This window comes from Cupressus sempervirens, chromosome 5 (assembly GCF_028749045.1).
Source record: "Cupressus sempervirens isolate cs-2001-9-10 chromosome 5, ASM2874904v1, whole genome shotgun sequence".
Taxonomy (NCBI): Eukaryota; Viridiplantae; Streptophyta; class Pinopsida; order Cupressales; family Cupressaceae; genus Cupressus; species Cupressus sempervirens.
In genome coordinates, this window is record NC_143122.1 from 479072399 (window position 1) to 479144487 (window position 72089).

The following is a 72089-nucleotide window of genomic DNA, read 5'->3' on the forward strand; positions in this document are numbered from 1 at the left end:
CTATACAAATGAAACATCTTTTAGTAGTATCTTTTTTCATCAAATGATGCTTTACACAATTCATTCTAATGTGTCCAAATTATCCATAATAATGACATCTGCACTAGGTGTTGTAATCCCAACCAAATATGGCTTTCACAATCTATTTTTCTAGATTTAATATCTTAGTTTTTCATTTTGATGATTTGTGCTGATGCTTCTTGCATTTGTGACATTTGCCTTCAAATCTTTGTTTTTCATTGCATTCATTAGCCTTATGACCATGCTGATTGCAATTGTAGCACTTTCCATTGAATTTTTCTTTTCTATTGCTCCAACATTTGTTTGAAATATGACCTATCTTACCATAGTGATTGCAAGTAGCTCTTTGATTCTTTTGAGCTCCTTGCTTGGATGATTCTCCTTCTTCTATATATCTAATTCTTGATTTTCCTTTTTGTGTATAGAGATTTTTCTCATTTAATTGATTCATGTTTGCTTGGGATTTCATCATTCTTTCATTAATTTAACTTTCAAAGTTTAGATCATTTTCTAATCTTTCATTTTCAAATCTTAGGCTCATGATTTCTTCATTTGCATTGGACAGATGATCAATAATGTCTACTTTCCAAAGGGATTAGTTCTATATTTCATTGTTCTTTCCTTCTATCTCTTCTTTTATCTTGTTCTTCTACTCCATGAATTCACATAGCATTAATAGCATTACTGATTGAATTTCTTGTTCTCTTCTTAGTTTTCTTACTTCTTCTTATAGGGAACCATTGTTTTCTAGGAGTTTTTTGATTGCTTTATTGGCTTCATCTTGATTATTTGAATGAAGATCTTCAATCATTTTTTCAATGTAGAGATGATCATTAATTTGAGTTGCAAGTTCTTTTCTTCTTTTTAGGGATTAAGAAAGTTTCTCCTTTTCTTTCTTGAGTTGGGCAATAGCCATTTCCAAATCAAGCTTTTCATTGTCAATAGCCTTGCCAAGTCCAAATATCTCCATGGCCTTGATCTTTGCTCAAGTTGTTAAAATTTCTCTTGAGAACCACAAAGCTCTGATACCAATTGTTGGAAATATTCTAAACTATGCTAAGTTACTAAGAGGAGAGGGGTGAATTAGTAACTTCTAAAACTTTTACAATTGTAACTCTTAATTCAACAGTCTAATTAGCATTTAATCCATCACATATAATCTAATCTAATTATATGCATAAGAAACTAAAAAATATGAAAGCATTCATAAAATTGTGACACAAAGATTTGGTGACCTAGATACCTTCCAAATAGAAAGTAAAATTAGGGTGGGGATGATACCCACAAGCTTTAGTACTATAGTATAAAGTTGGTCTATTAAGGCTTACATTAATCACTTCGAATGATCTACCTTGTTAGAAGCAATAAGGACTACTAGGTCCACCTTGTGAAAGGATTTACAAACATACAATGTAGTATGCAATCAGTAAAGAAATTTATTAAAAAATGTTAGGTCTACCTTGTTAAAGGATTTGATTGATCCACCTATTAGGATGAAATAGTAGCTAATCTATGATCTGCAACTTGGTTTGCTGAATGAGATTCCTTTAAGTGTAAAAATCACCTTGTTGTGATAGATATTTCTTTGTTGCTCCTTATATTATTGTATCCTTTGTAATTTTCTCTTTTCTACTATTCTCTTGTTGTATTCAATTATATTGCATTCACATTCACACACTTGGATATGATACAATTTATTACATATATACCAATCCAATTATATAATTACAAAGTCAATCTTAATACAAGTTTACACAGATATTACAAAGTCAACCCAAATAAAAACACTTGGGTTCTAAAGACTAACTCAATGAGGTTCTGATACTTGGCATCCACTGTCAATGCTCTACATCATCATCATCAACTTAGTAGACATAGAAGCTCAATCCATACTGATCACTTCCAAGTAGTCTTGAACTTAGTCCGCATTGGTGACTCAATGAATACTGCAAAACTTGTCATACAGACTAAATCACTTGTTTAACACTACATAGCTTGGTAAACACCATCACCTTGAGCTTGGTATAAACTAAGTCACTTGGTTAACACTTAGTAGCTTAATTAACACTAGACTTGCATCACATAAGCTATGAACTTGGTAAACACTACATAGGTTGGTTTGTACTGGTAGACTCAACATATACTAAGATGCTTGGTTTACACTATCGATCTTCATTGTAACTGTAACTACTTAGTAAACACTAGAATTTTTCCAAAGGACTTGGTAGCAACTATAGAGCTCGACAACAACTAAAATTCTTGAAAAACACTGTTATTTGTATAATAAGCTTGCTAACTATTTACAATCTAAATAAGTGTGTGTCACTAATAACAAACTTGAAATAAGAGAAGAGAAATTCTTCTTATGGGAGGAAACTATGAAGAGGTAAATAAGGAAACTGAAGAAGAAATAGTTAGTTACATGAGTTCTATGCCTAAAGCCACTAAGGAAAGTCCACAATAAAAAATAGAAAGCCTTGTGTATGTTGAGGTTATTACACCTATTATTACTGAAGAAGAGGTTGAGGAAACTCAAACAATTGACTCACCTCCACATATATTTATTGGGACTAAATGCATGTAAGTGCACAGTACTCATATAACAATAGATGATAAAGAAAATCCTTTTGCAAACTATGGGAGTCACATTATTGCCAATATTATTGCCTATTCTAGTTTTGACGAAGAGGATAATGAGGAAGAAGAAAAGAGTAACATTGAGAAATAAGAAAAGTGAAAGACTAGAGAGTAAAGAAAATGAAAGAACAAGAAAAAGAAAGAAGATTGAAGATGAGAAGAGAAAAGAGGAAGAAGAAAGAAAAGAAGAGGAAAGAAAGAAAGAAGAAAAGAAAAATGAGGAAGAAAGAAAGAAAGAAGAAGAGAAGGACAAAGAAAGAAAAGAGGAAGAAAGGAAAATCACTAAACTTTAGTAGAAATAAAAGATTGTGATGCAAGAATCAACATTTTTTCCTAATTTGAAACATGTAGAGATAGAATTTGGTAAGGTAGACTTTTAGCATGAGGCTGGGTAAAAGCAAAAACCCGTGTCACCCTTTTATAAAGGAAAAGGCTAACAAAAGTATAATTGTTCATCTTCAATGAAATAAAACTAGTAGTATTATTTGGAATTTGATAATGAAGTAAACTAATGCAATGTGTAGAAATGGATAAAGTTTAAGATTTTAATTGTTAATAATTATTTGGAATAAGAATTGATATATTCTCCTAATTTTTAAAGTTAATTGTTGTACTTGCTAAAAAATGCTGAAAATTAGGGGTCTAGTTCCCACCAAAAAACTATATATAAATGAACTTATTTCCCTTCGATCTTAGATTATATTATAGATAACATATATAGATAGAACAATCAAAAATAAAAATCAGCTTTAGACTGATATTTTATCTTTTATAATGATTTAAATTTCAACTCATTTGAAGTTGATATTTTTCATCTCCCACCACATTTTTCAAAACAAATCTATTCTAACCAAAATAAAAACCATACATTCTTGAAGAGGACTCCCTCCTCTAGAATGTCATGTGATTTTTAAATTTTTTTGATATGATTTAATATTTTTTTCTTTCTCAAAATTGAAATCTTCTAGAGTGTAAAAATACATACTTGTAGAATTTTTTAATTACAATATAATATATCTAATTAAAACACTATAAATTTTATATGAGAATATTTTTGACTTTGAGCTCTACAAAATGGTGTTTATATGTTATTAAAAAGTATCTAAAATAAATAGTAAGAGTTATTGAAACATTAGTTTTCTGAAATAATTTTATTTTTTTAGTGATTGGAAATTGCATACAAACTAGTATAAAACATGCATTTAATAGACATTTCCTATTGAAAATGTGTGGCTCATATATAACTTAGCTAGAACAAATTTTTCTAGATCATATATTTGAATAAAATTGATTTTTAGATAGAAATACTCAAATTCAGTCATTCTGATCAATTAGCCTAAAAGGTGACACAATTTTGTACTTTTACCCAACTAACATACCTTATTTTGCACCAATAATTACTTCTATACAAGAAGTTACACCTATTCCAACTATTACCCTAGTTGCAACATTTACTACATTACCTATAGTATCTAATGATGATGATGATTAGAAGGGTCTAATGACCTTATTAAGAAAATTGTTGGAGAAGAACAATTTAGAGAGAACTTTGGAAAAAGTTCTTGAAAGAATGCAAAAGATAGTGCAGATTCTTGTTGTAAAAGTAGAAATTCAGAAGAAGGCTAAGGAAAGATGACAACCTTTGATACAAAGTTCACTACTTTGTTTGGTATTGCTTCAGTGCAAGCTTAGACTAAGCATGATGCATATATGTTTGATATAGTATGCACAAACATCAAAAATAATTTGCAGATTTTCAATGTTTTCATAAAGGAGCTAAGGAAGAGCATAGATAAAGGGAATAAATTATATGCACATTGTGCTATGCCATACAATTAATTGAATGAATTTGATGATAAAATCAAAGTTAGAATGAGTGAGCTTTAAACACTCACTATCAGATTGTAGTAGCTAGATGTGTACTTTAAAGACATTGAAATAGAGATGGAGATAGTTCATAATACTATCAAAATTATTGAATTTGAAAAAGAAAAGGTAATAAAGAGATTCTCTATCCTTAGAGAATATTTATCTCCTAAGGTTAGTATTTTGTAGTGGCAATTGGAGGAGTGTCATACAAAAAAGGTATCCTATGATAAATTTTCCTACATAGATTTGAGCAGAGTAGAAGTTGCATCATATGCATTGTGTGCACTTATCAGTATATCAGATACAGTAAAAGGGAATTGGAAGAAGGAGCTTGAGAAGATGAAACTTGGTTTTGAAGATTCCATATCAAGAATCTCAAGTTAGAATAGAGTAAGGTAACACAATTTTTTTTTTGTCTATGTAATTTTGGACACCTTTGTCATTGATGTCAAAGGGGGAGAAGAATGTAAGGGAAGATTGTATAGATGATGCAAATACATGTAATGGGGATCTTTGATATGTAAATAGGAAATCATTGTATAAGGAGAGATAATGAATGATGGATATGTGATCCAAGTATGTAATGATCCATCAAGACATGAATACAATTTTGAAGTTTTGAAGACCAATTTTTGAGCAGTTTCCTTTTGTATTTATTGTTGTTTTTATCAATGCCAAAGGGGGAGATTTTTGGCAATATGGCTAAGTAAGATGAGTTAGTGTTGTCATTAATGAAAACATACATTTTTAGTATTTCATTATGAACTTAGAAAACAAAAAATTGTCTAAGTATTGGATAGTTCCAACAACATATAGATAGATTCTATGAGTAGGGATGATAGAGTCAGAATTTTCACATGCATAATTAAAGATAGATAATTGTCATTGTCATGAAAATGTATACCAATATGTAGATATGTATGGATAGTACACAATTAGTTACAAAGGAATTGCTAGTATAGGTAATTAATACAACATGACTGTAAAATGATATGTACGACTTAAGGAATTATTTTGGTAACAAAATAATTACTTAACTATGATGGGATGACATCCTAGATGTTAACACTGAGATAATTTATAAAATGTGTGGAAGCATCAAAGTTGACTAAATATAATTTTCTAATAAGAAAGGCAAAAGTAAAGATCACATCTTGCATAGCTAAGGATGAGTTGTGAATACATGCACACTATTATGAAGGATATTCATGTGATATGAAAGCTTTATTTAATGTGAGATCTAGTGTATGATCAAAGGATTTGTTAAGTGTAGCAGTAAATTAGTATTGTATTTCACTACAACATTTGGGGTCAAATTATGACAATAATTTGAGACGACAGTGTAATTTATGGTAATTTTCATTTTTTTTTGTAATTGTCACCAACAGCATCACAATAGCACCATCTACATCAAAATTGCAATGCCCTCATGAGAATAATAATAAAACACAACAATTATTTTCTATTTGTTTTGATTTTGGAGAGATGCATGCAAAAGAGGTAGAGATTTTTTGAATGAGAGTGGAAAGTTATTAACGTTGTTGTGGCCCTTGTGATTGGTATATTTGGTTACCATGTCCTTGTGATCTCTACATTTCTTTGTTGTCCCCTTGCTCTATGATTTTCCTTAAGGGTGAGAAGAGGTACATATGTAAATATTTTTTTCTTTTCCTTGTAAACATGTATGTCTTTATATTTCCTTCTAAACATGTATCTCTTTATATATTGATAGAGATATTTTTCAAGGTTCTTATTACAGATATGGCCCAGCTACATACATATTCTAGAATCCAAATAATAAAACAATAAAACTCACTCAACCTATGCTAAGTGACTTACCTTGAGATCCTATACAAAAATAATGCAGACCATGGAAAATGGGCCAATTTCACAAGAAATTTTACAAAAACATATCATAGTAGATATTTTTAGAAACAAACAAGACATAACCTAGTTAAATTGATCTAAGTGTTTATTAGCTAGGTTGATTACAAATTCCTATAGAAGTGTCATTAGATTTGGTACAATAAAATGAACAATCTGCTTTATCAAAAATAATCTAGCTACATACATTTTCTAGAATCCAAATAATAAAACAATAAAACTCACTCAACCCATGCTAAGTGACTTACCTCAAGATCTTACACAAAAATATATAGAACACAAAAAAATAGAGGAGTTCACATGAAATTTTACAAAAACATATCATAGCAGATATTTTTAGAAAGAAACTAGCCATAACCCAATTAAATTGTTCTAGTTTATGATTAGTTGGGTTGATTACTTTTGCCAAGTTTTAGTCTTCCCCTTTAAAGCTTGAGGTCACTGGTTAAAGTGAGTGACAGGTGTCTAAGTCTTTTTTAGGTTACTTCTCATCATTCTCAAAACACTCTACTCTCTTCATTTTCTGGGTCTCCCTTTACAAGACATTTACCTAACCATTCTATGTGGGTTTCCTATTTTTCTAGTGTGTATGGGGATTAGGTGATTTAGGCATGGTTGGGATGCGATCTTGCATCCTCTTTATGAGAAGTAAGTTTTTGACACCTTATTATCTATAATATTTCCCTAACATTGAATATCTCATAGATTCTGAGATCTCAAGCTGATTCTCCCATCAAATTAAACTACGTAAATTGTGAATCCAAAGTTGGAGACATGGAAAGTGATTAAAAGGGCTATGAATATTATTTTTCCAAATTCTTGAGGATTTATGATTCTATGGATAGAGGCCAGGGTGTTTCTCATTTATATATGTGGAGATAAGATCAAATATTACTAGGAAACATGGGTTTAGGGTTTTAATGCTACATATTCATGGAAATGAAACCATTTTTTTCTAATTCCAAAGCCTCATGAACCTAAGCCAACTCTTAGTTCAAATAATCAAATAGTGTGAGAATAATGATTTAATGGCTCATAGTTAGTAAGGCATTCTCAAGATCTTTCTTCAAGCCCATCACATTGAAGTTAAAAGTTGAATACTATTTACTATGCCTTAGTCTAGAAAATGTTGTTGAGAAAGGAGTTTTCCACCCAAAGGTGAAAAAATGGGCTACTTTCCTAGAGGCTTTGAGAATACAAATACAACTTACCCAAAAATTTGAATATCCTTTAGAGATGCCCAAAAGATACTTCCACAGAGGTAAGTGTTGAATATGTGAACTCATTATGAAGGAAAAGCAACATTAAAGCCTTTGGTAAAAAGCAAAAGAATGGAATATGCAAGCTAGGAAAAAGATTACTCCTTGTGCTATGATTTTGAATAAAAAGAAAATGGGTTTGTAGAGAAGCTGAGTATTTCTTTCTCTCTCGTATATGTTAATTTTGATAAGAATATCTACAGTTCATATTTTGTAGCACAATAAGGCAATTCCCACAAAAGCTAAGTATTTATTGTTAGGATTAAACCATAGATAGAAATAATAATTACATGCAAATATAACCAATATTAGAATATAATAGATCACACAGAAAAGAACACAAGACATCAAGATTTAATGTGGTTCACTCAAGCCCTAGGCTACGTCCACCAAATAGCAAGTCCAATATTATTACAATCTTGTGATTACAACCTAATTACAATCTATAATCCCTTATAGCTTAATATCACTGCAAGAACCAATTTTTGCATCATAACTATGAAACAATCCCTAACCCTAAGCCCTTTTATACAAGTATTTTTACTACTTTAGGGTTACAATTAATAATTACAAGTATTTTTACTATGAAAGAATTTATGAAGTATGTATAGTACTTTCCTAATCATTCAACTTCAAATGACCAGGTACAGGTGTGCTGATAGCTTTAGCATTCTCCATAGAGAAATGTTGCAACACCTTCTCAACATAATTAGCTTGAGATAACATCAATTTTCTATTCTTCCTATCTCTACAAATCTTCATACCAAGGATTTGTTTTTCTGCCCCCAAATCCTTCATAAAAAATGCATGTGCTAACTGGCATTTCAGCCCCTTAATATGATTCATGTTAAACCCAACTACAAGCATATCATCAACATATAAACATAAAATAATGTATTTGTCATCATCCAACCTCTTAAAATAAACCCAATGATCTAAATGACACCTATTGTATCCATGATCATGCATAAAACTATCAAATTTTAGATACCATTTCCAAGGTACTTGCTTCAAGCCATATAATATTTTCTTCAATTTGCACACTAAGTTCTCCTTACCTTTGACCTCAAATCCCCATGGCTAAGCCATATATATCTCTTTATCCACATCACCATGAAGGAAGGTTGTTTCAACATCAAGCTACTCCAAATGCAAATCTTTAGTAGCCACAAGACTTAAGACAGTATGTATAGAAATCATTTTAACAACAGGAGAAAATATCTCATCAAAATTGATTCTTTCTTTCTGGGAAAATCCTTTTACAGCTAACTTGGCATTAAATTTGTTCTTACCTCCTTCCTCTTCTTTTAACCTATAAACCCACTTATTTTGTAAAGCTCTTTTACCTACAGACAACTTCCATAAATCTCATGTCTTATTCTTTAGCAAAGAGTCCATTTCATCTTTCATTGCAAACCCAATGAATCTTAGTATCCACCTACATAGCTTCATCATAACATTCAGGTTCACCAACATTAGTAAGTAAAATAGAATACAAAGAGGGAGAAAATATTTCTAGAGGTTTAATTTTCCATGTTGACCATCTAACATTCACTGGTGTGTGTGGTATTTGTTGTTGTGTTTGTTTCACATCATAAGGAATGGCTATAACATCATCTTTTGGAGTATCATCCAACACTATGTCATCATCTTCTTTCTTCTCATGTTGTTGCAATAGAATTTTGTACAACACTTTCTCTTTGAATATGACATCCTTACTTCTTACAATTTTATGATTTTTGAAATCCCAAAGCCTATAACCAAATTCATTAATGTCATATCAAACAAATTTTCATTTCTTTGACTCAGCTTCTAGCTTGGTTCTATTTTCAAAATCGATGTGAGAAAATGCTTCACAACTGAAGGTTTTGAGAAAAGAATAACTCACCTTCTTACCAATCTATGCTTCCTCTAGAATACTACAACCAAAAGGGGTAGAGGGACCTCTATTAATAAAATATATAGTAGTATTGATAGTCTTTGCCCACATGTGTAAGGGCAACTCAACATGCAACCTCATGCTCCTTGCACTCTCCATTATAGTCATGTTCATGCATTCAGCCACTCCATTTTCTTGTGGAGTCCTTGGAACAATTTTTTGTCTATGAATACCATTAGTGGAGCAATAAACTTAAAATTCATGACTAAAATACTCACCACCATTACTAGTCTCATTTTCAACCAAGCATTTCCATTTCTTAAAAGTTTGAAATACATCAAATTTTTGTCTAAGGAAATAAATCCATACCTTTCTAGTTACATCATTAATAAATGTAACATAATAATGAGATCCACCAAGCAAAGATACATGAGCTAGTCTCCATACATTGGTATGCACAATCACTAATTTCTCCTTTTGTTTTTCCTTCCTAGTCTTTACAACTCACTCTCTTTTGTTTTTCATACACAACTTTCATAGAAATCCATATTAACACATTTCAGACCTAGTAAAACTTTCTTTGAGTGAAGTAATTTCATACCTTTCTCACTGATGTGCCCAAGTCTATTGTGCCATGGTGTTGTATTAGAATTTATAGCAGCTATTTGTTCCCTTTGCTCAATTGCAACAACTATACCTAAACATTCATTTTCTCTTAAACAATTAAAGTAGAAGGAACAATATGACCTATACAAAGGTATAAGGTGCCTACTTTCATACCTTTTGCTACTACAAGGGAACTTTTTGAAATCTTCCAATTTTTATCATTAAAAGTAGCTACACAACCCTCATCACTAAGTTGCCCTTCTGAAATCAAATTCCTACTCAACCTTGGAATATGTCTTACCTCATGTAGTAGCCTATGATTCCCATTCTGCAACTTAATCTTAACTTTTCCCTTTCCAACAATTTGACAAGGTTCATTATCCCCCAAATAAACAAGTCCATAATTTCCTTGGACATAATCAATGAAATAACCTCTATGAGGTGTAGCATGAAATGAAACACCAGAATTAAAAACCCATGAATCATCAACACTTTCTAAAGATAGAAGCAAAGCATCCTCTTTAGATTTGTTACTTACCACATTTTTCTCCTCATCTCAATATGGTTTATCTCTTTCATTTTTCTTTCAATTCCAACAATTTTTCTTGTTATGCCCTAGTTTCCCATAGTACTAGCAGTCATTTAGTCCTCTTGATTTTGACCTCCTCCCCTTTGACCTTCCTCTTGATTTCCTACAATTTCTGAAATTACTTCCTCTCTTAGTTGTTCTGCCCCCACTTTATGCATTCAAAGTAGTTCCTAATGTAGATCCACCTAAGGTTTTCCTACAAGTTTTTTCACTCAAAACAAAATTGATCACATCATCATAGTTTAGGATACTAGATCTAGGAACAAAATTACTCACAACCATTACTAAGCCATTCTAGCTTTTAGACAAAGAACACAAAATCAAGAGAGCCCTAATTTCTTCATAAAAATTGATACCCATAGAAGATAACTAACTAGTAATAGTATTAAATTTATTTAAATGATCTACAATGGATCCACCTTCTACCATTTTCATATTAAATAAATGCTTCATGGGAAATACCTTGTTTGAAGAAGAGGACTTTTCATATAGTTTCACTAGGGTTTGCATCAATTCTTCATTTAGCTTCACTTTTGTAATATTAAATGCCACTAATGGTGCTAGGTATAATCGAATGCTTCCAATTGTCTTTCTATTTAAAAGATCCCATTCGTCATTTGACATAGATCCCTGATTCTTGGCTTTGCCTTCCAACGGCTTCCATAAATCCTTCTAATATAGATAGTCTCCCATTTGCATTTTCCATAACTTAAAGTTCTACCCATTAAACCTATCAACCCTCAGCTTACCTTCATCTGCCATCACTCCCACTCAACTGTGAGATTTTTCTATAAAGGATAATTAAAAAAATAACTTCGCTCAGATACCACTTGTTAGGATTAAACCATAAATAGAAATAACAATTACATGCAAATATAACCAATATCATAAAATAATAGATCACATAGAAAATAACACAAGACACTAAGATTTAATGTGGTTCACCCAATTCCTCGGCTATGTCTGCCAAACAACAAGTCTGCTATTATTATGATCTTGTGATTATAGCTTGATTACAATTTGTAATCCCTTACAGCTCAATACTGCCACAAGAACCAATTTTCACATCATAACTATGAAACAATCCCTAACCCTAAGCCCTTTTATACAAGTATTTTTACTGCTTTCGAGTTACAATTAATAATTATATGTCAGCCCAAAATCTCGATAAAATAGGGCCCAAATTTTTTTTCCAAAGAATTTATGAAGTATGTATAGTACTTTCCTGACCCATCACCAAAAACTAACATTTATGTTACCCTCAATGTCTTTTATTCATATCACTTTACTTTAAGTAAAGTAACAGTGCTTTTGGGAGCTTAACATTTTGAGTGCAAATATTAGGAAGTTTAAATAGCCATTACTCATGGAATTAAACTAAAATATTTCCATTATAATAATTCACCAAACTTAATTTTATTTGTGTGGCACCAACATTCGAATTCCTTAAAGCTATTTCATCAGATTTGTAAGCAATTGGTTTCTACAAGTTTATATAATGGCTATTTATCGAGAACTGCATCCTGTGCAATCCTAGTGAATGGTAATTAGAGCTGCTAGTTATGAAAGATTAATTGATGTGGAAAGTAAGTTAAAATATTATATAGATACATTCTTCAAGTTTTACAACTTGGATGACCTACATAGGAGGCTAAATTCCCAACCCATTCACCCAATCACTCTAGAACTCAAAGAGAGAATATTGGTAGAAGAATCCAGCTTTCCAATGGTAGTTCATGTACCTAAGTTAGTAAAAGAGTGCATTAGGAGATATAATCTAAAAATGAAGTAAATTCTATTTCTAGATCACTCCATTCTCTTGTCAATTAACAAGGCACTAATGTAGTCAACATTCGATATCCCTGTGCAAGAGTAGTGTTGTGATATTCATTTTGGGTCCTCCATGTTCATGTTTAATGAGAAGAAGACCCTTAGATAGGAAGACATGTAGAGGACTTGGTTCTATAATTCCCACTTCAAGAAGAGAAAAATGTTGAAAACATTGTTTGGCACAAATCTAAAGTGAGAAATTGTGGATATCCTCACACTCCTCCTCAGATTGAAGGGAAAAGAGGAGATTTTGGAGTTTATCAAGCACCATTTCTTTCTAGTATAGGTCATCTATGTTGAGGATATAAAGATTTATTAGGCACACATCATCTATGATGAGCTTTCTTCATGGTTGAATTCTATTAGAGAATTCAAGCAGTTTTATATGTCCTCCTATTTGATTTACACTTTGGTAACACACTGTTTGTGACCCAGTCTCCCAATTATCCCAAACTAAAATGAGCATACCAAAGTTTATGAATTGTATGTACAAATGAAACTAAAAATGATAAATGAGTAGTATGTAGTATTGAATTATTCTTTTATGATGAGATTGTGCCAGGAATTACAAGGTTTCCCTGAGAGGAGATTCTTACCTAAGGTAATTTTATCTATAAGCCATTTTGGATGCTCATTAATTTAGTTTCCAAGCTTCTCGTATTTGGAAATAGGAGCTTATGATGGCTTTCCCAAAAGATTGCCTAGATATCCTAAGGACAAGGTAGTCCTAGTTGAGCTATGTCAAAAAATTCTAGAGGTGAATATCCTATGTCCAAATGTTAAGAAAATTTTCAAGATTCCATTTCCTATTATGGTAGGCTCAGAACTTGGTAAAGATTTTTGAAAGCAAGATCAATTTGATAGACTATGAGGTGCTTAGGCCTCAATATGATCCGATAAATTTTGTAAGGGATCATCTAAAGGTTGGGTATGCCTATAGACATGTCCTAGATATTGAATATTTCTAGTTTCGGTGTCTTATTGCCTACCAAATTTGAGAGAGATCTTGGTCAAGACCAACTATTGACTAAAAATATATATATATTCTATTGATGTCTCTAATCTTGTAGATGATTGATGTAGTGCAAGATCTGATACCAAATTAAAATAATCTATTCATAAAATATAACTAATTACATGCAATATACCCAGCTGTAAGGGCTTCTAGGTTAGGGCCAAAAACAAATAGCAATTAAAAAATAATTTATACAAGATCCAAATTACAAAACCACTCTTAGTTAGTCCAGATATGCAACTAGATAAGAACACCAAGAAGAATCCATACTTGTACCCTTAGGTCCACCAAGAGATCCTCTAGTTCCTAGCTTGTAGCTCTAGCTCTTCAACTTTAAATTTATCCTACCTTCTATCCCAACCCAATAACTAAAAGATTCCACAAGACCCCTACTTATAAAAATCTAATCCACAAGTCATCCTAGCAATTCCAAATAAATAAAACTTAACATTAAATACATGAAGTGCCACAAGTTGGCCAACAATAAAAATTAAATGTCCAGAAATTGATATCCGAGAAAAATTGCAATATCTCCTAGCTCTAATAATTAGAACTTGTGCATTGAACCATAGATAGAATTTTAGGTCCTCTACAACCCCTTAAATGCACAATGGTTGATTCCTTAAGGATAAGCGTGCATCTATCCTGAAATTCAAGCATAGAAAACTATTGTGCAAAACTGCCAGAAATTGATACTCTAAAAGAATTGCCATATCTCCAAACTTATGTGGAATTAGAACTTGTTCCTTTGATAAAAGGAATTTATCTAGGACATCTTCAATATCTTAAGTTAAAAAACTCTCATTCATTGCATAAAATTAGTTACATGGTCTGCAACAGCCACCCAAAAATAGAAAAATATGGTTCCAACAATAAGGTAAAAATAGTTCAAACTTCATCTCAATCCATTTGATCTCTATGAAATCATGAGGAAAGGTTCTCCAATGTGTCTCCAATACATCCATTCTCATGAAAACATAACTCCACCAAAATCCCTTCAGACATGCAGGAACGCAAGAAAGCCTAAGATGCTCCTACATCATACACCCCTAGTTTGAAAACATGTTCTAGTAACTTGAAGAACATCTTCTGGGATTTAGCACATGAATCCAAAACTAGTTCTTCACATACATGTCCTTAAAGTATTCAAATTGCACACTCTTTCCCTTGTTTTTCTTCTTCTTCTTCTTCACATCCACCATAGGTGTTCCATAGGTCTACTTTCCATGTTGATCTCCAACCTTCTCAGAATCTGGCAACTGAACTCGACTGCCAATACTTAGGTTCCTCCTACCAAGCTCTTTATTCTAAAAAGGAATCAGGGAAAAATTCCTACCACCTTTCTCAAAAATAAAAAATTCCTAATGCAATAATGCATAGCCCTGTAATCATACTGCCAAGATCTACCAAGTAACACATGACCACTATTCATATCCACAATATCACACAATAGTTGATCCTTATACTACTCAGTCTAGAAATCAATGAGGCATTTCTCCCTCACTTCCAAAGCATGCTCACCTTGCAACCAACCAATCCTATAAGGATAAGGATGTATCATTCTCATTAAACCAAGTTTCTAAACCATCTCCTTACAAATTTTTCCACCAAAGTTGCAACAAATCTTGAACAAACTAGGCCTCTAACAAGAATCCAATATCCTCTAACTAAGTAGTAATCGTCAAGCCAACAAACTCTCTCCTTGCTCAAGCTAACTATCCTAGACTACAACCTCATTCACAATAGTAGCTGTCCTCCCAATTGGACATTCAAAATATCTATGCCCTTGTTGACCATAGTTGAAACAATTACCTCTGAATCCACCTCCACCTGTCCTTCTTTTCTATTCAATAGGTTTTGGTTCACCTTCTACATATACTTGTAGGCATCTTAAATTTTTTTAACAAACCCTAAGAAACCAATCCAAAAGATCAATCAACCACAAGATCAACCTTCTTTGCAAATCTTGGTGTAAATTACTTTAGCTTCAATGATCTACCAATACACTTAGGAACAACCTTTGATCTAATACCATCTAATGTAGTGCAAGGCGGGAGAATCACCAAATGAGATGTCCTAGTCCCCAACTATATAACCATACAATAGAAACATAATAGCAAGAAGAAATAATGCAAGATCTAATACCAAATTATTGTTATAAATAATATTCCACCAATATAACTGAGATTGGGAGGGGGGGGGGGTGAATCTGTTATATAAAAATCTAAAACAATTATCCTCTTAAGCAATTTCAACCATTCAATCAAAGTAAACAACAACCATAAAGAGATGTATACATACAATTAAACTAGATATCTTGACTAGGGAAACCCTTGATTAGAGGGAAAACCTCAGTGGTAATGATGCCTACAAAAGAATGTACTAATATGAATATTCCTTATTAGAGGATGGACCCTATTAGAATTATATTATAGAACTTAGTACAAGAGTCCTTGTTAGGAGACTTTGAATTCCTATTAGGAGCTGTGGAAGGCAGTTGAACCCACTGTCCAAACAGATTCAAGATCTTATCAACAAACCCACTATCCAATTGACCTCAACAATATTCCTTTTAGAATAATAGATGTGTAAAAATATTTCTATTCTTCCTCTTTTCTAATACATCAGACTTCTTCACCTTCAAATCATGCAATCAGGTCTGGAACTCTATAACTATCAATAGTAACCCTTAAGGTCACTTACACACATTAGCAAATCATTCTTCTTTGCTGCTTCTAAATTTGTAACTCTTCTCTACTTAATGATCACAATGATTATATCTAAAACTAGGAAAACATCTTTCCTTTATACCACACTCAATATTAAATCCTTGAGTTAGCTTCACACTTTATCATCATACATTAATTAAATGAAATACACATTTAATTAATGTTGTTAGCTCACAGTTATATAAAAACTTTCACATGTGTGACTTTCATACATGCGCACTCTCGGATGTCAGCATTAGTTAGTATACTACCTCTAGTCAAATGTCCAACCCTTTATATTAGTTACAACAAGTTGTATCAATCATATAGTAGGAACTGCTTTCCTAATGCTTTGTTCCCATGTGGTTCTTTGTATATCAACCATATTTTCTATACACTATTGATTCAAGTTTTGCACACTTGCCCAAGTGACAAATACATACTATAGTATGTGTAGGTAACTATGCATAAGTAGATAAGTAATGTATTGTCCTAAACACAAAAATCATAGTCTTCTACTTTGTCAGTCTTTTACAAACTCATTACTATGTTGTCATCAATGAAAAACATAGTTGCAATACTCCCCCATAGCATCAACATTCATGCTAACAATCTCCCCCTTTGGCATTGATGGCAACATAGATGAAAAACATCTTGTTCCAAGAATACGAACAAGTCTCTTCATTAATAAAATCTTGCTTCATGCAAAAAAAATTATTGCAACATTTCTCCCCCATACTACAAAGTTTTTCATGCCATACTTCTCCCCAATTGACATCAATGTCAAAGATAGTACATAAATGGTTCAATTTTTTTGAACATACAATAATTTATTAGCACGACCATAAGTTAGTATGTTGATTTACAACTTCTATAAACAACATAAGTGTCTAAAGACATTGTTGCATACCAATTACCAATTACCAAGTGTCCTTGACTGACTTTGTTCATCACATATACTACCCCATAGAGGAAGTACCAACATTCAGTCTAGTCTAACAATGGTGCTATGTACCCTGGACCGATGCACTTTTCATCTACCATTCTAAACTATTTAAGGGCATAACCCCAAGAATGCCTCTCAGGTACTCAAATGTGTCCTTTGGTAAGGCCTTTGTAAAAATGTTTACAATCTGGTCCTTGGTGTTAATGTGCTCTAGTCTAATCTCTTTCTCTACAACTTTCTCTTTCAACACATGATACTTTATAGAGATGTGCTTAGTCTTAGAATACAAAATAGGATTCTTAGACATGTTAATTGTAATTGTATTATCACAATATATGATAACAAGTTCTTTGAATGTAATTAAAATATCCTTCATCATCTACTTTGTCCATATGACTTGATTGCAGTTGTTCACTACTACGACATATTCTACCTCTACAATGCTTTGTGAGGTGAAATCTTGCTTCTTGTTGAGCCAAGAAAAAAATCTTCCTCCAAGAAGAAATGGTCCTTGACTGGTGTTTTTTCTATCATCCCTATCTCTAGCCTAATCATCATCAGTATAAGTGCAAAGAGTAAAATCATTACTTCTATCATACCAAATGCCATAATCAAATATTCCTTTTAAATATCTGAATATACTTTTTACTGTTCTATAGTGATATTCTTTAGGATCAACCTAAAATCTTGCCACAATAATAACTGCATTAGCTATATCAAGTCTACTATGAATTAGATATTGTAATCCTCTAATCATAGATCTATACTTCTTTTGTTCAAGAGTAGATGTCTCATCCTTGCCTAATAACTTGTGACTAGTTACCATAGGGGTTCCAACATATTTATAGTTTCCTAAACAAAATCTTTTTAACAAATCTTTTAAATACTTTGTCTGAGAAATAAAGATTCCTTCTTTTTTTTGAAAAATTTGTAATCCTAAGAAAAAAATTATTTCTCCTATCATGCTCATTTCAAACTCAGTCTTCATTTCTTCTAAGAACTTGTTATTGGCTTCATCATTTCTTCCAAAAATGATACCATCAACAAATACAATGATTATTAGTAAACCATCTTCTATTTCTTTCAAGTACAAGTTACTATCTATTGTTCTTTTAGCAAATCTAAGCTTTGCTAAGTATTTATCCAATCTTGCATACCAGGTTCTAGGTGCTTGCTTTAATCCATACAAGGCTTTCTTTAATTTGAAAACCATATCCTTCTCTTCTGTCAAAGGAAATCCTTTTGGCTACTCAATATAGACTTCTTCTTCAAGTTCTCCATTCGGGAATGCTAACTTAACATCCATCTAATATACTTTAAAAAATTTATTTTTTGCATATGCTAAGAACATTCTAACTGCTTCCATTCTTGCTATAGGTGCATATGTTTCCTCATAATCAATTTCTTATTGCTAAGAGTAACCTTTGAATACTAGTCTTGCTTTGTTTTTAATTAAGAAAAATAGGTTTTACAGGGATCCTAAAACCCAAAAAAATTTATATAAGAGCTGGTAGCATAATATTAAATAAATTCTAGACCCAATACTTCTACCTACATAAGGGGGAAAAAAAAGATAGAACAATGGCCAGAAATGAAATGCTAACAAACCCAATTGAAAAAAGGATACTACAGGAAATAAAACCCTAACTATTCAATCTTCCTATCAAGTTCCTACATGGTTTCAACTACTTCATTAGCACTCTAGAACTCTAGAGCCATACACTCCTAGTTTAGATCAGTAGGACATTCCACCAGGCCCTTGGTCACATTCATTTCCCCCTCAGTCTACTTGAAATCCTTGTTGACACTTTCATCCTATTGACACTTTCATCTTGTTGCCTGACTTTAAGTCACCCATTTTTTTTGGCAATATTGGTCATATCAAGTCAGTCTAGTCAGTCTTGAGTCTAGGTCTAAGTGATTATAGGTAGGAAATATTTTTCGAGTTCCCCTTCAAATTGCTTTCTCCTTTTCAAGCTAGGTGGGTTATTTGGAAGTCCTATCATGATGGGTAGGTGATAGATCCCAACCTGGCTAAGATAATATGCTCCTATTGATGATATTTTTCGATAGAAGAATGATGATTGTAAATCATGATCTCCAAGCATTTACAAGGAATCAAAGGAAAGTTTTCAGGTGACTCTTTACACTATGATAGATACAGGACTGAGACTATACCTTGACATTGGTGCATCATATTTCTTATCAAGGCTTCCAGGATTCTTAGGTGAACATGTGGGTCTGACTAGCATGAGATTGGATGGAGTGAAATTAGTCACTTGTAGTCTTGCAACTAATTTTGTGCATTCTACAGGGTTGCAATTGTTGGAAGAAGCTTTAGCCAAAGTGGAGAAACCAAATTCGAATCTTGTTAATTTTGTGATTGATGGATTTTCAGATAAAATATGTGTGAAAAATGGTTGCACACGGGTTGAGATAAGTGGAGATCCAAGTCCATGGGCAAAGAGAGGACATCGATGTAATAAGACTTGATGATGATGATGGATAAAAATGACATATGCTTTGAGTGGCTTCAACCACAGGAGCTCAAAGATCCATCAGAAAGTCAGAAGGAGGATCCTCATAAGACCTTACAATGTGAAAGTTCCATTTCTTTTGGGAGATTTGAGAATGATTCTCTAGCATGGGGAAAATGGTCTTCATTTTCACAAAATAGATACTTGGAAGAAGTGGAAAGATTTTCTACTCCGGGGTCAGTTATTCAGAAGAAAGCTTATTTTGAAGCTCATTTCGAGAAAATTGTAGCTCAAAAGGCTTTGGAACAGTAGGCTTAGTTGGAGTCACAATCAAGGATTGGAAGTACTTATAATGAAGATTGCATGGTTGATAATAATTATAATGAAGATGGCATGATTGATCATAGTTATAATGAAGAAAAATATCTAGAAGAGTCACCAAATCAGAATGATGAAGATGTCACATTTTCTCATGTAGTTGAGTCTGATAATTCATCTCACCATACAAATACAGAGGAAGGGAGTTTTATTATAGTTGATCAACGTATCCTGTATGAACAACATATCCCCAAATAAGACATGCCTGTCAATCACCTTGAAACTGTTGACAATGAGCCCAGTTTGGATCATTTCTCCAGCAAGCATCAGTTTCATTCATTATTTTACCACTATGTGCTTTATATTGACATCAATGTTCATCATGGGGATGGTGTTGAGGAGGTCTTCTACACTATAGACCAAGTGATGATTGTATCTTTTCACAAATTTGGGGATTATTTTCTTGGAACAGGAAACATTGAGGATGTTGGACATGGGAAAGGGAAATGCTATGCCTTGAATGTCCCTTTTGAATAGTGGAATTGATGATGAGAGTTACAAGAATCTCTTTAGGCCAATTATTCAGAAGGTGATGGAAGTATATTAGCCACATGTAGTTGTGCTACAATGTGGAGCAAACTCTCTTTCAGGTGACAGATTAGAAGTCTTCAATTTATCAGTTTGAGGACATATCGATTGTGTACATTTTCTTTGTTCATTCAATGTACCACTGATGCTGGTTGGTGGTGGTGGTTACACCATTCGTAATGTTTCATGTTGCTGGTGCTATGAGACTGCTATTGCTAGAGGTGTCGAGCCTAAGAATAAGTTGCCTTATAATGAATATCATGAATATTTCAGGCTAGACTATAAACTTTATGTAGCTCCAGCTAACATGCCAAATGAGAATAATGCAAATGATTTAGAGAAAATGAAAAATGCATTGCTAGAACAGCTAAGCAAAATACAACATGCTCCTAGTTTATCATTTGAAGAAAGGTCACCAGATATAGAATTTCTTGAAGAAGAAGAAGAGGAGATGGAATGACAGTCAAATTGTCAAATCTGGGATGGGGAAATTTTAAATTAGGATAGGTTAGATGAAGAGACAAAGTCATTTTTGGCTCCTTTTGTTTGTAGTTTCAAAATTATTAGTCTCTAGTCTTTTCAAATTCTAGAATTTGAAACACTTGGCATTCTCATGAAGGTCGTATGTTGTAATCTCTATATATACTATTGGAAAAGTAAATGCAGGGGTCGAAAAAATTGTTGGCATGAAGAGAGGTTGTAGAGACAATCATACTTGGTGTCAATTCTTTACTGTCCATGTACTTCTTTTTTTGCATATAGTCAAAGAACTGGAGTAGGGAGAGGGGCACATTTAATTTCTGTAATTTTCATTTCTTGCATTTGGGGGGTTTTCTATTCCATTTTTGTAATAGATTTGATACTGAGTTGTAAGTAATAATGATTAGAGCATCATTATTTGCTATGTTCATAATAAAGAGAGATCTTTTGTTAAATCAAAGAGTTTAAAAGGGGTTTTTCTGATTATTCACAATCAGAGAGTTGCATTAATCGATTTTGGGCATTATCTTACACCTTAGAATTGGATAACAAATGTGTTGTAGATAAGAGGTGTTTGCAATCATTTCTATTACAGAAACCAAAATAGATGACCTTTTGTTCTAATTTCATTTACATTGCATTTGCATTTGTATTTATTGAATTCATATTGCATCACCAATGTCGAGGAGTCATAAGATGTGTGAGTTCTCGAAGTTGGCTAGGTTTAGGATCTAAATTTTGCTTGAGTTAATCTTGCCTAGGATTGACTTGGTTTTCCTCTTTCATTCTCGGGTTAAGAATGCACCCAGTTAGTTTAGGCAATAAAACAAATTCATTGCATATCATTTCATAAGGGAGCTGTACCTTCCAATTTAGAGGAAATATATAAATTTCATGATAGATAATCCAATTGTTGGCATCTGATTATTCTTTCAAATTTGGGCATTTTGAGAGTTTATTTAAAAGGAAAATCTATTTACCAATAGATTTTTGGCGACTCTGCTGGGGAATTGGACAAGAAGATTAGTGCTAGAGATTGTTTTTTCAGTTGATTATTGTTATCTCTGCTTGAGATTGGTGACTATGTGTCTTTAAGAGAACCTATTATATTTCAGAGTTTGAAAGATTTGAAAGTTCTTATTAGTCAGGTTCTGAGCTCATATTTTTGGTGACTAAGAGAAAGAATACTTTTTTTTTTCAAGCTGCAATATTCATTTTCTCTACTACTCAAAGATTGGCAACTCCGTTGTTTTTTTTAAAAAAAAAGAAAAGATCATGCCTATTAGAACAGATTTTTAGAGAACTTGCTAGAAAGTTGGTTGCTCATGATTGAGGAAATGTATCAAGGTCAAATTCCTCTAAGAAATAATTTAAAATATAAAAAGAAAATTTTGCCATCTGTTGAAGAGATTGTGATTGATGATGATCCTATGCTGCAACAACTCTGGAGAAAATTTAAAAAGAGTGTCAGCTATGCCACAAGAAAAAACTTAAGTATAGCTCAAGACCATTAGTCTAGAGAATTGTGGAAACTGATTGAAAAGAGATTCTATGTTCTCCAAGAGTTCAGATAGAAAAGAACTGATGCGAGTTCTAAAAAGGATGCTTTATCTCCTCTCATCTTCCCTGCTTTGAGAGAGCCTAAATTTTCTTCATCCTCAATGTTACCATGGATGAGCCATCAGCATGAAGAAGGTAATCAGCATGGAAAGAATTTCCAGCCTAAACCACCACAAGAAGAAGAAAATATTATTATTATTCCTTGTTACTCAACAGTATTTCCTTTGGAATCATTAATTGCACCATTAGATTCTTCATTTGAGGTTGAAAAGAAGATTTTCTTTCATAAGGATGAATATAATGAGAAGATTTCAGAAAATACTCTGCCTATATCTGAACTTAAATATCAAGAACACACCATCAATAGTTCAGATGCACAGAGGATTTCAGTTTCTCTAAAGAATCAACAGGTATGAATCTAAAATCACTTCCTAAATTGAAAGGAAAGAATTAGTTTTGATTTCATTTGATGAAATTATTAAAGCTGGAGAAATTGCATTGATTGTTAAAATGAATGAGGAATCAATGATTGAACATAATATTGCTCATAGGCACAATGAGCAATCATCTTGCTTAGTTGAGTCACTTAAGGCTACAGAGAATTTTTTCAAAGAAGATATAATTAGTGAGCAAAACAAAGAGTCCATGACAATCAATGGTTTGAGTTCTGAACAACAAGAGAAGCCTTGTTTTCTAGAAGCACAACTTTCAGCAAATGAAGATAGCCTTCTCAATGATGAAGAATTGAACTATCCTAAAACAAACATGCTGGCTGCATTATGCTTTGGTGGTCATCATACTAAATCTGAAGATGTAGCAATAACAGATGATGAAAATGAAGGAATTGCAAAAGATAATGAGGTATTGCAGCATTATGAAGAAGATACTGAATCTGATTATAATCCTCTTGTTCTGGAATACTCTTCCATAATTAATCCAAATATTGAAGTTGTGAATTTAGATGAACATCTTGCTATAGAAAATGAAGAAGATGTCTCAGCTTGGATGAATTCTATAGCAAATAAGGAATCCTTCAATTTCAACCCCATTTTGAAATTTGAAGTTGTTAATGATAAAGCCTATGATTGGTATGATGTTGTTTCACTTCCAGAAGCTTTTCAATTTTTTGATTATGTTCATTCTGATTTGAAAGATGATATCTTTGCTGAGAGTGGTAATGGAGTAAACGAATGTGAGTGTTTTCAAGCATTGCATTTGGAATTGCTTGAATATCCTGCCAGTCTAGATTTGAATGTTGATATCTTTGTTATAAGTGAGAAGGTTGAGGATAAAAAATGTAAGTATGATTCAGTGATGTTTTCAGAGTCCAGTGAGTTTTCTTCTGCACAAAATAGGATGGAGCATGGGAATGATAGTATGGAGATAAATACAGAGCAATCAAAAGTATATGATGAGGCATGGCTATTTGGCAAAGTTCTATGGGTTACTATGTTACAAATAGCTTTTGGACTCAAATTTAACAATCAAGGATTGGCCAGAAGATATCAATGTTGTTGCAAGCTAGTGAAGCTTTCTCCTCTGTGCCAAAACGGTTTGTATTTCTCTCTTCCTGTAAATGGTCATGTATAAATCTTTCTTTGCTTTTGGTCCTATTGGTGAGGTCTCCTCACCTTTTTTAAATAAGTTTTCTTTCCAATTTTGGTGTGTCTAGTATAGCTTTTTCTTGCTTAGTCTATTGTTGTTGTTTTCTCTTGCTTTGTTTTAGTCTACCCTGGTCCCCTCTACCCTCCCTATATGCACTTTCTCATTGATCTTTAGTCTAGACTCCATAAACCAATGCTTAAGGCACTTGCTTAACCAAAGATGTTGGATTCTCTATGCACCTCATAGTACATATCTCCCAGTTGGAGCCAGCTATTGCTTGACTTTAAGTCACCCTTTTTTTTTTGCAATATTGGTCATATTAAGTCAGTCTAGTCAGTCTTCAATCTAGGTCTAAGTCATTATAGGTAGGAAATCTTTTCCAATTTCCCCTTCAAATTTCTTTCTCCTTTTTGAGCCAGGTGGGTTATTTGGAAGTCTTGTCATGATGGGTAAGTGATAGATCCCAACCTGGCTAAGATAATATGCTCCTATTAATGATCTTTTTCGATAGAAGAATGATGATTTTGAATCATGATCTCCAATAATTTGCAAGGAATCAAAGGAAATTTTTCAAGTGACTCTTTACACTATGATAGAAATAGGACTAGGGCTATACCCTGACATTGGTGCATCATATTTCTTATCAAGACTTCCAGGATTCTTAGGTGAACATGTGGGTCTGACTAGCATGAGATTGGATGGAGTGAAATTAGTCACTTGTAGTCTTGCAACTCATTTTGTGCATTCTACGGGGTTGCAATTGTTGGAAGAAGCTTTAGCCAAAGTGGAGAAACCAGATTTGAATCTTGTTAATTTTGTGATTGATGGATTTTTAGATAAAATATGTGTGAAAAATGGGTGCACACGGGTTGAGATAAGTGGAGATCCAAGTCCACGAGCAAAGACAAGACATCGATGTAATAAGACTTGATGATGATGATGCATAAAAATGACATATGTTTCGAGTGGTCTCAACCATAGGAGCTCAGAGATCCATCAGAAAGTCAGAAGGAGGATCCTCATAAGACCTTACAATGTGAAAGTTCCATTTCTTTTGGGAGATTTGAGAATGATTCTCTGGCATGGGGAAAATGGTCTTCCTTTTCACAAAATAGATACCTGGAAGAAGTGGAAAGATTTTCTACTCCGGGGTCAGTTATTCAAAAGAAAGCTTATTTTGAAGCTCATTTCGAGAAAATTGTAGCTAAAAGGGCTCTGGAATAGTAGGCTCAATTGGAGTCTCAATTAGGGATCGGAAGTAATTATAATGAAGATTGCATGGTTGATAATAATTATAATGAAGATGGCATGATTGATCATAGTTATAATGAAGAACAATATCTAGAAGAGTCACCAGACCAGAATGATGAAAACATCACATTTTCTCATTCAGTTGATTCTAATAATTCATGTCACCATAAAAATATAGAGGAAGGGAGTTTTATTATAGTTGATCCAAAGAGTGGCATATCAGTTGGTCAAATAGAGGACCCAAGTCAATATATACCTCTAGCAGTGAACAATTCTAAGCAAGAACATGTGTATTCACAGGTAATTGCTTCAAACAATAACCTAGAAATGGAAAATGGAAAAGAACTTTCTACTCTTGATAGGGATTCAGAGGTGGATAATTTCAATATGATGGATGTTGACAGCATAAATCTAAGAAAAGACGAGCAAGAACAAAGACATAGTTGAGAATCAGCACAATCAGAGAATAAGGTTGCCAAAGAAGTAGAGGAAAATGAGGTGGCATCTAGCCTTGCCTTAATGGATTCTCAAAAGCAAGAGCAAAATGAAAAATCCACTAAGAATGTTACTACCAAGTCATGGGAGTAATGGAATTCTGTGACTAGCGTGAGACGGTGGGCTTTGAATCACGGTGGGCTTGGTAGGCAAGCAATCCTAGACTGTGATCAGAGGGGTTTGCACATATATCGCTGAAAATATATTTGGTAATGGTGCAAATTCAAAATATCTATGCACACATGCTTATCAAGCTTGGTAAAAGGATCTTTCAGACCATACATTCAACCACTCTGATTGAATACCTATATGAACAATGTATCCCCAAATAAGACATGCCTGCCAATCACCTTGAAATTGTTGATAATGAGCCTAGTATGGATCATTTCTCTAGAAAGCATTGGTTTCATTCATTATTTTACCACTGTGTGCTTTATATTGACATTGATGTTCATCATGGGGATGGTATTGAGGAGCCCTTCTACACTACAGACCGAGTGATGACTGTATCTTTTCACAAATTTGGGAATTATTTTCCTAGAATAGGCCACATTGAGGATGTGGGACATGGGAAAGGGAAATACTATGCCTTGAATGTCCCTTTTGAATAGTGGAATTGATGATGAGGGCTACAAGAATCTCTTCAGGCCAATTATTCAGAAGGTGATTGAAGTATATTAGCCACATGTAGTTGTGCTACAATGTGGAGTAGACTCTCTTTTAGGTGACAAATTAGAGGTCTTCAATTTATCAGTTAGAGGACATGCCGATTGTGTACATTTTCTTTGTTCATTCAATGTACCACTGATGCTGGTTGGTGGTGGTGGTTACACCATTCATAATGTTGCACGTTGTTGGTGCTATGAGACTATTGTTGCTATAGGTGTCGAGCCTGAGAATAAGTTGCCTTATAATGAATATCATGAATATTTTGGGCTAGACTATAAACTTTATGTAGCTCCATCTAACATGCCAAATGAGAATAATGCAAATGATTTAGGGAAAATGAAAAATGCATTGCTAGAACAGCTGAGAAAAATACAACATGCTCCTAGTTTACCATTTCAAGAAAGGTTACCAGATACAAAATTTCTTGAAGAAGAAGAAGAAGAGAAGATGGAACGACGGTCAAATTGTTGAATCTTGGATGGGGAATTTTTAAATTAGGAAAGGTCGAATGAAGAGACAAAGTCATTTTTGGCTCCTTTTGTTTGTAGTTTCGAAAGTATTAGTCTCCAGTCTTTTCAAATTCTAGAATTTGAAACACTTGGCATTCTCATGAAGGTTGTATGTTGTAATCTCTATATATATTATTGGAAAAGTAAATGCAGGGGTCGAAAAAATTGTTGGCATGAAGAGAGGTTGTAGAGACAATCATACTTGGTGTCAATTCTTTACTATCCATGTGCTTCTTCTTTTTCTGCATACAATCAGAGAGATTGAGTAGGGAGAGGGGCACATTTAATTTTTGTAATTTTTGTTACTTGCATTTGGGGGGTTTTCTATTCCATTTTTGTAATAGATTTGATACTAAGTTGAAACTAATAATGATTAGAACATCATTATTTGCTATGCTCATAATAAAGAGAGATCTTTTGTTAAATCAGAGAGTTTTAAAGGGGTTTTTCTAATTATTCGCAATGAGAGAGTTTCATTAATCAATTTTGGGCATTATCTTACACCTTAGAATTGGATAAAAAATGTGTTGTGGATAAGAGGTGTTTGCAGCCATTTCTATTACAGGAACCAAAATAGATGACCTTCTGTTCTAATTTCATTTACATTGCATTTGCATTTGCATTTATTGAATTCATATTGCATCACCAATGCTAAGGAGTCATAAGATATTTGAGTTCTCAAAGTTAGCTAGGTTTAAGATCTAAATTTTTCCTACATTAATCTTGCCTAGGATTGACTTGGTTTTCCTCTTTCATTCTCAGGTTAAGAATGCACCCAGTTAGTTTAGGCAATAAAACAAATTCATTGCACATCATTTCATAAGGGAGTTGTACCTTCCAATTTAGAGGAAATCTGTCAATCTCATGATAGATTATCCAACTGTTGGCATCTAATTGTTCTTTCAGATTTGGGCATTTTGAGAGTTTATTTAAAAGGACAATCTATTTACCAACACATCCTTTTCCCCATCAATGCCCACATTTTTCAATGATTTTCCCAGACTATTAATGTTCTCATTTAGAGTGTTCAAAGTGGCAATCACATGATTAGCAAGATATTGGTTTAATATCTCCATCATTTGAACCCTTTTCTTGACCTTAGAAAGATGATCCTCTTGGTCGACTAGAAAACCTTGGTCACTGCTCTTCCTTTGGCCTTCCTCCTAGCACATGTTCTCCTTAAGCTCTTTAATCTCATGGAATAGCTACTTAATTGAGCAAAAGTTTCTTTTGTGAAATTAGTGGTACAAGGTAACGTTACTTGAATCAATTGTGTTATTGTCTTGAAAGATGGTGTCAGGCTTTTTAAGATCTTCCATATAACTTCATCATCAAACTTCTTTTCACCAATAGATTTGATTCCTACAACAATCTCAGATATTTTGCCAATATAGGTACTCACAGATTCATCTTCCATCATCTTAGCATCTTGAAATGTGAAATACAAAATTTGTAAACTAACCCTTTTTGCATGTGTATCACCCTCATGGTTAGCTTCTAAGGTTTTCCAAATTTCATGAGATGTTTTAAGTTGTTTCACCTAGCTATACTCACTTTTAGGTAGTGTAGATAGTATTGCTTCTCTTGCCCTTATGTTGGACATGAATACTTCTCTTTTTTCTTTGGTGTAGCTTTCAAGATTTTCTTCTTCTGCAATGTTTTTAGATGCCTTGGTTACAAGCCAATATCTTGGACCCATGCAAAGGATATGAGTCTTCATTTTATGCTTCCAACTATCATAGTTAGTGCCATCAAATCTCAAACTTTCCTTTCTGAATAGATTTTCCATGGATCTCCCAAAGTTGCAAAACTTTTTCTTCAAGGACTTGAGGCTCTGATACCAATTGTTAGAAATAATAGTCCACCAATATAACTAAGAAGGTGGGGTGAATTAGTTATATAAAAATATAAAATATTTATTCTCTTAAGAAATTTCAAACATTTAATCAAGTAAACAACAACCATAAAGAGATGCATACACACAATTACACCAGATATGTTTACTAGGGAAACCCTTGATCAGAGGAAAAACTGAAGTGGGAATGATGCCTACAAAAGAATGTACAAATATGGATGGACCTTGTTAGGAGTTTATTATAGTACTTATTACAAGAGTCCTTATTAGGAGACTTTGAATCCCTATTAGGAGATGTGGAAGGCAGCTAAGTCCACTGTCAAAGTAGCTTCAAGATCTAATCAATGAACCCACTATCCAATTGACCTCAACAATATTCCTTTTAGAATAAAAGATGTGTAAAAATCATTTTCTTATTCCTTTTGTCTAGTACATCAAACTTCTTCACCTTCAAACCATGCAATTAGGTCTGGAACTCTGTAACTATCGACAGCAACCCTTAAGGTCACTTACATGCATTAGCAAATCACTCTAATTTGCTTCTTTTGAATTTGCAACTCTTATTTTCTTAATGATCTCAATGATAATATCTAAAACTAAGAAAACACCTTTCCTTTATACCACACTCAATATTAAATCCTTGAATCAACTTCACACTTTATCATCATATGTTAATTAAATGAAATAAAAATTTAATTAATATTGTCGGCTCACAGTTATACCAAAAAAATCATACATGCAACTTCCATAGATATGCACTCTTTGATGTCATCAACGGTCAGTATACTATCTCCAATCAACTGTGCAACCCCTTATATCAATTAAAATAAGTTGTATCAATCATATAATAGGAACTACTTTCCTATTGCTCTATTTCCATGCAGTTCTTTGTATATCAACCATATCTTTTGTACACTATCGATTTAGGTTCTGGACACTTTCCCAAGTGACAAATACATCCTGTAGTATGTATAAATAACTATGCATAAGTAGATAAGTAATGTATTTTCTTAAATACAAAAATCATAGTATGCTACTCTTTTAGTCTTTTACAAACTCATTACTATGTTGTCATCAATGATAAACATAGTTGCAATACTCCCCCATATCATTAGCATTCATGCTAATAATTACAATAATTTGTTCATAAAATATAACTGATTACATGCAATATGCCTAGCTGTAAGGCCTTTTGGGTTAGGGAAAAATACAAAAAATAATTATAAAATTAGTTCTATAAGATTCAACAAGATTCAACTTACAAAATCCACTCTCTTCTAGTCTAGATACATAACTAGATAGGAACACCAAGAAGAATCCACACTTATATCCTCAAGACCACCAAGAGATCCTCTAGTTCCTAAGCCGCAACTTTAGCTCTTCAACTTCACATCTATCCTTCCTTCTATCCCAACTAGATGACTAAAATACTCCACAAGACCCCTACTTATACCAATCTAAGACACAATTAAGCCTATAAATTATAAATTAAATAAAAATAAACATTAAATACATGAAGTGCCATAAGTTGGCTTGCAATAGCAATTAAATGTCTAGAAATCAATATCTGAGAAAAATCACAATATCTCCTAGATCTGATTGAATTAGAACTCATGCTTCAAATTATAGGTATAAATTTAGGTCCTCTACAACTAATTAAATTAATTAAGGCTGATTCCTTATTGATAAGTGTCCATCCATCCCAAAAGTCAAGCACAGAACTGTCACACAAAACTACCAGAAATTGATACTCTGGGACAATTGCCATATCTACCAATTTATGAGGAATTAGAACTTGAACCTTTGATACATAGAATTACTCTAGACCCTCTTAAATCCTTGAACCATTAAGCCTCTAATTCATTTTTAAAAATTAGTTACATGGTCTACAATAGGCACCCAAAAACTAGAAAAATGCAATTCCAGTAGCAAGGTAAAAACAGTTCGAAACATTAACTCAATCCATCCAATGTCTATGAAATCATGAGGAAAGGTTTTTCAATGTGTCTCCAACATATACATAACCATAAAAACATAACTCCACCAAAATCCAAGCTCAAATCTCCTCAACACTTAACCAAAATCCCTCCTAACATGTACGATTGTAGGCAACCTAGGATGCTCCTGCATCAATGATGGAGCCTACATGCAACCCAAATTTTATGAGAAGATAAAGAACACAACAATTCTCTCTACACCACCTTCTAAGCCAATCATTAATAAAATGGAGGTTCTCATGTGAGGGATAGTTAAAATAATAAAAAAATGGGTGGAGTGGACCTTGGGTGAGGAAGAAAATGATTGGAGCTACCACTTCAATAGATGAAGTATCAATAGGAGCTATTTAGTTAGTTGTAGCTATTACCAAAATGACCATTACAATAAAAAACTTTGGGCCATCACAATCCATTGGAAAAGGAGGAGACCAACCTCCAAAAAAGAATGTGCCACTTACTCCCACTTGTGAAGCTTTCCCTCTTCCAAACATTGGAAAGATGGGAGAGAAGGAAGATGACAAGGATAAGGGTAAGAAATAAGATAAATTAGTGGCTAAGCTATCCTCCCCTATTCAAGACATCAATTTGGATGGTAATAAAAATTCCATAGATGGATAAGAATAGGAATCATCTTACTGAGGGGATACATTAGCCCTTTGTGTAACCAAGGTGGTTGCCTTCCCTATTGCTTCCTAGAGCTAGCCAACTTTGTTGATTCTAAGGAAGTTGTTTGATCCATCTACACTATAATCTACCATCAATGTGCTCTTTATATATTCTTGGCTCAAAGAGACCATTGATAGAAAGAAGAGTAAATACAAGGATGCAATCCCATTAAAGGACTTGATCACACAAGTCACCTCCTCTCAGCTATAAATCAAGACAAAGAAGTAGAAGACAATTGCTTCCCTATCTATAGATTCAATAACTAGCCATATGCTAGTTGAAATTTTAGAGCCTCAAAAGGAAGGAAGATTTCACAAGATCTCAAAAGATAACTTCCCAATTAGAACACTAGATCTTGGTATTCTAGTTTATGACTCCATGGTAAATATGTGGAAGTCAACCAATGAGAAGATTGAGGACAAGTTGGAGGATCTTAGAGCAGAGAAGGAGATATTAAAGGCCTTCAACATAGAGTTGGTAGAGTACATAAAGTCTACACTTGGAAGTACTTCTTCTAGTTAATTTGACCCAAATGTTGAAGTGAGAATAAGAACTTACTACTCAAGCTACAACAAGAAAGACAATTTGGGGAAGTATGCTAAGCATGTTACAAGCTAGGGTTGTCATTACACTAAAAGATTGACCTATTAATTCCTAAAACAACCACTAGACTTATAAAACATAGGAGATGGTTAAGCCATGTCACTAATATCAAAGGGGAATGTTGGTATTTAGTCTAGCAATCCCCCCTCAGTGTTACCTGAGGAGATTAAGATCTATGTTGATACCCCTTGTTACAAGCTAGGGTTGTCATTGCACCAAAATATTGACCTATTAATGCTCGATACAACCACTAGGCTTATAGAACATAGGAGAAAATTAAGCCATGTCATGAATCTCAAAGGGGAATGTTTGCAGTTAGTCCAATAGAGCATGGATAGATCATCAAATCATGATACATAAGGTAGTGGACAAGCTAATTGAGTAATTAGCCCTTATGCAAGAAGTGATAGATTTGAAGACCAATGTGGCCATTACTCATAGGATTCTAAACACTGACCAAGAGTCACTATTCCACTCAAATAAATCCTTGGAATTTATCATAGAAAACTCTATGAGATTTGTAAATAAACTCAAGGATGTGCATGACCTACTGTAAAAGATCATTGGGAAGTTGTTTTAATACTTAAAGATCTTACATATAGAGTCCTTTGTGTACTAATGCAAAGCTAGTGGACATCAAAATTAATGAAGTCCAAGTTCTTGGCATTTGTTAACAAAGCCATTGAATTTCTCAACCTCCAAGTGTCCAAGATCTAGGAACTATTAGCAATGAATGCAATCATCAAAAGAGAAATGGAGAATTTCTAATTGAGAGTGGCTAGAATTTATGAACTTACAAAGATGCAAGCTTAGTGGATGATCCAAGTTGATAATATCCTTATTCTAGGTGTTGAAGATCTAGATAATGTAACCAAAGATATGAAAGTATATAAGTTAAATCAAGTACTTCTAAGAAGGAATGATGATTCTAATGCTTCTCTAGACATCTTTCATTCTTCCCCTCTTCCTTCTTTTGTCATCATTCTTGAAATTTTGCTAAATCTCTATAATAGACAATGATTGCCACTTGTCCTATTTTTATTTTATTCTATTTAAATATGCTCTGCTAAGATAATTGTAATTGACCATTTTGAGAAGGCCTATAAATGTAATCTTATAAGATGTAAATAAGATCGACAAAAATTTACTTTGGGCAAACCCCTATAGTTGGGACTAGTGTGTGAGACTCTGAATTTATTTTAAGTTTTATTGTTCATTTAGTTTAACTAGATTTTATGGAATGAATACATTAATGCTGAAAGTTGAATGACTGTAAATGAACTTGGTTTTATTTCCTTTTTTCAAAATATTGTATACTTTATTCTCTTTAGCATAAGTATGTCTTCTATTCATAGCATTCTATGTGTTTAGTTTTAGTTCTTTACAAAAGGAAGCTGAAAATTGGTGTGGGAGCAGCTGAGGAATAAACAATTTGAGTATTGTCAAAACATTGGCTAACTCTATAATTTGGGAATTACATGTTTCACTAATTTTCCTTTCTTCCTAATATTGTAGTTAGTCTTACATGTTTCTATTTCATTGCATTTTTAGTTTGAGTAGATTGTATCTTATCAGATAAACCCCCCTTCTTTTCCTAGGTTGTTTAAAGTGTTGAGCAACTTGGTTTTTGCCTCTTCTACTCTTTGGTTAAGATCATACCCTAAAACCCCAAAGAAAAATTCATTGCATATCTTTCACTCATAAGGGAGCTAGACCTTTCAATTTAGGGGTCTTTGATAGATTACTAACTATCCCTTTCAGTTGTTAACTTTGTGTTTTCCATAAGCCTTTAAGCAAGTAAAGAGCCAAGGTATAAACCGATATATCAATGAAGACAAACTGTTAACTAACAATTACAAATTCCAATAGAACTCTCACCAAATTAGGTACAATAAAATGAATAATCAACTTTATCAAAAATGATCCAACTACATACATATTCCATAATCTAAATAATAAAACAATAAAACTCACTCAACCTATGCTAAGTGACTTACCTTAAGATCCTACACAAAAATAATGCAGACCATAAAAAATGGGCAGAGTTTGCAAGAAATTTTTCAAAAACATATCATAGCAGATATTGCTAGAAAGAAATAAGACATAATCCATAGTTGTTGATTAGTTGGGTTGATTACAAATTCTTATAGAACTATCATCATATTAGGTACAATAAAATAAACATTCAGCTTTATAAAAAATGATCCAGCTACATACATATTCTAGAATCCAAATAATAAAATAAGACTCTTTAGGCTTGTCCTTTTCTACCTCATTGATATGAATTGCACCTTGTTCTTGTGCTCAAGGTGCAGGTGAATCTACCTAACCTATTTGACTCTATGTATCATTAGTGACTAGTTTTTCCACCTTATCCTCTCTAATTGTCTCAACCTTATCTATTGCAAATTCTAGTACATTTTCTAAGACTAGAGTACCATTTGTGTGTGTCTTGATAGTGCATTATATTGTCTACTTCCTCTAATATACAACCAAAGGTTGTAAAGGTTGTGCACTAGTGACTTGAGGAGTGATTGTAGGTAGTTCTTGTGTTTTCACCTACTCCCTTGTAGTTATAGTCGCTAATTTTTGAATTTCAACTACACTTACCAACATAGGGTTGTCACATAATTTGGCTTGTAGTGTGGATTGGTCAAGTATCTTTTTCAGATCTTCCTCTATTAAAGGATTGATATTATAAGTAGTAGGATCAGAAACATCATTTACTTAAAAAGTTTCAATACTTACACCTATTATCTATGGAGGTTTGACACTCAGTATTTGTGTATCTTGTACACTTTGTTCTTGTTGTTTCTCTTCCTCACCTATTACTTGATCATCTATATTCATAGAAGTGCCTCCCTCAATTGAGCCTTCTTTGTTGTCATCATCTTCATCATATTTCACCTCAATGGGTTCTTGTTCATCCTCTTTGACTATGGGTAGCCCATATGTGATCTTCCACATTTGTGGGGACTTCTTTACAACATCCTCTATGTTGTTTTGTATTATGCTAAATGCCTTATATTTAGATACAAATCTCACACCATATTTCTTTATGGCATTAGATATTTGTGCCCTACTAAGTTCTAGCATAACTTGAGTGAGGGTTACCTCCCTAATTTGCATCTCTCTATGTAAACAATAGTGCCATTTTTTCTCAACTCTTTCATAGAGACTTTTAGGTATCGAGTTGACAATTTCTAGAGGAGTTTTCTTGAATGTAGCCATCATGGCATATATTGCCTCCTCTATTTGATTTTTATCAACTTTTCCAAGATTTTCAAAATCAATGTGAGAAAACCTGATAAATCAACATTATTTCTAACATTCTCACATAAGTTGTCTAGATCTAAAGATGGATTATGAATCATCACTTGGAATTGGTTATTGTCATCAAATTCACTCCTTTCCTCATCAGATTCAGCCTAAGCAACATATTTTCTTCTAGGTCCTTTTTGTGCATCACCTTCCTACTCTCTAGGCTTGGATTTCTCTTTAGCCTTTTGTACAATGACTCATGTATTGGCCCTTATGGTAGGTTTTGTTGATTTGGGCTGGCTTGGTTTAGCAACCTTTGTAGGTCTTGATACTACGTGTGCCTTGGCCTTTCTCTTCTTTTGATTAGTAGAAATGGGTGCTTCCTTGGCTTCTTCTTCCTTCGCACCTTATGTACTCTCTATTTCTTACTCTTACTAATCCTCACCTGAACTTGCATCAATGCTAGTGGTGCTTGAATCTAAGTATCTTCCTCTCCTTCATCTTCCTCTTCTTCTTCCTCCTTGACACCTTCACCAAATTTTTCTTTTAGTTTCTTCACTAGTTTGTCCTTCTTCCTAATTATTAAAGTAGTCTTCAACTCCATAGTAATCTTTGAATTGTCCAATTCATAGTTACCAAAATCTTTGGCATCTTTGTCCACTTCTTCAACAAGTAATGCTATGATTTATCTAGAGACCTCATCAACATCAATCTCATAACCTAATGGCCTTAGCCATCTAACACTAGGAATTGCTACTTATAAAAATGTGTGATCATTATCAACTAGGAAACAAACATCATCATAATATTTTTCCACTAATGATATTGGAATTCTTAATCTCTTCTTCACAAATTTTTTGAAATCCTAAAAATAACTAGTCATTACTAACTCAAAGTTATCAACTAACTATTCAATGAACTCTCCTATTTGAACTACAACAAACCTATTTTTCCTCCATGCAACATTACCAAATGTAGGAAATGTGTTATGTACATAAAAGAAGATACAAACCAAAATAGATCTGACTTTACAATGAGCACTCTTTGTTTTCCTGATTTCTCCAAATTTCTAATAAATTGTTGTAGCTGTAGCTCAATAATATCATATGTATGAGCCTTCTTCACAATCTTGTAGCCCATATCCACTACAATGTAGGGTACACTATTTAATCTACTTGATTGATAAAACTTATGTGCAATATGTGCAATCACCCTCATTGCCAAAGCTATTATGGGATCAGTAATTGTGTCTATGGTCATTCCTCTCTTGTTTCACACAGCCCTTATGTTCTTTTCAATAACTTCTTTGGAATAACTTCTCATAGTGTTTGGTTGATCTAGGATTGGATACCCTATTACCATATGAATTATCCTCTTTCTCATTTTGATTGGTCCATTATCTAACCACACTAAGCTATCATGAATTCTACTCAAAACAACCCTAATCCACTTAGTTTTGAAAATGTTAGGGAAATCTAGGGCATGACTTCACCCTTTCTTTTCTAAAATCTTGAATTCTTCCCTCAACACACCATTTTCACATAATCTTCCATACTCTTCTCTAATTTCCATGTCACCAATACTACCAATCTTATAATTATAACACTTTTTGACAAATTGAATCATTAAAACTTATGGTGGTATCATAGATAATGCATTAGAGAGATCTTGTTTGTATGTTATTTCTAGAATATCTTTGAAAATAGATGGCTTTATCTCATTTTTAGCTAACCAAAAATTTAAAACTTCTTTTCCCTCTACACCTTTTATTCTAGAATAACTAGACACCATTATATAAATCTAGGGTTTATGAAATTCAAAATAGTGTAGCTCAACACATGATAAATATCTTGTAAATCCTGATGAAACAATGTCAAATAGCTACTCAAATTGCCTACAAATGCTTCAAATGAAATTTCCAGATCACTTGTAGGTCTTCTTGCTCTCTCTTGAATTTGAATAATGTTAAGTGAGAATAAATTGATCAAATAGTGCTTTATAATACTATATTTAATGCTAATCTCTTATGCCACTATAGGCTCAACATGAACTAATTTCTGGCTAACCTGGTATCCACTTGTCTTTCCATTTTCTCAACAACCATTATGAGCTTGGCATCAACTAGCCAATTTGTTAGTTCAACATCCACTAGCATTTCACTCAGCAACCATAAGAAACTTTTCATGCTTTGGTAGTAACATGTAAAACTAACAAAACTTAAATATTTTTCTTTGATTGCTAATAACACTTTGCATCTTTATTGATGCTTATTTAATCTTTTCAGAACTAAATCCTTAGAACTGATGTATGAAGCATATTTAAAAATATATATATATATATCATTCTCACATACCTCTTGATTGCTTAGTTTGATGAGGTGTGATCACCTGACCTATTAGATGAAGTGATCCATTTTCCACTTGATGTGTTGCAATCCTCCTTTCTCTTCCATGTCTTGTTCATTTCATTTTTGACATTTTCAATATATGCCTTCTCTTTTCCTTTATTGAACTCACAACTTGGTTCCTTTGACCTTGTTGGACAATATTAGCTAATGTGACCAGTCTTCAAATAGCTAAAACATGTGGTTTGACTTAACCACCTTTTGTAGTCACTCCTAAAGTGTGTTATAATATAGTTCTGAGGAACATGTCCATACTCTTGATAATACTAACAACTATACCTTGTATTATAATCCCAATTATAAAATTTTCCATTGTTCTTTACCTTTGTTTGCTTATTTGATGACCACATTGGGTTAGATCTGCACTCAAAAGCTCTATGTCCATACTTCTAATAGTTATAACAATATCTTTCAAATCTTTGAGTGTGCATGGTCTTGATTCTGCATTCATGTATCTGATGACCTTGTTTGTTGCACATATGGTAGTGACCCATGCTATTTTTCTTAACATTCTAATTTATAGATTTTCTCCTGCACAAGTTAGTAGTATGTCCTTTCTTACCACAATTATGACAAGTAGGTTTGGAATTCTTACCTTTTTTACTCCTTTCTTCAGCACTTTTGGATGACTCTCCTTCTTTAGTACTTGTGGATCCCAGTCTAGAAGTATCATTGTTAGATCTAGGGGATCTCATCAATTGTTCAAAGTACTTGATGGATTCACTAGGTTTATTGAAACTTTTAGTAAACTCTTTTTCCCCTTTCATATCATTTCTCAATTGTTCATTCTACAACTTCAATCTTGTTATCTCAATGTCCTTAGGATTCATTTCATGATTTGCATCCATCATTTGACCCAAAGTTTCCAATTGCATGTTAGCAATCCTAGTTACCTCTGATGATCTCTCTTCCAATTTGTAGGTCAAAACTCTTTTTTCATCTTCAATCATGGCTTTGTATTCCACTACTTTCTTTTTGTGTTTCGTCACCTCAAATATTAATATGGCTTGTGATTCTTGCTCTAACTTAAGATTTATGATTTCTTCAGTTTGAGTTCTATTCTTTTCCATTAAATCTACAATTGTTGCATCAAATTCATTGAATTCTCCATTTGAAAATAGTTTAGTAGTGTCCATGTCTTTGTATTGTGTGTCATTTTCCTCAATAGCAATTTCCTTCCTTCTTCTCAATGGTTTCTTTAGATTTTCTTTTGTTTCATTCAGTTGATGTAGAATGAGTTGTATTTCAATCTCCTAGTTCTCAACAATCTTTCTCAACTTATAGACTTCCATTTCCAAGATATTTTTCTCAAAGCAGTAAGGCTTCTCTTTCAAAGAACATGGCTCTGATACCAATTGTTATAATTACAATAAGAAGGATAGAATTCTGAGAGGGGGGATTGGGGGTGGGGGGGTGGGGGGTATGAATTAGTGCTTTAAACTTTGACACATAAAATATTCACCACACATCCATAACAAGTAAACTAAAATACCATGTAGAGCATATACATTTAAAGCATGTAAGTAAGTAAGTATTCACACATATATGGACATAAGATATGGTTATCTAGAAACCCTAAAATGAGAAGGTAAAATAGAGGTGCGGCTAACACTCACAAATATTCACTATTGTAATAATAAAGTGTATTCAATGAAGGTTACAATGCTTCATCGTGAAACATGATCTACCTTGTGAAAGGTCTACTTTAATAAAGGCTTACAAAGACTACTAGGTCTTACCCTGTTAAAGGATTTCAACACATTGTTAGAAGTGTGTCTTGTTAAAGGACTCCAACTCACAATCAAGTAAGCACCTTGTTAGAGGACTTCAATACAACCTATTAGGGCTACTCTATTAATATATTTAACTAATTCACCTGCTAGAATATCTTAGCATTAATCTTGCAATTAGTACTCTTGATGACAGATCACCTCTATCCTATTGTGTACTTGATCCTTCTTGATCAAATGTCTCTCTACTATTCACTCTTTCCTTTCTATGTTCTCCTTTAACTGATTCTACAATACAATTCAGATCATGATACCTTGGTCACCATTAATTTCTTAGTTTGTACATGCAAAACTCTCCTTGATCATTCATTCATTCCCTTTCATGCTCATAGAAAGTTTAGGGTTTTTCTTCATTACATAGACCTCAGTGACTTAGGGTTAGGTATGAATCAATGGCTATGATTCATCCATATTTCCACTTAAACCTTCCCTTTAGCTGATTGGGTGGATGTAGTGCATAGGGATTCCAACTTAAGATTCATCCTTATCACCAAAATATGGTATTTCAATCTTTAAGTTGGCTCAAAAATGGTTTACATGCCAATAAAAATAACTATGAAAAAACTGTGTTACTTGACAAATAAAGTCCCTAGTGCTTAACATATACTAACTTCAATACTTTCACTTAAAATCTAAATAACTTCGCATGCATTGCTTGCTTGGCTCTTGAATCACTCAGTAGATACAGTTTTCTTGGTACTTGAGTGACTCGACACTCACTGTTTACTCGGCATGATCTAAATTATATGTTTTTCTTGGAATATGCTACTTTTTTGGCATGAACTAAGAAAATGACTTAAGTCTATAGGCACTCATTAGTCAAAACCATTCTGAGATCAATAGCTAACAAATAGTCACTTATGAATCTTTAAGAAAAATATTAGTCATTAGTATAAACAATCTTAATGGTACATATTTCACCTTTTATAGACTATAACAATGTATATCATAAACCATAGCATACATGTCATTGTTATGTTGGATAAACCATTCATAACCTTAAATCTCACCAACAAAAATACATCAAAGAGAAGATTTGATTGGGATCCTTCGTAAAGGGTCATGTTTGCATTCTAGAGTAGAGGTATATCATGGATGACCTCAATGGAATCCTTATTATCATCATCATCATTAGTAGCAGTAGAAACACTAGTACTAATTTTGTCATTGATCAATGAAATGTGCCATTATCTTTAAATGTGTTTTCTAGCACATGATCATAATCTTCCATGGGATCATGATCTTTTGCTTCAATACTCACACCTCCATGTTCCTCCAAGATGTGTTGTTCTATATCATGTACTACCCTTGGGATATTGACCTAGATATAAAAATGATGATAATCAAACCACCATTCTGTGGTTCATATGTATATTAATTGTGAAAACAATATAACAAAAAGCCTACCAATGGATGATAATCAAACCCCCTTTCAGTGTGACCATTCTCCCAACAATGTCTCTTAGCTATTTTGATTTTGATTCTTCTTTTTTTAAGTCATTACAATGCTTGCAAGGATAATAACATTTTTCATCACATGCTCTTTGAAGTTAGACAACAATCTATCGATATTCTCCCTATTTTGATCAAACTCACTTGTATTATCTAACATGATCCTTCTTCATGAGAATAACTTATTCATGTACCCTTATTGAGTTGGTTGTACTTAATGTTTACATCTATACATATAGTTTTGAAAGAAATATTTTGTGTAATTAATGTGTATGTGTACAAAAATATTAGACATGTTGTACTTAATGTTTATATCTATACATATGGTTATGAATGAAAAATTGGGTGTAATTAATGTGTATATTTGAAAACATATTGGATATGTTGTACTTAATGTTTACCTCTGTACATATGGTTTTGAAACAAAAATTTAGTGTAATTAATGTGTATATCTAAAAAATACTAGACATTTTGTACATTATATATATTATCTACACATATGGTTTTGAAAGAAACATTTGGTGTAATTAATGTGTATATCTGCAAAAATATTGGACATGTTGTAGTTTATGTTTATATCTGCACATATGGTTTTGAAAGAAATATTTTGTGTAATTAATGTTTATGTATGCAAAAATATTGGACATGTTGTATTTAATGTTTATATCCGTACATGTAGTTTTGAAAGAAACATTTGCTATAATTAATGTGTATGTTTGCAAAAATATTGGAAATGTTACATAGTTAATGTTTATATCTACACATATGGTTTTTAAAGAAAATTTTGGTGTATCTATGCCTCTTCATTTTGATTTTTTTAAAGGGAAGCCTATCAATGGTAATATAAAATTGTAATGCATTTTCTAAGAGTTTACAATTGTTCAAAAAAATTAATGTTTTACAAGAAAATGCACTAGAAGTACTATTAGCTCATAAGCAAGAACATGGTGTTGATATTAGATCTAACTTGCTACTCCTAATGGGTTAAGCTATATTATCATATGTATAATATAAATCTTATTTAACATCACTTATGATAGTAGTAAATACGTCTCTACTGGTCTTCACTCCTTCAAATATATCATTATGCTTATGTTGAAAGTCCACAAAGAATAACAATGTTGATATGTAGTAGAATAAACACAGCGGTATACATCATACCTTACGTCATCCTTAAGAGATGCATGCAATAATAAAGGCAAAGTTGAATCACACATTAATGCATACGTTTCAAACTCATGTTGTAACAAGGTTGAAACCTCGTCAGTATTCAACATATCCTTTTCACAAATCTCTTCATCTTGATTCCAATCAAATCCTAAATAATCTGAAGAACTTATAACAACACCATCATTAGTCATACAATCTGAAAAATTAGTAGTACTCTCACAATATCTATCCTCTTCCCTACACCACATCCCAACATTAGATGCATCATTATACACAATTTCACTATAGGAAGATATTTCAGGGCTACTGTCATAACCTTTTTCATTCTCAAACATTCTATCAAAGGGCTCATCAATTTCACTATGACTATCAAAATTTTCAATTTAAACAATAATGTAACCATTCTTTTCTAAACAACATTCACATTCTCTAAATACTTTTCCAAAGTGCTAGGTCTTTTCAAATCTAACTTTTTCAATCTAATGTACTAAATTAGGCATGAAGACTAATAAAAACACAAAAGCTCATGATGATTCATTGGGTCTTTTTGAAATGGGAAGCTCTAAGATTTCCAACTTGAATTTCATGTAAAGTTGGATTGCATCTAAATCAGCTACACTTACCACATTCCTTCAGAAAGAAAGAATGACTTGACTATGAAGCTTTCCATATAATATGAACAAATTTTCATGTACCACTTCATAGCTTGACAAAACATTATCAGATCTACATTTTGAATCCATTTGAAAATAAACTTTCTACTTAAAGAGAAAAAATTTCCACAATCCATTATATTGTACTAGTATGTTTCTGGATTCGATTGTGTTAAGATTTTTACCATCAACGTTTCAAATCACACTACGTGATCCATCATCAGGATGAAGAGCAAGAGAAGCACAAAAGTATATTGCCACGTATATTGGCAATATACTTTTGTGCTTCTCTTGCTCTTCATCCTGATGATGGTAAAAATCTTAACACAATCGAATCCAGAAACATACTAGTACAACTTTCTACTTCTTTATCCTAGTGCTAAAATCACTAAATAGAGGCTCTAATTTTTTATCTCATAGAAAGAACACAATAAAAAAAGTGCTTCAATTTTTATGATTCTGAAATCCTAATCTCTCAAAGTTTTTTTCCATCATAGAACTTGTACATATACCTCAACAGGTCTATAATAAAACTACAACAATATCTACTCTCTCTACTAGTTTTCATACCCAACCATATTCATTTCAAAATCCAAATTCAACAATATGAGAACTTACAAAAAAAATTCTCCTATATATAGTGTTGATCACCAAATAGAGAATACTTTTGAATAATTTTATTTTCATGAAAGGAAAATCTCATAAAAATTGAAATACCTAAAACTATGGTGGCTACAAAAAACTTCAATGCTTGAAACAATAGCAAATTTAGAATTATTTTGCAATTTAGTATCTTCTTGCAACCGAGCACCACACACGTTCTTCAAGCATTGTGAAGAACTATAGATGAAATCTTTCAAAATTCTTTCCAGCTACTATATCTTTCAATCATACCATGAATCTCAAATTGCATTGGTTCAGAGATTTGACTTCAAGTCACCACTCACTTAGTGAGAAAGAATATATCAGCTTGCACAAAAATAAAAGCCAATCCAAAATTTATAACAAGTATGTGAAAAATACTGATCAACAAGGTGGAATGCCAAATACTTGACAAGTTGAAGCAAACAATGTAACTCTCTGATCTGATAGTAACTTGGTAAAATGCCAAGTGACTTTGATACTACAATTTCTTCAATTCAACCAAACTATTATTGTCAATAAATAAAGCTTAACTTGGGAACACAAAATTTTAGCAAGGATATGAAAATAACATCACAATTACCTCAGTATTGTAGAAAATTCTTGTTGTTGTATTGAATCTTCTTCAAATTCTCAAGGTTTGTCTACCATTTAGATTCAATACAACTCCCCAAAAAAGTCATCATTTTGTTGGTGTTTTGAAACACTATAGGTTTCAAATTAACCTGATGAGAATAAGTTACATCTAGGGGTAGCTAACTCCCATCTTCAACATGCCATTTTAGACACTAGGCCAACTATAAGGCTAGACCCTTCTCCTACTTCAAGCTCTGCAAAACCTAGTTGGGTGGACCTCAGATTCAATTATATGGTACCAGTGCTAAAATATATTCCTCAATCTAACAAAGTAGATTTAACCTTTATTTCTCTTAATGACTCATGAAATAACATAGGCCTACAATAGCTAAATGTAAAACAATGCAATTCATAAGCTGAGTAAGGTCATCCTTTTTAGCTCTTCAACATGAAAGGGAAAGATATTTGATTAATGATGTTGAATATCAGCAAAACCCCAAATATACAGTAGTAAGAATAGGTGATCCTATAGCTGATCAGTGCCTTACCCATTGGGAAATTTCATGAATCAAACACATACATTTGTGATATCAAGGATGTCTTCCATACACCTAGATATCACATCTATCTAATCACTTTGTGAATTAGAGATCGGTGTTCATAAAGACCTCATTCTTATGAAGTATCCTTCCCAAAATAACTACCAATCCTATCAAATGCATCAAGCATTTACTTGGCCCTTTGTTCCAACAAAAAAAATATCAAACATACAACCTTAAAGGGATGCAAATCAATCTTAGTTCTTTGTTTGTAGACCACATAAGACTGCATATTACTAATATAGGAGATTAGAATCAGAATGAAACTAAAAAAATTCTTGCTCATTTGTATTCATTACTTTGAAACAATACGGTCAAATGCATGAAATCAAAACATAAAAATACCTAATAGATTTGAACTTTCTCTATTATCTTCACTACTACTATCATACATGAGAAAATATTTTGAAGAATAATGGTGGAATCACAGTTCTAGATCTAACAAATTGGTATCAGACTGAAAATTGCCAACCCTTACAATGGATGAAAAAGAAGAAGATATGGAAAGGAGTGAATTCTCGGATTAGATTTGAAGATGACATGTGTCCACTTGAAATTCCATCCTCTACTATTGTGAAACCTCTTTCATCTCTCTATCCATTTGATCTAATTTAGTTTTCATCACTATCCTATAACAAACTTGGAAAAATCTCTACTGAATGATGAAAACTTTTGTGTCACCAAAATAACTGAGCTGCATCATGAAATGCTAGTAAAAATTTGGATTTAAACTTATTTGAAAGGTGACCAATATCAACCCCAACTAAATTTTTACCATATTTTACCAAGCCTGTAACTTTGTTGTCAATTTTTACCAATTCCATTGAGAATGCCCAAATTTTACATTTCTGCCTATAACTTGAACCAGTAACTTCCTCTATGAAAACACACTCCATAATTGGAAAGTTTGTCTTCTCTTGGTTTGGACTATATATAATATTCCTATGTTCACTTATTAGGAACTCCTAGAATCTTGATTTGAAGAATTAGCTCCTGCTATGGCTTTGAAATTCTATTTGGACAAAAATTTAACTTTTTAAAAGTTAAAACTATAGCTTTAAATCCAAATCTTTTTAAAAATTTAACCCACATACTTTTCTAGAGGAGATAAAATTTTTGAGTCAATGTTTAGACTCAAAATTTATCTCCTTTGAAAAGTATGTGGGTTAAACTATAGCTTTATTTTTGATTCAATGTTGGGACTCAAAATTGAAGCCCTAATTTTGAGTACCATTGAAAAAATTAAGCTTATAAGTGCTTTTTGATGCATGTGTACTTGGTTGTACTTTTGAGGCCTAAGAGGTGTTTAATGTTTCTAACACCTTGGATCAACATATCCACCCATCCCATGAAGATAAATTTCTATTCTGAGCCATTCCGTGAAGTCCCGTTTTGAGCAATGTCCAAATCTGCATTTTTGCCAAAGTGTCAAACAGTGACAAGAGGCTATGTTTGCAATTGAATATCTCACACCCAATAATGTTTCATGACTCACTACTTTGGCAGTATTTAGTGTCCCTAATAAAGAGACTATGTTTTAGATTTTGAGTCATTTTGAATCTGCTTGACTAGGTTTTGAATCCCTCAAAGTTGGTCATTTGTTGTTGTTATGTTGATGTGAATTGTTCAGAATTCTAGGAAACCCTGTTTGAATTATTATAACTTTGACCTAGTTGACCAAAATGAGAAAATTCCTATTTCATTTAATTCTAGAGGTTAGAGACTTACTATGTTTCAATTTTGAGCTTATGACAAATCCGTTTGATCAGTTTTTTAATGTGATTCCAAATGTAATTTGTAATAGTTTTACTGGTTTTAACAAAGGTAGATTGGTCAGTACCCCTATTCATCATGTCACTTCTTGAAATCTATGATAGGTGAGATCAAATGGATTTTACTTTTGTGCTCTAATTTGAAAATACTTTAAGTGTGTGAATTTTCAAATCTTGACAAATCCATCTGCACATTTTTCCAGGGTCATTCCATTTGCTAAAAATGTCATTTTGACATTGCTTCCAATTTGCAAATCCAAGTAGCCCACTTTGACCACTTGCCAAATGTGTCTTGTTATTCATAATGATCCCTAATCATAGATTTATATTTTCCTCATGATAGTGAACTAACAACTTAGTTTTCATCTTCCCAAGTGTCAATTTTCCTAGTTTTTGAAGCCAATTCTGAATGAGATTTAGTGTTTTCTGACATGTTTTATGGTATGGAATTCTGAGAGGGCAGCTTTGATATTCAATATATTTTGACCAAGAATTCATCATCAGACAAGATTTGGCAAGGTAAGGGTGTGCAAAGCACAGAATCAATATGCTTAATTTTAGAGCCCAATTAGGTGTTTTGATCAGTTTTTAAAGCTAGCTAACAGACCTTGTTAGCAAAAAATCACAAGTTGCAGAAAGAGATGAATTAAGTTTTAAAATTTGAATCAATAGTGATTGAATGCTTTCAATAAATGTCATATGTTTAGTAGGCCACTTTGAGGATTTAGTTGTTTCGAAATGATTTTTTTTTTAGCTGGAACCACTTTGAGCCTGACTAATCTTAATAGATCAAGGTGATGTCTAAGATGAAAGTGTTTCAAAATTACTACATTGTTATGGGTGGAAGGATGTGTACTCACAACCTCTTATTCACTAATCACAATTTAAACTCCTCTATTTCTACATAAACATGGTGGGTCTGACTTGGTTTGAAATGATTAGTTACAGATTCACTTGGGACGAATCATGTAGTAGAGGCCACATCAACCATTAAATAGTGGGGAGAAGAGTGTGAATATTAAAAGGAAGGAACTCTCCAATGTAAGAAAAGGTCTAACTAGAGTGATATTCTAATAGAATACAACAAAAACAATACAATGTTCAGATAAAATTTAGAAAGAAATATGATTTCTTTGGAAACGATCATTCTAAATATGAGAATGAGAAAGGATAAATGCAAGAGGAAGGGGAACTTATGCTCTCAGATGATCAATTTCTCCTCTTATGAGTCTCAGAAAACTTATCTTTTCCTGGTCAAGGTTTCCTAGGCTGATTGGGTTGTATCCCTCTTTTCAAGAAGGGGTATATATTTGTCCAAATCAATGAATGAAAACTTAATGCTTGAGACACTCGCATGCTTTGCAATATGGAGGATTGGTTATGTATGAGATAAGAAGGGAAAAAATGGAGAATCTGCATATTGACAGTATTAGAAGCCCAAATATATATAGCATCAAAAGAAAACACTTTCCTAGTTTTGAGGCAAGTGTGGATGATTTGTAATAATTTGTAAACAATTTCAAGGATATTTATCAAAGCTAGATATGATGCAGAGTTTATAAAAGAAATTTCTATACTCCATGAAAAATTTGAACAAATTAAAGAACTCAAGGCTAGTTGTGAGGAATGTAGTTGTTGAAAGGGATGAAAGCACATGGCTTGGATGTTGAAGGAGGTAAATGCAGCTTTGAGAGTAAAATTTGAAGTGTATAAAGTGCAAGATTTAAAGTAGCCATCATCTACAACAATGAAGATGGAAATTCTTTGGTTGCAAACATGATGTCGATCATATCTCTCAACATTGGGGAGCTCCATGCCTTCTAAAGGAAAATAAAGAAGCATTTTGACCTTTAAGACCATGCCAAAGAGATAACCTAGTTTAGTAGAAAGTCCATGTTGAGTGGAAGCCATAGGAAGGGAATGGAGAGGCCACAGTAGGGCTTCAGTCATTGTAACCCATGTCAACCAAGGCATTTTTAATAGTAGAAGGCATAAAGGTTGTTGTAGCTAGAACAAATCCCATTTAGATTACTCGGGGTATTGACAAGATAGTGAAAGTTTTAGTATTTGAATTAAAAGTTGTATTAAAGGAGGTTGAAGATAGTGAATTAGCAGATGTGGCTACAGTGAATGTTGGGAACAATTATGAAGTAGGAAATATGATAGAAGGGAGTAACTCATACAAGGAGCATAGGAAAGCTTTGGAAGCTTTGGGGATGCCATGGGTATGACAAGGAAGACGGTTCACCTTAGGAGAATCTCGTTGTTCCTCCTTTTCATGTCGTCCAACAAGCAACATGTCCTGGGGGTCAATCCAGGGTCAACACAGTGGACCATCTGGATACTCATCCTACCATTTTTCACACACTCCACATGAAAATCATGCTTTCACTTTTAAGGAAATTTTTAATATGCATATTTCTTCAAAACACCTTCAAGCAGATTATGTTTTCCTAGTTGTTCTTCATTTCCTTGAGAGAAGTGAATAAACATTGGCAATTCCACCATGCAAAGATGAAGAGGATGTAGCAAAAAGGAAGGAAGTATACAAAGGAGCTAGTGAAGCTAGAGTTCTCGCATGAATAGGGGATGGCATCAAAAAAAATTTATCCCATATTCTTTGTGGAGGTGCACTTGAAGTGTTTAAATATTAAAACACACAATATGGTAAATGTCTTAACAGACAAAGGCTTTTGTAAACCACATAGGCTCATCTATGGGGACACCCCCATAAGTGATGAAGATAGCTGGAGGCCATTGTAGGTGAAATTTTGAATGAACATGCAAATTGAGGAGCTATTGAAAAAGTGACAAAAATTTGAGAATTTTGGTGGTTGACATGTTGCCACCAGAAAATAGGAGGTTTTTTGGCAAGCAACATGGTGACCTCCTAGAAAACTTGAAAATTGATGAGATTGTGGAGCCTACTTGGCAGGATGACTCAGTCATGATGTGGACTTGGAGACCCAACCAGAAAGTGACATGTGGTGCTGATGTGGTGGAGCTAAGGTGGACCAATGATTGGGTGCTAAGGTGGCGATAGGTGACACATGTCACATGGTCACTATGTCATGATGAAATGGCATGAGGCTAACTTAGTATACAACATGGTGACCCAACTAGCAAGTGACACATGGAAAACATGTGATGGCTGCATGGTGAATGTCAAATAGCTGAGCAGGAATGAGCCAATCACAAGATGCCAAATGGTGAGAGCAATCAACTAGGTTTGACCTAGAGGAAAAATGGAGGGAAATTTTAAAAGGCATAAAATTTATTATTTTTTAATTATCTCCTTAGAAAAGTATCTGGGTCAAATTTTAAATAAGATTTGGATTTAGATCTATAGTTTGAACTTTTAAAAAGTTAAATTTTTGTCCAAATGCAATTTCAAAGCCATAACAGTAGTTGATTCCTCAAATAAAGATTCTAGGAGTTCTCAATAAGTGAACATAGGTATATTATATATCGTTGGAACCAAGAGAAGAAAAAATTTTAGATTATGGAGTTTTTTTTCACAAATGAAGTCACTGGTTCAAGTTAAAGGCAGAAATGTAAAATTTGGGCCTTCTCAATGGAATTGGTAAAAATTGAAAACAGAGTTACATGCTTGGCAAAACATGGTAAAAATGCAGTTGGGATCAATACTGGTCACCTTTCAAATTAGTTTAAACTTAGATTTTTACTAGCATTTCATGATGCAGCTCAGTTATTTTGGTGACACAAAATTTTTCATCATTCAGCAAAGATATTTCCAAGTTTGTTACAAGATAGTGATGAAAATTAAATCAGATCGAAAGGATAGAGAGATGAAAGAGGTTTCACAATAGTAGAGGATGGAATTTCAAGTGGGCACATGTCATCTTCAAATCTGATCCAAGAATTCACTCCTTGTCTATATCTTCTTCTTTCTCATCCATTGTAAGATTTGGAAATTTTTAGTGTGAGACTACTTTGTTGGATCTAGAACTGTGATTCCACCATTATTCTTCAGCATATTTTCTCTTGTATGATAGCAGTAGTGAAGATAATTGAAAGTTTAGATCTATTAGGTATTTTAATGTTTGATTTCATGCATTTGAATGTATTGTTTCAAAGAAATGAATACAAATGAGCAAGAATTTCTTTAGTTTCATTTTGATTCTCATCTCCTATCTCAGTAATCTATAGTCTTATGTAGTCTAGGAAAAAATAACTAAGACTCATTTGCATCATTTTAAGGTTGTATGTCTAATATGTTTTGCTATTGGAACAAAGGGCCAAGTAAATGCTTGATGTGTTTGACAAGATTGTTGGTTATTTTGAGAAGGATACTTCATAAGAATGAGGTCTTTATCAACACTAATCTCTGATTCACAAAGTGATTAGAAAAATTTGATATCTAGGTGTATGGAAGACATCCTTGATATCACAGATGTATGTGTTTGATTCATTAAATTTCCCAATAGATAAGGCACTGATCAGCTACAAGATCACCTATTCTTACTATTGTATATTTGGGGTTTTTTTGATATTCAACATCATTAATCAAATGTATTTTCCTTGCATGTTGAAGAGCTAAAAAGGATGCCCTCACTCGGCTTATGAATTGCATTGTCTTACATTTAGGTATTGCAAATCTATGTTATTGCATGAGTTATTAGGAGAAATAAGGGTTAAATCTACTTTGTTAGATTCAAGAATACGTTTTAGCACTAGTACCATATAAATTGAATCTGAGGTCCACCTACCTAGGTTTTACAGAGCCCTAGATTTACCTTATAAATTGAAATGGAAGTTAGCTACCCCTAGATGTACCTTATTCTCATCGAGGTAATTTGAAACCTATAGTGTTTCAAAACACCAAAAAAATGGTCACTCTACTAGGAACTTGTATTGAATCTAAATGATAGACAAACCTTGAGAATTTGAAGAAGATTCAATACAATTGGAAGAATTTTCTACAATAGTGAGGTAATTATGATGTTCTTTTCATATCCTTGCTGAAATTTTGTGTTCCCTGATTAAGCTTTATTCATTGACAATAGTAGTTTGACCAAATTGAAGTAATTGTAGTATCAAAGTCACTTGTCATTGTACCAAGTTATTGTTAGATCACAAAGTTATATTATTTTCTTCAACTTCTCAAGTATTTGGCATTCCATCTTGCTGATTAGTATTTTTCACATACTTGTTATAAATTTTGGATTGGCTTGTATTTTTGTGCAAGCTGATATATTCTTTCTTACTAAGTGAGTGGTAACTCAAAGTCAAATCTCTGAACTAGTTCAATTTGAGATTCATGGTATGATTGAAAGATACAATATCTAGAAAGAATTTTGAAAGAATTTATCTATAGTTCTTGGCAATGGTTAAAGAAGTCATGTGGTTCTCAGTTGCAAAGAGACACTAAATTGCAGAATAATTATAAATCTACTATTGTTTCAAGTGTTGAAGTTATTTGCAGCCACCATAGATTTAGGTATTTCTATTTTTATGAGATTTTCCTTTCATGAAAATAAAATTATTCAAAAGTATTCTCCATTTGGTGATCAGCACTATATATAGGAGAATCTATTTTGTGAGTGCTCATATTCTTGAATTTGGATTTTGGAACAAATATGGTTGGGTATGAAAACTGGTAGAGAGAGCAGATATTGTTGTAGTTTTATTATAGACTTGTTGAGGTATATGTACAAGTTCTATGATGGAAAAAACTTTGAGAGATTAGGATTTTAGAATCCCTAAAATGCAGCGCTTGTTTGATTATGTTCTTTCTACAAGATAAAAATTTAGAGCCTTTATTTAGTGATTTCAGCATTAGGATAAAGAGGTAGAAAGTTTATTTTCAAATGGATTTAGATTATAGGTCTGATAATGTTTTGTCAAGCTATGAAGTGGTAGATGAATTTTTTTTCATATTATATGGAAAGCTTCATAGTCAAGTCATTCTTTCTATTTGAAGGAATGTGGGAAGTGTAACTGATTTAGATGCAATCCAGCTTTACATGAAATTCAAGTTGGAAATCTTAGAGCTTCCCATTTTAGAAAGACCTAATGAATCATCATTGGCTTTTATGTTTTTATTAGTCTTCATGCTTAATTCAATACATTGGACAATGAAAGCAAGATTTGAAAAGATCCAGTACTTTGGAAGAGTATTTAGAGAATGTGAATTTTATTTAGAAAATAATGGTTACATTATTGTTGAAATTGAAAATGTTGATAGTCATAGTGAAACTAATGAGCCCTATGATAGTATGTTTCAGAATGAAAAAGGTTATGATAGCAATCTTGAAATATCTTCTTGCAGTGAAATTAAATATAATAAAGCATCTAATGCTGAGATGTGGTGTAGGGAAGAGGATACATATTGTGAGAGTACGACTAATTTTTTAGATTGTATAACTAATGGTGTTGTTTTTATAAGTTCTTTGGATTATTTAGGATATGATTGGAATCAAGATGAGGATATTTGTGAAAAGGATTTGTTGAATACTGACGAGGTTTCAGCTTTGTTGCAACACAAGTTTGAAAGGTATGCATCAATGTGTGCATCTCTTAAGGATGATATAAGTTATGATGTCTACCCTTTTATTTTTTCTCCTACATATCAGCATTGTTATTCTTTTATGGACATTTAGCATAAGCATAAGGATTTATTTGAAGGAGTGAAGAGAAGTAAAGATGTATTTATTTCTCTCATTGGTGATGTTAAATCAGATTTGTATTATATAGATGATAATAATGGCCCAACCCATTAGGAGTTAGCAAGTTAGATCTAATATCAACACCATGTTCTTGCTTCTGAGCTATAGTTATTCTGGTACATTTTCGGGAAAAAAAAAATAGTTGAACAATTGCAAACTCTTAGAAAATGCATTATAGTTTTATATTTCCATTGATAGTCTTCCCTTAAACAAAATAAAAATGAAGAGGCATAAATACACCAAATTTTTCTTTAAAAACCATATGTGTAGATATAAACATTAACTATACATAACATGTCCAATATTTTTGCAGACATACACATTACTTACACCAAATATTTCTTTCAAAACCATATGTGCAAATATAAACATTAACTAAAACATATCCAATATTTTTGCATATATACACTTTAATTACACCAAATGTTTCTTTCAAAACTATATGTGCAGATATAAACATTAACTACAACATGTCCAATATTTTTGTAGTATACACATTAATTACACCAAATTTTTCTTTCAAAACCATATGTGTAGATAATATATATTAAGTACAAAATGTCCAATATTTTTAAAGATATACACATTAATTACACTAAGTTTTTGTTTCAAAACCATATGTATAGATATAAACATTAAGTAAAACATATCTAATATTTTTGTGAATATATACATTAATTACACCAATTTTTTCTTTCAAAACCATATGTATAGATATAAAATTTAAGTACAACATGTCTAATATTTTTGTAGATATACACATTAATTACACCAAATGTTTCTTTCAAAACCATATGTATAGATATAAACATTAAGTACAACCAACTCAATAAGGGTACACAAATAAATTATTCCCATGAAGAAGGATCATGTTGGATAATACAAGGGAGTTTGGTCAAAACAGGGAGACAATCACTAGATTATTGTCTAACTTTCAAAGAGTAAGTGATGACAAATGTTATCATCCTTGCAAGCATTGTAATGACTTAAAAACAAGAAGAATCAAAATCAAAATAGCTAAGAGACATTGTTGGGAGAATGGTCACACTGAATGGGGGATTGATTATCATCCATTGGTAAGTTGTTTGTTATATTGTTTTCACAATTAATATACATATAAACCATAGAATAGGGGTTTGATTATCATCATTTTTATATCTAGGTCAATCTCCCTAGGGTAGTACATGATATGGACCAACAAATCTCAAAGGAATATGGAGGTGTGAATATGGAGGAACATGGAGGTGTGAGTATTGAAGGAGAAGATCATAATCCCATGGAAGATGATGATCATGTGCTAGAAAATGCATTTAAAGATAATGGTACAAATGCATTGATCCATGACACATTTGGTACTTGTGTTGCTACTGCTACTAATGATGATGATGATGATGATGATGATAATTAGGATTCCATTGAGGTCATCCATGATATACCTCTACTCTAGAATGCAAACATGACCCTTTATGAAGGATCCCAATCAACTCTTCTCTTTGATGTATTGTTGTTGGTGAATTTGAAGGTTTTGAATGGTTTATCCAACAAAACAATGCCATGTATGCTATGGTTTGTGATGTACATCATTATAGTTTATAAAAGGTGAAATTTTTACCATTAAGATTGTTTATACTAATGACTAATATTTTTTGTTAAAGATTCATAAGTGACTATTTGCTACCAGTTGATCTTAGAACAATTTTGACTAGTGAGTGTCTATACACTTAAGTCATTTACTTAGTTCATGCCAAACAAGTAGCATATGCCAAGAACAACATATAAGTTAGATCATGTTGAGTAAAAAATAAGTGTCGAGTCACTCAAGTACTAAGAAAACAATATGTGCTACGTGATTCAGGAGCCGAGTAAGTAGTGCATGCCAAATTATTTAGATGTTGAGTGATAGTATTGAAGTTAGTATGTGTTGAGCACCAAGGACTTTAGTTGTCGAGTAACATAGTTTTTTCATAGTTGTTTTTATTGGCATGTAAACCATTTTAAAGCCAACTTAAAGATTGAAACATGATATTTCAGTGATAAAGATGAATCTTAAGCTGGAATCCATATGCACTACACACACCTAATCAAGTAAAGGGAAGGTTTAAGTGGAAATATGGATTAATCATAGCCATTGAATAATACCTAACCCTAAGTCATCAAGGTCTACCTAAGGAAGACTAACCCTAAACTTTCTATGAGTGTAAAAGAGAATGAATGAATGATCAAGGAGAGATTTTCATCTGCAAATCAGGACATTCATGGTGACCAAGGTATCATGATCTGAATTTTATTGTAGAATTAGTTAAAGGAGAATGTAGAAAGGAAAAATTGAATAGTAGAGAGACATTTGAGTTGGATTCCTTTAACAAGGCACACTTCTAACAAAGTGTTGAAATCCTTTAACAAGGTAAGACCTAATAGTCTTTGTAAGCCTTTAATAGGGTAGACCTTTCACAAGGTAGATCATGTTTCATGGTCGAGCATTGTAACCTTTATTGAATACACTTTATTATTATAGTAGTGAATATTTGTAAGTGTCATCCCCACCCCAATGTTACCTTCTCATTGGAGGGTTTCTGGATAATCATATCTTATGTCATATATATGTGAATACTTACTTACTTACATGCTTTAAATGTATTTTCTTTACATGATATTTTAGTTTACTTGTTATGGATGTGTGATGAATATTTTATGGGTCAAATTTTAAAGCACTAATTCATAGCTCCCCTTAGAAGTTTACCTTTTCTATTGTAATTCCAACAATTGGTATTAAAGCCATGTTCTTTGAAAGAGAAGCCTTAAAGCTTTGAGAAAAAGATCTTGGAAATGGATGTCTACAAGTTGAGAAAGATTATTGAGAACTAGGAGATTGAAATATAAGCCATTCTACATGAGTTGAATGAAGTAAGAGAAGATCTAACAAAATCATTAACAAGAAGGAAGGAAATTTCTATTGAGGAAAATGACACACAATACAAAGACATGGACACTACTAAGCTTTTCTTAAATGGAGAATCCAATGAATTTGATGCAGGAATTGTAGATTTATTGGAAAAGAATAGAACTCAAGCTAAAGAAATTAGAAATCTTAAGTTAGAGCAAAAATTACAAGCCATATTACTATGTGAGGTGACAGAATACAAAAAGAAAGCAGTGGAAGAAAAATCCATGATTGAAGATGACAAAAGAGTTTTGACCTACAGATTGGAAGAGAGATCATCATAGGAACCTAGGATTGCTAACATGCAATTGGAAACTTTGGGTCAAATGGTGGTTGCAAATCATGAAATGAATCCCAAGGACATTGAGATAACAAGATTGAATTTTTAGAATGAATAATTGAGAAATGATATGAAAAGGGAAAAGGAGTTTACTAAAAGTTTCAATAAAACTAGTGAATCCATCAAGTACTTTGAACAATTGATGAGATCCCCTAGATCTAACAATGATACTTCTAGACTAGGATACACAAGTACTGAAGAAGGACAGTCATCCAAAAGTGATGAAGAAAGGAGTAACAAAGGTAAGAATTCCAAACCTACTTGTCATAATTGTGGTAAGAAAGGACATACTACTAACATGTATAGGAGAAAAACTATAAATCAAAATGTTAAGAAAAATAACATGGGTCACTACCATATATGCAACAAACAAGGTTGTCAGACACATGAATGCAAAACCAAGACCATGCACACTCAAAGATTTGAATGATATTGTTATAACTATTAGAAGTACGGGCATAGAGCTTTTGAGTGCAGATCTAACCCATTGTGGTCATTAAATAAGAAAACAAAGGTAAAGAAAAATGGACACTTTTATAATTGAGATTATAATACAATGTATAGTTGTCACTACTTCAAGAGTATGGACATGTTCTTGAGAACTCTATTAGAACACACTTGAGGAGTGACTACAAAAGGTGGTTGAGTAAAACCATATGTTTTATCTATTTGAAGACTGGTCACATTAGTCGATATTGTCCAACAAGGTCAAAGGCACCAAGTTGTGAATTCAATAAAGGAAAAGACAAGGCAGATATTGAAAATGTTAGAAATGAAATGAACAAGACATGGAAGAGAAAGGATAATTACAGCACATCAAGTGGAAAATGGATCACTTCATCCAATGGGAAGGTGATCACACCTCATAAAACTAAGAAATCAAGAGGTATGTGGGACTAATATTTTTTAAAAAATAAAATATGCATCATACATCAGTTCTAAGGATTTAGTTCTGAAAAGAATACATAAGCATCAATAAAGATGCAAAGTGTTATTAGCAATCAAAGAAAAATATTTAAGTTTTGTCAATTTTACATGTTACTGCCAAAGCATGAAAAGTTTCTTATGGTTGCTGAGTGAAATTATATTGGACATTGAGCTAACAAATTGGCTAGTTGATACCAAGCTCATAATGGTTGTTGAGAAAATGGAAAGATGAGTGGATGCTAAGTGAGCTAGAAATCAATTCATGTTGAGCTTATAGTGATGTAAGAACTTAGCATTAATTATAGTATTTTAAAGATCAATTTCTTCTCATTTAACATCATTCAAATTCAAGAGAGAGAAAGAAGGGCTAAAATTGATTTGGAAATATTATTTGAAGAATTTTTAGGAGATTTGAGTAGTTGTTTGACATTGTTTCATCAGGATTTACAAGGTATTTATCATGTGCTGAGCTACGCTATTTTGAATTTCATAAACCCTAGATTTATATAATGGTGTCTAGTTCTTCCAAAATAAAAGGAGTAGAGGGAAGAGAAGTTTTAAATGTTTAGTTAGCTAAAAATGAGATAAAGCCACCTATTTTCAAGGCTATTCCAGACATAGCATACAAACAAGATCCCTCTGGGGCATTATCTATGATACTACCATAAGTTTTAATGATTCAAGATGTCAAAAAGTGTTATAATTTTAAGATTGGTAGTATTGTTGACATGGAAATTAGAGAGGAGTATGGAAGATTATGTGAAAATGGTGTGTTGAGGGAAGAATTCAAGATTTTAGAACAGAAAGGGTTAACTTGTGCCCTAGATTTCCCTAACATTTTCAAAACTCAATTGATCAGGATTGTTTTGAGTAGAATTCAAGATAGCTTAGAGTGGTTAGATAATGGATCAATCAAAATGAAAAAGAGGATAATTCATATGGTAATAGGGTATCCAATGCTAGATCAACCAAATGCTATGAGAAGTGAGTCCAAAGAAGTTATTGAAAAGAACATAGGGGTTGTGTGAAACAAGAGGGGAATGACCATAGACACAATTACTAATACCATAATAGCTTTTGCAATGAGGGAAATTGCACATATGTTTTATAAATCAAGTAGATTAAATAGTGTACCCTACATTGTAGTGGATATAGCCTACAAGATTGTGAAGAAGGATCATACATATGATCTTATTGAGCTGCAGCTACAAAAATTGATTAAAAATTTGGGAGAAATAAGGAAAACAAAGAGTGCTTAGTGTGAAGTCAGAGATATTTTGGTATATATCTTCTTTTATGTATAGAACACAATTCCTACATTTGGTAATGTTGCATGGAGGAAAAATAGGTTTATTGTAGTTCAAATAAGAGAGTTCATTGAATAGTTAGGTGATAACTTTGAGTCAATAATGACTAGTTATTTTGAGGATTTCAAAAAATCCATGAAGAAGAGATTAAGAATTCTAGTGTCATTAGTGGAAAAATATTAGGATGATGTTTGTTTCCTAGTTGATGAAGATCACACATTTGTACATACAAAAATTCCTAGAGTGAGATGGCTAAGACCATTAGGTTATGAGATTAATGTCGATGAGGCCTCTATAGCAATCATAGCATTACTTGTAGAAGAAGTGGACAAAGATTCCAAAGATTTTGGTAACTATGAATTGGCCAAATCAAAGATTATTATGGATTTGAAGACTGCTTTAATAATTGAGAAAAAGGAAAAACTGGTGAAGAAACTAAAGGAAAAATTTGGTGAAGGTGTTGAGGAGGAAGAAGAAGAGGAAGATGAAGAGGAAGATGACACTTAGATTCAAGCACCACTAGCATTTACACAAGGTTAGGGTGAGGATCAACAAGAGGAAGAAATAGAGACTACAAAAGGTGCCAAGGAAGAAGAAGTTGAGGAAGCACCTATTCCTATTGATCAGAAGAAGGGAAAGGCCAAGGCACAAGTAGTAACAAGACCTAACAAGGTTGCTAAACCAAGCTAGCCTGAACCAACAACACCTACCACAAGGGTTAATACATGAGTCATTGTACAAAAGGCTAAAGAGAAAGAAAAGCCTAGAGAGTAGGAAGGTCAAGCAAAGAAAAAACCTAGAAGAAAATATGCTACTCAGGCTGGATCTAATGAGGAAAGGAGTGAATTTGATGAAAACAACCAATTCCAAGTGGTGAGTCATAGTCCATCTTGAAATCTAGATAGCTTATGTGAGATTGTTAGAAACAATGTTGATTTATTAGGTTTCTCTCACATTTATTTTGAAAATCTTGGAAAATTTGAGAAAAATCAAATAGAGGAAATAATATTTCCATAATGGCTACATTTAAGAAAACTTCTCTAGAAATTATCAACTCCATACCTAAAAGTCTATATGAAAGAGTTGAGCAAAAATGGCACTATTGTTTAGATAGAGAGAGGCAAATCAGGGAGACAACCCTTACCCAATTTATTCCAGAACTTAGCAAGGCACTAGTATCTAATGCCATAAAGAAATATGGTGTGAGATTTGTACCTAAATATAGGGCATTTAGCATACTATAAAACAACATAGAGGATGTTGTAAAGAAGTCCACACAAATGTGGAAGATCACATATGGACTACAAATAGTCAAAGAGGGTGAAAAAGAACATATTGAGGTCAAAGATGATGAAGATGATGAAAATGAAGAAGCCACAGTTGAGGGAGGCACTGATATGAATATATATGATTAGGTAATAGGTGAGGAAGAGCAAAAACAAGAATATATTGTACAAGATACACAAATCTCGAGTGTCAGCCCTCCATAGATAATAGGTGTAAGTATTGAAACTATTATAGTAAAGGATGTTTCTAATCCTACTACTTAGAATATCAATCCTCTAATAGAGGAATATCTTGAAAGATACTTGACCAATCTACACTTCAGGCCAAATTATGTGACAAACCTATATTGGTAAGTGCAGTTGAAATTTAGAAATTAGTAACTATAATTGCAAGGGAATAGGTGAAAACATAAGAACTACCTACAATCACTCCTCAAGTCACTAGTGCACAACCTTCACAACCCTTGTTTGTATATCAAAGGAAGGAGACGACAAAATGTACTATCAAGACACATAGATGGCACTCCAGCCTTAGAAAATGTACTAGAAATAGCAATAGATAAGGTTGAGATAATTGGAGAGGATAAGGTGGAAACACCATTCACTAATGATACATAGAGTCAAATAGGTCAGGAAGATTCACATGAACCTCCAACACAAGAACAAGGTGTAATTCAAATCAATCAAGTAGAAAAGGACAAGCCTAAAGAGACTTTTTTGACATCCAAGTCGAAGGAGCTAGTAGAAATTTAGGCACTGGTAACTTTACCAGAATCTGACACTCCTTTCAGTCAAACTCTTCAAAGGTCAAGCATAGATGCAACAACTTTGAAATTCTTAGTACTGATTCCTAGTTTATCCAAGGCAAAAGAGGTAATAACCTATGGAGATGTTAGCCAAGATAAAGAAATTATATTGCCCAAGTTTGATCTTGTAGCAATAACAATTAAGAAGATGGGTATACTTCAAGAAGCCCTAGAAAGAAAGAAACATCAACAACTATTCAAAAGGGAGCACAAGTAAAAGCAAGCTTTGTTTGATATCAAAGACATCTTAGATACATTTAGTCTATCTACTCTAGATGAAACAAAGCCAGTCATTGAAATAATTGACCAACATAGTGGAAAGAGTAAGTGATACAAACCTTGATACTAATGCCAAATTATTAGAATGTCTGAGAATATGTTTCAAAGTAAAGAAAATGAGAAGATATCTAGTGAAATAACATTTACACAAGTTGCATTGGAAACTAAGATAGAAATTGTGAAGAAGGTAATAGAGAACATTTTCTTTGTGTATACCAAACTATGTAATCCTACACTCTTCACATAGGATATAAGAAATCACATTCTAAGCTTGGAAAGTCAAATGCAATCATTTGGAGCTAAATTGTCCATGACTACAACTCAAAGTGAGAAACACTTTAGGACCCTATTGCAAATGAAAAGTTAGTTAGCAATGCTCTCTATAGATGAAGCCAACATAAGGGCTAAACTAATAAGCATCCAAACTATATTGACTCCTTAGATGGAGATTCTACATAAGGAGTTAGGCTATGCAAAAACTCTTATGAAGAAGGACCCCAATATTTCTACATTAGATGGCCTAGTACACCATGCTACTAAGATCACCATACAAATTAAGTCTTTGGAGGTAGCTTGTGACAATTGGGATGCCACTCTTAAGATTATACTTGAGGTCCATAAATCCTTTTTTGGAAAAATACACTATCATTGTATGACCCATTGACATTAGTGTCAAAAAGGAGGAGTAAGAGTTATGGGGGTGCAGAGAGAGAATGAATGGGAGAGTAGGAGAAGTAATGGGGAGCAAGAATGGGAGAGTAAAAGTAGTAATCAAGAGTAAGAGAAAAAAGAAAGTGAAAGAATCTTAGTTGAGGGAAATCTCCTTAGTAGGAGAGATTTTGATACAAAATATAGAACAAAATAGATCAAAGAACTTAGGGGGACACTAGTACATTTGCACTTGTTTTTCTACAAAAATTTTCAGCCAAAGCTATGATTCCACTTTTTTTTTGTTTTAATCCTTGAGTTGGTCAAAACTAAGTTAAGTTTTCCTAACTTGGTCAAAATTTTGACCAACTCAGGCCATAACAAAAAAAGAAAAAAGTCTATGAATTATATTATGTTGGGTAGAAGAGATCGAATGTTGCAATGGATCCTGATGCTCAACTATTATAGATCAAGTATTGCATTGTAAAATTTCATTGGATCAAGGTAACCCTCACTTACTTCAATGAAGAGGGTAATTTGTAGTAAGTTTTTTATCACTCTCTCATAGCTGACAAAAAGATCATTCTCTTTGGCGTTCTTAGTGCCTTCACTCCTACCTGTAGGTACTTATGTTCCTAAATTTTGTTGAAAGTATTAATTAGGGTTTGTTCCTCACTTTTCTCCCTACTTGACTCTTGTTTGGGGTAATTTTTTTTTAAAAGCTTCTAGGTTAAGGGTTTTGTGGTGGTAGTTGTTATTTGATCATGAGAGGTGATTGATAAATTATTAATATGTTTTGTTTACAATCACAACAATCCATGTTAATTCAAGTGGTAGTTGTTATTTGATCATGAGAGGTGATTGATAAATCATTAATGTGTTTTTTTTACAATCACAACAATCCATGTTAATTAGAAATGCTTAGTGAGATGGATAAGCATCCCAATTGCATGCAGGCTTTCCTAATTTCACAAGTGTTTTAATAACTTACTTAGCAATAACTCCCTTGTTATAATCATCTTTTGTTGGGATGTATCCATCTTGTAAGTCTCTATCCCTGCCATTAACACAATGCCCACAAATCAATACTCCCAAAGATGAAGATTTAGCCCTAAATTATTTTGGCTTAAAAAACATCAAAACTTGTAAAATCCATATGAAAAATAATTATATAAACTTTACACAACACCCACAAATCAATACTTTTGGCTAAAGAAAAATATTGAGCTTGTAAAATTCATATGAAAAGTTATCTATTATATTTTTTGAGATTGATTATTTCCTTATTTTTCATCAAAGCTTCAGATCACACTATTTATTTCATAATCATCAGAATAAAAGAACTAAAGAAGGAAAAAAATACTAATTATGGAAATTATTCAAGAATGATACTAGTCATATGAAGTTGTGGTTTACCTTCCAATCTACAGATTACTCTTTTATTTTCCTTAATGCACTTGTCACAGTGCATGCCCACTCTCAGCTCAATAGTCTACATAACCAAAGTTATTGAAAAATCAACTACACCTAAAAATTCAACACATCTCCAAATCTATTAAAAAATGGAATATTTATTAGGAACATCACTTGAACAATACTTATTGAAGTGAGAGGAAGAAGAAAGTATCGACATTATGAAGAGTTTCTTAAAGCTTCAATATTATGGAATGGGGGCTTTAAAGCTATAGGAGATGCTTCTATATATTTTTTGTTCTATCCTAAATATGCTTGAGAAAAAATTTAGAAGGGCCAAGGTAGATATACAGAGTGAGTGAAGATTCTTTGCATGCAAAAGGTGGGGTTTTTATTTTCAATAATTTTCTTTTCTTTGAGGGTTGGTAAAGGCAAAAGAAAAAAAGGCAAGTCACCTATGGAATGACCAACCACAGGAAGAATCAAAGGAAAGAGATAGAAAGGTAAGATGAGATATGGGAAGAATCAAAGGAAAGTGATAAAAATGCAAGTCTAGCCTATGGATTGATTGACCACTTGAGCAATGGGAGATGGGCAATAATATATACAAAGGGGCTTTATAGGGTATCAAGGTGAAAAAGAATTCTATCTTCCTTTCTCAACAATGAATCTTTCCATGTTACTCTCAATTCCTACAATGGCGGAGGAATGAGGCATTCACATTGTCCAAGTTCTGTTGAAAGTGAGGAGTTAGTAGGTCAGTCTTCCACTAAGAGGCAATTTTGGAGTTAGAAATTGAACAATAAGCTATAATTCTTGAGCTCTGGTAGAATCACCCATGTAAGTTTATTATTATCAATGTGAAACTTTAATTGATTCTTCAAGAAACCTAATGAAGAGGAGATAGAGCTAATAAGATGTTTGTGTGGAGGCAGGGAAGTGGTGATACTACTAAAATGGCCTAATTGTATAGATATGTTTACATTCCACTTGGATTTATCCACCAAAAACAAAGATAAGACACCAAACCTATTATTTAGAGGCTTCATGATAGATGCATATTGTTATTGGTCTCACATGCTTGAAATAATTTTTTTTAACATTATATTTTTTGTTGGAAGTGTTTGGAGGCCATTTGGATAGTGTTGGATTAGTTTCTAGTGTTTGCTGATAGTTTTGTGTAATATTTGATCATTTTGATTTCAAAAAAGAGAGCCATTCATTCTGATATGTGACTGGTCATTTGTGATAGACCTATCAAAGTTAATTCCTTTGTATCTTGGAGGTGATTTATTGGGCTCAATGTTAATGGTGGTTGTTTCCTACCTTTGGAGGTGATATATAGGGTGAATTGACAAAGCTTTGTTATGTTGACATAGCTACCATGTCTACAACTTCATAATAACATTCCTGCAATAAACTCTACTTATGCGTATATACCTATAACATTCATCTTCACCCTTATTTTTACAGTATGAAATGTTACAATATCATATGTTTATCTATTACATATTTTGGTACTATATTATGAATGATGTATCAAATTCAAGTTAATGAGAATTGCAATTCTACTTGGTTTATAGATTGTTTTGCTATATTTATCTTTGATGTTTTTAATGGAAAGAAGATATAATTTTAGCATTTTTCTATCTAGTATAAATGTTTTGGCACATTTGATTTGGCCAAAATGGAGACTTCACAAGTTTCTATACAAGAGAGCTAACAAATATCAAAGTGAGATCTTCCAACAGTTGGGGTGTTTTCTATAAATGTGGGAGAACATCAAAGTATTTTTACTAGCTTTCTTTTAGGTAGTAGACATGCATTACATTGATGTTGGGGGCATGTTAATGGCTGCCTATGAGCTCAATGGAGAGATTGTGTATTTTTATTTTAATATAATTTTAGGTAAATAAAATTGATGAGTTTGCATCATAATATTTTCGATTGCTAACATCTTGAGATATAATATTTCAATGTAGTGGGAGCCATTTGATGCAGTGAGAGTCATTTGATTAGTAAATTGTTGGGTTAATGCATAGAAATTGTGATGGCATGGTGTAATTTTGGATATTAAATTGGTAAATTATATCTTTTTATGTAGATTGCATTTTGGGATTTACAATTTTTTTTGCATTTTGGGATTTCTACCCCTCTTTTAAAGAATTTGATGGGATTTCATTTGGGAGAAGGAAGTTTATGGCTTGTATGAATTAGCTTGATATTAAGATTTCATTGTTCTATAATAGATTTATGTCATTTATTTTCAAAATCACATTTTATGTCTTTAATTATTTATGAAATATATAATAATTTCATATTCTCATTTCTTCAATTGAGAATATCTTCACAACTTCATCTTTATCAATATGTTCTATATGCTAGTTTAATTTTTCCTTCTATCCTTAACTTTAATCTTTAATCTTTAATTAAATTATATTCTCATTCTTTTCATAGAAAATATTTTTAGATCCTTATTATTAATTTTTAGTATTAAATAAATCTAAAATAATCATTTACATAATCTTAGTTAATGCACATAATCTTTTATAACCCTTCACATCCTTCCATAACCTTTTCCAACTTCTCCATCTAACATAACACTTAGCAGGAACTATGTTGCCCTGCAGCCCTTGTTAGATATGTATTCAAAAGATTGTTAGGGATATAGAATCGGGTCCTCAATATATTGGGGAATTACTTTGTGCCTCATAGAAAATCACAATATGAGGCATAATAGGAAGTCATTGATGGAAATGATGTTGGGTAGACATTTAGTAAATTCAAGCTGGTAAATAATAAAATATGGTCGTTGATTGAAAATTGAAATTCAGATGCTAATTTTCTGGTGTTGAAATAGACATAAATCAAAAAATAAATTCAGGTGTCAAATCTATTTGAGCTTTTTCATAAAACATTAATAGTCTTAGCAAAATTGGGGCTTCATTTGTGTGTCAGGTAATGTTGACAAATTTTCTTGTGGCTTTTCTCATTTTCTCTTTGTGCAAATAAGCTAGTATATGCTATGTGGAACTCCCTGAACCTAGGCTTAGAGTTGGAGGAATTCCATTATTTTAGGTTCTTCTTCTCTTCCAAGGCTTTGGCAGATATATCTTCTAGATGGTCCAGATTCTCAAATATTGTGCCTCTGCTTGGTTATCGGAGTGGGTTAAAGCCTGATAGGTTGAACTCTTATGAATTTGTATTCTGAGATAGCTTCATATGAAAGTCTTCTCAATCACACCCAGCAAGGCCCTCAACTAATAAGATTTTTCCATTATAGAGTTGTGTGGCACCCATTGAATTTTAGGGAGAGTTTCATTCTTATAAATTGATTGGTTTTCTATTCTATGCCACCCTGCATGCAGCAGGGGTTCACCTAGGAAGATATAGTTGCTATCCAAATGAAGATGACCAACCACCAGAGTATTCTTCCAAGCCACTAGCAACAGAGAGAGCGTCTGAGGATGCATACATTTGTGCTTTTAGATCTTAAGCTTTGGATTTTTTCAATTGATTTATGTTTTGGTGTCATGTAGGTTGGATTGGGAATGAGCAAAGGCAATAGTGAGGGATCACCATGATGACACCTCCTCTTAATCCAAAAATGGTAAGATGATGCCATTTCTCTCTCATCTCAATATTTCCAAACTTCACCTACTATTTTCAATAAATTTTCCTAGTTTTGGAATTGTGTGGTAATGTAACTAGTTGTTGCTAGCAGTTTTCTTTTAGATTTTATTCTCGAGGCCCAGCCACCCAGTTTCTATGTGCAAAATCTATTGACCAAGGTCTGAAGTTTAACATCAATAGATGGATCAATGCCCTTAAAATGTCTAACAACCTCCCTCCCTAGTTTTCCTGAATAGATTAGTTCTTACTGAAGAAGTAACAGTGTGTATGATGCAATTGGAATGCTCTCCCAAACACTACTAGCCCTTCTCTATAGAATGTTTCTTGAGCATTTGTTGGGACACTTAGCAATGGGCTATAATACAAGTGAAAAACATGCTTCAAACATTGCCAACTCTTAAAAAACTATTTTTTTCTCATTTGATTTGGGTTGCTTGAGTGGAACATGATCTCTACCCCTGGCACCTTCTTTTCACCATGTGCAAAGATTATAGTTAGTGGTATTATTATTTCACCTTTTAAAAAACTGTTATTGAGACAAAATATGGTAGGACATGTCATGTATAAAATGATTTCAACCTCTTACTCTCCTATTCTTTATCTATAATATGTAAATTAAATATTTAACATCTCCCTAGTAGGTGATGTCTATCAATGTAAACTCTAAACAAAGAACAAAATTTTCAATTTTGCTAAGGTGGGTACTTTCTTCATTTAACCTGAGTTGTTCACCTAGAGCTTGGTGTTCAAGTTTTGCGGACTTCAACTTCACTTGCCAAGTATCTTCTCAATGATAACCACAAAAGGACTAGCCACTTATACCAATTGCTTTATCCATCAATATGTGAGAGGGAATCAATTTTGTGAACAATTTTATCAACTATTTGAGCTTATACAAACTCTACTGAGATGACATCTATTTAGTGCATTATACAAAATCTTTGATTCTTTGCACTTCAATGGATGACATTGGTTTTCTTGACACTCCCATATTTGTGTTGTAGTTTGTATAGAGTAAATGTGTAACATTTGTATTGCTTGAAATGTATAAAGCCTTTTAAACTAATTCATTTTGTGTATATTTTTGCTATATAGCATGCCATATAAAGAAATTTCTTTGGGACATTCTATTAAAAATTTAATGTGTAGTCTATGATCCACAGGTTGCACTTGTTTATGTTTATGGAAGTATTTTGTTGCACTTCCAATGAAATTCTTGTCTATCATGCATATACTCTATCTTCAAAGCTTTGTAGGCATTGACAAATTCCTTGTAAAGGTTGATTTAATGCATATCATGCAATTATCTTCTTTTAGATCTTGAGGTGACATGCCTAAAGACATTATGTCCAATAGTTCAATATGATTTTTAACAATTCTATATTTTGTAGGCATATCTACATGAGTTGTTCAATGTTAATATCTAAGAAGAACCTTCAAAGTAGTCCATCAATAATCAAAAATTCACGTGCATTGTATACACTCACAGTTTGTATACATTTTTTAAACTGATTTTTTACCAAATCTTTTGTGTGTAGATTGTGTCATCATGGCATTGACTATGATGACATCTCCCTTTAGCATTAAGTCAAATAATTCAAGTGTGTTGTCTTTGATTCCACATTTTGCACACTACCTACCACAACATTTGCATTTACAACATATGACAATATCTCCCCTTATGTTATGCTTTCATGTAGTGTGGAGCTCAAAACATGCTCAAAGGTTATAGCTGTTTCATGAAATCATGTTTAAGAATCCAAAGGTAAGTACGAACTTTTTACCACAATGACCTAGATAAATGTCTAAGATTACCATATTGTCTTCATTTTCCCATACTAATTTAATTGTATATGATCTATGGGCACAAAGAAAACATGTTCACACAACCATCATAGGATTTTTACCATTGAGTGTTCCTGCAATAACCACTATAGGCATTAATTCAAGAACTTTGAGAACTCCCTTGAAAATACCATTTCATGCATGATATGTAATCATTTAATTTCATTCCTTGAGATAATATCTCTTTAAGCATTTGACTAAATGCTTCATGGGTTTAGTCTATCATTTCACATTTGCATGCATGAATATACTGTCATTTTGGTGTAGCGGGGAAGTAGTTGGTAGAGATTGTATGGATTGGCATCATACCTACCAATGGCTTTTAGCTAAAAAAATCTAAAACCATTTCAAAAAATTATTTTGTGCACAAGCTACATTCATTTATTTCCACATAAGAAATCACAATGGTCTAAATAATGAGCTTGTTCCAAACAAATTGTGGCATCTAAAATGGATGATTCTAGTTAATAGTTTAACCTTTAATTATTTAGATAGTTATGAATTTTTCTTCTAGATTCAATTGTGTGTGTTTTTAGATAGTTATAATGCTTAAAAATACACACAATTGAATCCACAAGAGAACTTCATAATCTTCAATAGATTGTGGAAATTTGATATTATCATTTAGATAGTTTCAATTTGTTTTAGCTTGTTTGATGGAAAGGAAATAGTCACTTTCATGATATCTTCTTAGCTATCTGAGTTAGCAAATAATGATTGTCAAGTGATTGTACATGCACCGAGTCATAATTATTTCAAATATTGTGAAATGTTATATATTTATCATGATTATGTTATTGTTTTTTATTCTTATTACAAGTTAGAAGAAGATTTAATGTTTTCTTAAGTTCTATGTCTCTTGTAGCCTAGATCTTATTAGGGAAATGAGTACTCAGTCCATGCAGGTGATTATCACTTTTCCACATTACTTGAATCAATTGGCTTAACAATACTTCTCATCCATGTTAATAGCAATGATTCAAGTACTTGAATCAATGTTGTTAATAGGACTGATTCAAGTAATGTTAACAACAATGAATCAATTTAGAGTTTGTAATTGATTTAATGCTACTTGAATCAATTGGCTTAACAATACTTCACATCTATGTTAATAGTAGTGATTCAAGGACAATACTTTTAGAGAATATTGCAACATAATTATCACTTTTCCACTTCCCCTTCTTATACTCCACAACTTCTCAATTTTTCGCTAGATGCTCCATAGGGAGAAGGACCATTTCCTTTGGCTCCAAAACACCTAGCCTTGATATATTTCCCATTCTAAGTGGTGAAATGGTTTTTCAAAATTCTACATTATACAATCCCCAACTCTCTTTTCCAAGACACTCAACATGTTTAAGTGATAATTTGCATACATTTCCTCACAACTTCCAACTTAACCCTCCAAAACCATTCTCCAACTATAGTGAACATTGTTGTTTTACTATTTTGATCTCTGAATTTATAAAATGTAAAATTAAATGAAGTTTCTAACACATTTGAGTTGTTATTTTTTTCTTCAGGTGAATATACTTGTATCAAGATATGTTGAATGCCTTCCATGGCTAAAAGAATATATAGGTCACATAGACATGGATATTCATGAGTCTATAGCTTGTTTAGTGGGGATCACATGCTTAGCCTTATCTACTTCCTCATCATCTATTCTGATTTAGGAATTTTGTTCTAAGTTTAAAGTTTCAAACAAAGGTAGGTTTATGAACTTATAAGGATGATTCTTTGTTGTGTCTCAAATTCTGATATTAAAATCAAGATTCAATGGCATAGGTTTTAAAGTCAAAATCCTTAGACCTATTTTTTATTAGTGGTAGTTCATTCATTCTCACTAAAGTATAAGTAATTTAGTTAGACCATATCTCATGGGATTAGAATGAAAGGTCTACTATAATGAGTTGACTTAGAACCTATGCAATTGAATCCTGATGTGAATATCATAAGGTTTGTTTATGTTTCTTTTGTAGGATATTTGTTGTTTCTCCTTGTTATTTAGAATTGAATACTATTGATCTTCTAAAAGGTGGCCTTTAGTGTTTAGCAGTGTTTTATTCTCTTTTTCAGATTTGAAGATAGTCATGGAGCTATCTGTACTATTGGTTATGTGCTAGCATAGTGTATGATAGGAGATCCTCATGTAAGTGCTTTCCTGTCTATGTATATAATATGGAATTTTCAGTTTTTGGAATTTTCTCCATGTTTATAGTTTTCATTTGTTCTTTTCTTAAGAGTGCAACATTCTAAATTAACTGGTTAGGCCATATTTCTGATTTTGTTTGTATATATATAAATATTGATACTTCCAGGAGTTCTTCTATGATTGCCTAGAAAAATAATTTTGATAAATTAGGTTTGAATTTTATTTCCTATTTAGTTGTCAGAGAATAAATTAATTAATAATGCTTTTTTTCTATGAGTTATTTTGAACTATAATACTTTTTTTATATTATTTTGATGAAACTAATTCTATGCAAAAAAAACATAGGATATAGATGTGAACATGTATGATATTGATTCTAGGATAGAAGTTTAAGTTCATCCATTAATTCCACACCTATACAATTGATAACACACATCTATTGTCATATAACCAAATTTTCTTTTGTTAAAGAATAATTTCAATTTTGGATGACTTGGGACTAATGAATGTAGCAAGGGTGAGTTGTGGAATTTTTTGAACTCCACATTTTGGCTAGTTGAATAAGGACACTAGATTGAATGTATGTTAATTAGGCATTGGTTCAATGGTAATGTCTTCTTGGTTGTTTAGTCCACTAATTTCCATTAGGCAGAATTCTAGACCAAGAACATGTTTAGAAGGGTTGGGGTTAAAATCTTCTATCCTATTCTAATTTTGAAGGAAAAGTTACTCTTCTTGCCTTACATAGAATGAATTATCAGTAATATAGACACCTAAAAATATATGCAATTCCCAACACTCAATGTAATTTATACAAAAGCCATTGCAAAAAAAAAATCCAACTAGACCTTGAAAATGTGCAGATTATTCCCAAGATCTAGTTGTTGAAGCCTAAGGTTCACCATTCAAAATTGCTGAAACAAATTTGTTGCTTGAGAATGTGCTCATGTAAATTTCTTTGTTATCCTTTCCAAACATTTTAAAATCTGATTATCTAGTAGGTCAAACTCAAAAGTATACTTTCAAGCATATTCCAAAGGTAATGGATATGTTTCTTACTTGGTGTTTATTTGAGTGAATCTATTGTTGGTTGTTGATTTCCTATAAAATTGCATCTAGTGGAAGCTCTTTCTATAATGAAACAATTCTTCAATTGATAATGCTATTTAAAAATTGGTGCTCTGT

General features: G+C 32.7%; 2 pseudogenes; both read left to right on the plus strand.

The window, feature by feature from the left end:
* The first annotated feature begins 20299 nt into the window (after positions 1 to 20299).
* On the plus strand, positions 20300 to 21086 carry LOC149556830 (histone deacetylase 6 pseudogene; annotated as a pseudogene).
* A 5014-nt stretch (positions 21087 to 26100) lies between these two features.
* LOC149556831 (histone deacetylase 6 pseudogene) lies at positions 26101 to 27184 on the plus strand (annotated as a pseudogene).
* Positions 27185 to 72089: the final 44905 nt, after the last annotated feature.